This window comes from Syzygium oleosum, unplaced genomic scaffold, assembly GCF_021117445.2.
Source record: "Syzygium oleosum isolate NSW1041296 unplaced genomic scaffold, Sole_v2.1 Sole_v2.16, whole genome shotgun sequence".
Taxonomy (NCBI): Eukaryota; Viridiplantae; Streptophyta; class Magnoliopsida; order Myrtales; family Myrtaceae; genus Syzygium; species Syzygium oleosum.
The window spans coordinates 4092385-4163394 of record NW_026607500.1 but is presented as its reverse complement, the minus strand read 5'-3'; the positions used below and the strand labels follow the sequence as shown (position 1 = coordinate 4163394).

General features: G+C 40.7%; 3 protein-coding genes and 2 pseudogenes across 5 annotated transcripts; 2 read left to right on the top strand and 3 right to left on the bottom strand.

Moving 5' to 3' along the window:
* Nucleotides 1-28903: 28903 nt before the first annotated feature.
* Nucleotides 28904-30669, top strand: LOC115663914 (uncharacterized; annotated as a pseudogene).
* Nucleotides 30670-40996: 10327 nt separating this feature from the next.
* LOC115665047 (uncharacterized) lies at nt 40997-43977 on the bottom strand. The gene is made up of 3 exons (XM_030586929.2): nt 43727-43977; nt 42648-43266; nt 40997-42419 (listed from the first exon to the last, which is right to left on the bottom strand). Exons 1-3 carry the CDS (start codon nt 43933-43935, stop codon nt 41400-41402), a joined length of 1848 nt encoding a protein of 615 aa, XP_030442789.1. The 5' UTR covers nt 43936-43977; the 3' UTR covers nt 40997-41399.
* Nucleotides 43978-45948: 1971 nt separating this feature from the next.
* Nucleotides 45949-50598, bottom strand: LOC115665046 (uncharacterized). The gene is made up of 6 exons (XM_030586924.2): nt 50443-50598; nt 50066-50166; nt 48073-48150; nt 47856-47927; nt 47638-47735; nt 45949-47085 (listed from the first exon to the last, which is right to left on the bottom strand). The coding sequence occupies exons 1-6, from the start codon at nt 50464-50466 to the stop codon at nt 46478-46480; spliced, it is 981 nt and encodes a 326-aa protein (XP_030442784.1). The 5' UTR covers nt 50467-50598; the 3' UTR covers nt 45949-46477.
* A 3044-nt stretch (nt 50599-53642) lies between these two features.
* On the bottom strand, nt 53643-56636 carry LOC115671406 (uncharacterized; annotated as a pseudogene).
* A 7819-nt stretch (nt 56637-64455) lies between these two features.
* LOC115671506 (E3 ubiquitin-protein ligase MBR2) lies at nt 64456-70157 on the top strand. 3 transcript variants are annotated; one of them, XM_056318694.1, is made up of 6 exons: nt 64456-64615; nt 66286-67475; nt 68125-68175; nt 68394-68492; nt 68582-68728; nt 69691-70157. In XM_056318694.1, the coding sequence occupies exons 2-6, from the start codon at nt 66312-66314 to the stop codon at nt 69850-69852; spliced, it is 1623 nt and encodes a 540-aa protein (XP_056174669.1). In that variant the 5' UTR covers nt 64456-64615; nt 66286-66311; the 3' UTR covers nt 69853-70157. The 3 variants fall into 3 exon arrangements, with proteins under 3 accessions (XP_056174669.1, XP_056174670.1, XP_056174671.1); XM_056318695.1 differs by lacking the exon at nt 64456-64615 and adding an exon at nt 64646-64798; XM_056318696.1 differs by lacking the exon at nt 64456-64615 and adding an exon at nt 65094-65237.
* The last annotated feature ends 853 nt before the right edge of the window (nt 70158-71010 follow it).

Here is a 71010-nt window from a genome sequence, read left to right as displayed (position 1 = left end):
AACTGGATGGATCAATATATTAATCATTACTCAACTTAGTGATCCTATTTTCTCCAATATTGTTGACACCTGATTTTTAACCGACGCGTTATAAAGGTAAAAACTTGAGATTAAGGTTTCTGATTGCGATATAACTCAATCTTCAACAAAAAAGAGTCATTTAGCATTTGAATTAGCATTAGCCATTCATTTTCTAGCTTTTTGCATTTCAATTTCAAAAGGTCAAAGAGTTGACTTTTTGGTCAAACTTTGACTAAAAGTCAACCTAAAGTCAAAATTTGATTTTTTGCATGAAAAACCCCAAAATAGTGTCAATTTCACTTTTGCACCATCAATTTTCAGAAAATTCAAAGTTTGACCCATTAGTTGGCATTTTAGTGACAAATCACTAAAATGTTGACTTTTGGTCAACACTTCATCCAAAAAAATTCAAAAATTTCAAAACCCCTAAATCAATTCATTTTTTTTAGCTTAATTTCACTTTGGCATCATTAATTTTACAAAAATCTGTTTAGAATCAATTTTTCCCCAATTTGTGGAATTTGGTTCAAATCAGCCAAAAATGAAATTACTTCATTTCTAGTCATTTTTTAGGATAGTTTCCTTTAGACATTTGATCTAGAGGTCGTATTACATTCAATTTTCAAACTAATTTCACAATTTTGAGCCGAGGGTAAAAAACCCAAATTTTGGCTCTAATTAGTGATTCCGATTGATTCTTCATAAATAGCCTCTTCAAGCCATCAATGAGTCCATCTTCTTATATGAAACTCGAATCCGGCATCAATTTTGAGAAATTCACATGAATTCAAGTCAATTTGATCAATTTAACCAATCAATAGCTTGCAAAGTCAAGCTAGATTGGTTCAATTGGTACAATTTGACTTGACCCATTCTAATCAATTGTTCAATTTGATGAATTGAGCTCCAACTTGACGATTAGACTTCAATTCCTTTTTGGGTCTAAATCAAGTCATTGCGTGAAAGCCAATTTGAGCATTCTTTGAACTAATTGAACTAATTGATCATTCTTTGAATCAATTAGGTTTAATTAGAATTAATTTTTCCAATTAGGGATAAAAATTCCACAAGATGTACCATTTGATGAAAATCCCCAATTTTGTGCAAAATAAGTCAATTGAGATGGACTTGGCATTACCCATGTTGAAAATCGGACAAACTTAACCAATTGGACATCGGGAATGAATTGGGCCAAGTTTAATCGACCAGGTTCGAGTAGATTATTCTGATTAAGCTAACAAATTGGCTAATAGGGCAAAAATTCTTTGCGATTTAGTCCTCCGAAGCGTAAATCGGGTTTAATTGCATAAAATAAATTTCGAAAGGACAAATTGAACAAGTTAGAATCGGCCCAAGCCAGCACGAGTCAGCTTGAATAAGCCCGACCGGTCCAATCGGCCCAAGCCCGTCCGATCGGTTTGCTAGTGAGATGACCGGTTTCCGACCACCATTGGTCGGTTCCCGACCATCCTAGGTTGGCATAAGGCAATGTCGGCGGCCCCTCCCTATCTCATGCATTAGAAATTACAAAAATGCTCATAGGTAGAAATTACTAAAATGCCCTTACTTAAGGATTAAGCAAATTACTTAGGGGTTAAGCAAATTAATCGTGGCAATCATTTAGAATAGATCATGGTCATCTATAATGCCATGTCACCTATCCTTAACCCCTAAGGAATATACTTAATCATTAAAGGAGCATTTTAGGTTATTAGATTGATTTAAGGGCTAGAATTCAAAATTGGGGGAGGTATATAAGCTTTTTCCATCCAAAATTTAGGGGGAACTCTCATTTTTCAAATTTTTCTCTCTCCTCTCTTTCCTCTCTCTCTCTCTCTCTCTCTCTCTCTCTCTCTCTCTCTCTCTCTCTCTCTCTCTCTCTCTCTCTCTCTCGGAATCTCTCTTAGCCACTGATTTTTCTGCCTTCGTCGGGCCCTTGCCGGCCATTTTCCGGCTAGCCGTTGCTTCACCGCCGTCCTCCACGGTGGCCTAAGGCTGATCGCAAGATCAACCGCCCCTGCTGGTGGCCAGAACTACTCCTCCAGCTGCTTTTCTTCCTTGGCAACATCACTAGCATAGGTGCCGGTGATTGGATCAGTTGGTTCATCTGGCTGAACCGACTGGCCGACGTCTCCCTCTGGCGATCCCGAGCCTCTAGCAACCTTCCTTGGCATCATCCCATGGCTGTGATGGCCGGCCTCCCTCCAAACGGCCACCAGATTGCTTCGATTTACATGATTCTCCATTGACAGTTCATTTGATCAATTCGAGCCGATTCTCACCGTGATTTGTGTACTCTACTTTTAGAGGATCATCGAGCTTTCCAAGGCTTCTCCGTGGTGTCTTAAGGCTATATATGGAGGCCGGATCGCTTGGTTGTACGTCGAAGAGTTAAAACACAAGGTAAGTTCAAATCTGTGATTCTCGGATCCTGATGACCTGATTGCTTGCAATGATGATTTTAGGCAAAAGGACACTATAAGTGCCATAACTTGTGTACGGAGATCACTTTGGTGCCATAACTTTTTTTCGGATCACTTTGGTGCCAAGTCGGAGGAAAAACGATCACTTAAGTGTCATAAGTTTTTTTGGATCACTTCAGTACTAAAATTTTTGAAAAACGATCACTTAAGTGCTAAAATTTTTTAGAAACGATCATTTAAGTGCTAAAAATTTTTGAAAAACGATCACTTAAGTGCCAATCTCCGGCGAGCCACGTCAGCTTCAGAAATTAATAAAAAAAATGCCACGTCGGATTTCCGGCGAAAAATTGTGTACGGCACCAGAGTTGGCACTTAAGTGATCGTTTTTCAAAAATTTTAGCACTAAAGTGATCCAAAAAAAACTTATGGCACCAAAGTGAGCGCCGTACACAAGTTATGGCACTTGTAGTGTTCTTTTGCCGATGATTTTACCCCTGAAATGTTAGAATATCGTGAAGTGATGAACTAGAAAATCATAGAATACATCTTAAGCTTCGATTTAATAGGTTACATGCCTTGAACTGATATCATTTGCTAGGTCAAATTCCCTTAGAAAGTCGAGATCAGAATCTGGAATGATCATGTTGTGTTCTGTTCTTTTGTGATACTGAATGACTTTGTTCGGTTGGATGATTTTTCTGATTTTCTGTGTTCGTTATTTGATAAAAATTTCTTCATGAAAGTTGTAAATAACACTCATATATGTCTACTGTAAAATTTTAATAAAATTACAACCTTGTTAGGTTAGGACGATTAACATCGTCATCTGAGCTCAGTTCCTGTGATAGATGAGTTTTAGACCGACTTTCATGTGTTCTTTGATTTTTATAAAATCGTCTGTTCAAAATCTGGAAAACTGTTCTTCACGAAAGTTCATACTGAGATCCAAAGATTCCTGATGATACCAATTTATCAAAATCAGATTTCATTTGGATGTTCAAAGGAATTTTTTATGATTTAATTAGATTCTGTGTCCAGATATGAAATTCCTTCCTCCGAAGTCCAAAACATGTTTCTCCGAATTTGGTAAACTTGGAGTCCTTTATTGCAAAAAATCAAAACTACAAAGTTTCTCATTAGGGTCTTATTATAAATACTAGTAAGTTTGGGGGCCTAATAACAATTTTTTTGGGGTCAATTTGCTAAAAATCTCGAATAAGGTCCTCCCGGCCTTAAAAATGCTCTGCAAACGAGTGCTCGGTGAAAACCGAATTTTATAAAAAATTGTGGGGCTTTTTAGCAAAAAATCAAAACATGAGAGCTGTCGCAAACGGAGAATCCTAACTTCCCAAAATATTTGGTGGGGTTTTGATAACGGTCACTATTTTTCTCGCAATTTTTTTTGAATTCAAATTTAAACGGGGTTCAGACTATCTCCGAGAGTAAAATTGTCATTTTCGTGAAAATCGGTGAGGAATTGGAAAAAATGGTCTACATGGACTTTGATCCTCATGAAATTATCTTTCTAATGACACTTCAATCACTTTATTTGAACATCATTAAGCTAATTAATCACACTCAAAAAGAATGGGGTTCGAATTTAGCAATTAATGATTGAATAATTGGACCTCTCTTGAGGCCCACTTCCTATTGCTTGATTGGTTGAGGAACAAGACCCATGGGCCTGAATGCATGCTTTACTCATTGTTCTGTATGTACTTGTTAGATGTATGTTAGGCCTGGTGCATGTTCGGCGGGTAGTCTACGGTGGTTACTTAGAACCCGACTTTAGGGGTTAATCAATATGAGTCATCGTTTTGCGAATGCCAATGGTGGCCCATTATTGTTAATCATTAATCAAACAATGTTAGAGGATTAAGGGAGTGGGTGAATCAAAATGCATGCAAAGGAAAGGCCGATCCCGAGGCCCGTGTTTGATTAATGAATTGCTTGCATCATTGCCTTGTTTTGATTGTTCTTTTGTGCATTGTTTGTCATGAATGTATCTTATGGATGTAAACACCAACACTCGAGATGCAGTCCATGGAGGAGATAGTCCAAAGTTGTCAAAGACGGTGGTGATAGACCGATGTTCAATCCGGTCTCAATTTATATTCAATTCATTCGTTCCCGACTATGTCTCAGGTTTTCAATTCGTGTTGTAAATAAACACCTGACGAGTTGTGGGTTTTACTTTTATCGCACTTAGAATAACTTGTCATTTTAATACCTTGATTGTTTACTTTATGCAATGCCTTTCAATACAATTGATTGTTTCTTTTTTCTAGACTAAAATAGGATTAGTTTAGAATCTTAAATGAAAATACAAAAACACGATATATGATCATCTAGTGGACTAAGTCTTTGGCATGAAAAATGGTAAAAAACAAATGCATAACAACTTAGATAATAACCATGATAAGTTTAGCGGTATCAAAATGGCGTTAATAGAAATATTAACGTAAGCTAGTCTCCGAACCCATGATTTATGCTGCTCGTAGAAACCAATACGAGATTCCTATGTATTGGTTGGGTATTTTAGCCGACCCCTCAACCTAGGCTAGTGGCGACTCCTAAAAAAGATAAAATCAATCCTTTGTCACGCGAGGTACGAATTTAGGAAAAATCTACGTTCATGATCAATGGACTGTACGAATGACCAAAAGATTGACGCTTCGATAAGCCGTCTTTTATGATGTGCCATATGGATCATTTCATGAACACTTACCTCTAAACCCGCTTTATCGAGTTCGGCCCTCGAGAGGTAAGTCGCGACAAATATGACCTAATTGAAGATGCCAAACATATTTCAAGTTTGGTCTATCTCTAGGCCGTTTATTGGTTATGACATCTATATCATTTTGCTTATTGACATCGGTAAGCACATTTCCGGACATCGTAAAGGTATAAAGATTATTGGTTAACAAACCAGAACCAATACATCTCTTATCGTGATAAATGAAACATACATCATTAGTAAAAGAAAATTCATAATTCTCTTACTCAAACGAGATATAGAGATAAGGTTCTGAACCACATTCTTATATTGCAGAAAATTATTCAAAATCAATACATATCCAGAGGGCAAAGACAAACAAAAATTCCCTATTGCTAATGCAGCAACTCTTGCTCAATTTGCAAATGTCAAGACAATCTCATTTGCCCCAACATCCTCCTTATTTCCAAATTCTACGAATACATACAAATATGAGAAGTTGCAGCTGAATCTAGAAACCACAAGCTAGATTCAGAACCAATCGTAAGGTTAGTCTCAATAAGTATAGACACCATAACTTCACAAGGCTGGTCTTTCGGCTGGACCTTCAAGCTTGCGATGTACTTCTTACAGTTCTCTACCAATGCTCCTTGACACTACAGTAATGACATTTCCCTTTTTTAGTCTTGGGTCTTGGATGTAAAATTGATTTAATAGGCCTCTTTCATTTCCTTTTCTTCAAAGTATTCTTACTCTTTGAAGAGGAAGCTTCATTTGTAGCCATAACAATGGGCTTTGTGTTGCGCATTTCCTTCTCGTAAATCACTAGTATATCGTGTAACTCAGCAAGATTTTTTTCCATTTTATGCATGTGGAAGTTCTGGACAAATCCAGAGAAAGAATCGGGCAAAGATTGGAGTATCAGATCCACGGCTAATTCATTACCATAATAAGATTTAGCCTAGCCAACTCCTTACTATGGCAGATCATTTTCAGAACATGATCATTCACTGATGATCTCGTGGCCATCCTCATACGTTACGATCCCTTAGATATCTCATACCTAGAGATTCGACCATTCTCCTCAAAATGTTCCTTCAAGTGCGTGATGATTGACCAAGCACTTTCCATAGTCTTATACTTTTTTATGTAATTCATTATTCATTGAAGCAAGCATATATGATCTAACTTTTAGATCATTTTTGCGCCACTTATCATAAGTTTCATGCTCCTCCTAGGTCCCACCTGTAGGAAAGGATTCTAGCAAGTTCTGATCAAGCACATACCCGATTTCTCGGAATTGAGAATAGTTCTCAAATTCCTAACGTAGTTAGTGTAACTGGGTCCCCTTAAGAAATTCTTGTCCAGTATAGAAGCAAGTGGTTTTGCAATAACCATTTTTCGAGTAATGAAATATCTGTGCAGAAAAATAAATTGTTAGCCGTTGTCTTTCAACAATTTCATTTTGACCTTTGAATGAAATATAATCACCCGCTAAATTTATTTAGATCCCATACTCCTTAAGATGAGAAACAACAATCTTCGTTGGGTAAAGATTGCTAGTGGGGATTGGTGTCCCATTATCCCATAGTCTACCTTACCTAACGGTTATTGGTGTTCTAGAAACTTAGTGAGTGGATCAACTTATCTAATGCATCACATGCGAGTCCCAATCATACCTTTGGCCTCTAAATCACGAAAGTTTCACTTGATAGTTATTGACCTCATGATCATAGTTAAATCTAACGTATCATCTCATGCAAGTATTTAGAACACAAATGATTCCCTTGCCTGACAGTTATTGGAAATCATCCGGCCTAAACCCCACATGATCATATGTATAATGGAGTGGTCCCATATTCTGAAGGTCAATTCACCCCTATGTATCCATAGCCGGTCAATCAACCATTAAATATTAGATCAAACCAAGTCGATGGAAGGCCACGAGTTCGATCACTCGTATTGACTTAATATTATATATAAGGAGGTTTAGATTGTAATCAACGGTCTCACCTTGCATGTTAACAATTAACATGCATATCATATTAACATCTATAGGCCACTCCAAAAGGATTCTCAAAACAAATGAGAATTTGGCCATTATAGATCATAAAAATCAACATGAGCCAAGACCAATTAAAAGCACGAAAATGTTTAAGGATGGGCTCTGATACCACTATTGGGATTTTGGGCGAAAACATGAATAGGTAAAAGTAAATAAAAAAATTGCAGCAGAAGCAATAACCCATACATGTATATCTCCAAAAGATTGTCCCTACATTTTAATAAGAAGCACATAGAAGTGAAGAAGGAGGGCTAATCGCATTACCTTCGTACCGTGCTGAAAACAATTTGTTTTTGATGTTCTTCAGTTCTAGACCGTAAATGTCTAATCTCCTCTTTACCTGTCTAAAGTAATTTAGTTATGATGTTCTTTGGTTCTAGCCCCATAAATGTCGAATCTCTAGTTCAAACACACCACTAATCACGCGTCGAACGGTAGAGAGAAATTCGAGTGAGTTCACCACATCAATTGTGCTAGCAATTGTTATTGTGTGTGAATAATTTGATTGACGTCAATCTTCACTAATAAGCAATCCAATTTATTTAAATCAATTTGGCCATTAACTCTGAAACCGTATCAGTGCATTAATTTGGCCGCTGAGTCTGAACCTGTTTTAAAGTTTGAATTTGGACTTGATTCTGAACTTGTTTCAAAGCATTATTTTGGGCATCAATTTGTAATCATTATAGAGCATTAATATGGGCATTAACTTCGTAACCGTTATAGAGTATTAATTCGGCCATTAAGTCTACAACCATTTCAAAACATTATTTTGGTCGTTGATTCTAAAACCGTTTCACATCATTAAATTGGCCATTGATTCTGAAACCGTTTCGGACTATAAATTTGCCTATTGATTTTGAAACCAATTAGGATCATTAATTTGGTCATTGATTATGGAATCGTTTTAGAGTATTAATCTAACCATTTATTTCGAAACCGTTTTAAAATATTAATTTGGCCGTTGATTCTGAACCCATTTCAGAACCTAAATCTTGCCCGACTCAATATGATTGCTGCAGTTTGCAAACACATTTGCATTATGTCTCTCCCGTTCAAAAGTCATTCTGAATTGGTTATAGTATGCGGCATCCCTAAGTTCATCACTGAGCTAGCAGTAGGACTTGTAATAACAAATTAGTACAACCAAGAAAACTAATCATCCCGCTCAATCTCTAGGTCCTATAAACCATGAGTGACATCTAGTAATATGTCATGGCTACCTAGATAGTGTGAATGTTTTATGAACATAATGAACCTATCAACCTTGGCTGCCATCTAATTCAATCCTTTTGTCTTAGTATGTCCTGATCGAACAAAAGCCATGGAATTATTTGGCAATGCACCAATTCAATCATATGCACAATCCTAATTGACATGTATTTCAATGAGACATCAACTATTCATTCAGTTACAACCCTGGCCAAGGATTTCAAAACAATGTCACGATTAGATCATATTAGACATCATTGTATCTTGTATACAACAAGAAGACAGATTTCATATTGCGCACACATATGCCTTCGTATATGAACAAACTATGTCCATCAAGTACATAAACGATTCAACGAAGCGTCAATATGCGCACTTGCAAACCACAACCATCCAAAATATAAGTCAACACTATGCCTTAGGTCTGAGGATTTTACAAAAGACTAGAGCCTAAACAATTAGTTGTTGACCCCGCTAAAAGATTCCATATTGGTAATCATTTTGAGTATGTCATGTTCAGCAAACTTGTCCGATACAAGCACCTACATTCTAGCGTGGGTATCACAATATCCAATAACTTGTGGCTCAGTATTCCCTTAGGTATCAAATACTCGATGGTGAAGCTTGAGAACACACGGGTCTTAACAGGATCATCAATATCCTCTCAATAATCCATCAATTGAGAATTGTTTAAAGACTTAGTTTTACTTTAAAACTATCGCACATATTCTTAATACCTTAAGAATTGGTTCAGTCGTAACTGATCTTATGAACTCATTCATATAAATGGGACAATGAATGAATTTGTCATTGCCATTAAATAATATAACCGAAATCCCTAACATGTAACTATTACATGGTTGCTTTAGGCCAAATAGCAAAAAAAATTTCAAGTAATAGAAAATTAGCCAGTGAATACGTTCTCTACTCATTGCTCGTCAAGTCACGAAAGTTGGCAATGTCCAATAACCCACAAGCGAAGCAGTTCACGAATCCTATTTTGTATTCATTGTGATCTGTTGACTTTGTATACCATTCCGTTTTAAATATATGATCTTATCGTAGATCCATTTTGGTCTTGAAATTATAAAATAATGGAAATAGCAACCCTAGTCGCCATCTCTATATCTGGTTTCCTTGAAGTTGAATATCCATGAATTATATGTTTGTGCTCTTCTTGATCAAGCCATTAGTGGCATTGAGTACCCACTTGTTGGATCATGTAATAAATCCAACTTTGTTGTCCTTTTCTTACTACTTATATACATAAATACTTTGCACTTGTGTGAAATGGCATTGATTAGGGTTTTCTCTCCATACTGATTTTGCCTTTGGTATCTCCTCTTTTTCAAAAGTAAATATGGGTGAGCATCGATCGAGGGTCAACCTTGGACCAACCCTAGATTGGCTTGGTAGGGTTGGTCTGGTTCCTAGGGGGACTGGGTCGGTCCTTGGTCCTGGAACTCTGGATCCTACACTGTACGGGTTGGTCTAATACGAACCAATCTTGTATATATATTATATATTTTTGTCTATTCTAAATTCCATTGCCTCCTCCTCTTTCTCTTCTTTCTTATGCAGTTCAGTTTGCCGTGTAAATTAGAAAGTAGAAAGAAACCCAACCCTAATTCGAACAAAAAAAAAATAGAGACCCTCTTTGCTCGCCTCGGCCTCGCTCACCTGTGTCGGCCTCTCGCCTCACCCCGCCTCTCTTTACTCATCTTGCTCGTCTAGCCGCTCGCCTCTGTTCACTCGCCTCACTACTCGCCTCTGGACTCTCCTCGCTTGCCTCACGAGCACACCTCAGCTAGACAAACATACTTTATTAAGTATTAATTAGATGTGTTGTTTTCGAAATTGTAACCAAGCATTGCCCATTGGTTTTACACCTGATTCATAACTGTTTGTTTTGTTTTCAGGGGTTTGGAAGTTAAAGCGATCATTTAAGAATGAACAAGATATGAAGTTGTAATTCATGGTTTATATTACATATTTTGAACTTCTTATTGTTTAATTGTATTTCACGTGTTCGTTTTCATGATTTGTTGCTTTTAGCAACTTTGAAATTAATGTTCTTACCTTATCTTATATTTATATTTGACATGTACTGGTATTATAGTTTGGTTGCTTAATGCCGCAATGTTAATGGATATGTAATTTGAAATAGTATGTTTGTCTTTTCAAGGAATACAAAATATGAAAAAAAAAAAAATAGTCTGTTGGTCATGGGTTAACTCTAGAACCAGACTCGACCCATAAGGTTTGTTCGGTCCTTGGTCCTAGGCTCAACAAGATCAATCCTTAATCTCAAAAAATGGGGACCAACACTGTTCAGATTAGTCCTTGGGTTAGGTGCTGGACCGGCCCAACTCGGACCATTCTGACCCCTAAAAATAAAGACATAGCATAGAGAGCTTTATCTATCGTATCATATAAACCTTCATGCATGTGCATGATCTCTGGCCTATCGTTTTTCTCTTTCTTCTATTTATATTCTGTTGTCAATGATCCTATAACAAATTTGACCCTCGGTACCAACTTTTTATTGCAAAAATTACTTCTTCTTTTTTTTGTCATTCATTGTTTCATCATTTTGGTAAATAATGTCATCAATTTTCATCCTTGCATCAACAATGTGATGGAAACTAGAAGAAATAGTACAAGAGAAGAGAAAAAATTGAACTACTCGAAACTCGAATAAGTTCACGAAGTAGAATCGCAATCAACTTTGTGTAGTCTCTCGTAACATTTCTGCCAATAGTTGGTAGGTCCTCTCTACCACTCGTGCAGCTTCTCTCTACCGCTCGTGTAGCTATGGTTTGTTCTTTTACCTTAAACCCTAATCAAAACCCTACCAACACCCCCAATCCCCCCCCCCTTAAATCTCTTTTCCCTTTCCATCCTTTCTATCACTTGTGTCCTTTTTTTTTTCCCAATAGCAAACCATGTTCCTTAAACCCTAACCCCAAAAGAAGAACTCTAATTTTCATTCCTTCCCCAATCTGTCGTAACCTCCCTGAAACCTTGTTCCTTGAATCAACAAACTTTCCCTGCTTTTCCCTTGGATAATTGCTTGTTGGTTTGGGTTTATTTTGGTTCGTTAGCTCTCTTCAATCGTCCATAAGACAAGACGCTAGCTTCTCAGCTTGGCCACTCATTCATTTGCTTCACTCCCAGCAGCTCGGTTCTTCGAGGCAGAGGATGGATAATGGATAACTGATTTCTTTGTTCCTGTTTAAAAAGATTGTGATGAATGCGTGGATGAGTGATTTCGGAAAAGGGGTTTATAGATTACTTGTATGGATGGATGTGTATGTGGGATGGTTGTTGATGGGTAATATACGGACATATCATAGAACACGATTATCAACCAAGGTATAAAGGACACGCAACCAACCAAGGGTGAGGATAAGGATCGACGAAGTTCACCACCAAGGCTTAAAGACAAGCCACCCGCCCAAGATACATGACTTCAGGATAAGAGAAGCTCACCAAGTGACATTCTGAAATCTGACCCACTTGGGATTTATGAAATAGATGATTTTATGGACGTGCTTGTAGTTAGATCTCACCCGGAACCGATCACTCCTGGGATACTAACCAATAGGGAATGGCTAATTAGGGATTTAAATTCGCGCGATCAAAGAAACTCGATCGTGAACCGACTTTTGACTATAAAAATTGTCGAGGTGACATTTTGAGCCAATGTAGGCCGATCCAAAGATAGTTAGGGATCAATTTGCCGCGGTCATACAAGTGGATCGCGGGTGATTCCGCCTGACCACGAGATGAGTTGACGAATGACCCTAAACCTATACCAAACAATTGCGCCCGTCGGAACTAGCGATCGATCCTCGAGATTACGTGACCACCGAGGTCATCACGATCCGAGTGAACTTAAATGTGGCTTGATTCAGTATCGACCATGGGTCGAATACGCGAAATTCCCGAAAGCCACCTGTTAGTTTGAGATACGCTCAAGTTACGTTTTTTAAATTTAGACATTAATTAGAGACTAAGTTTGGGATTGGAAATTATAAAGGTCACGACAGGATAATTGGACGATGTTGTTATTAGCTCGGTCAACCTCAAAATTGTCCGGATTCTTCAGAAAATTCGAATTTCAGCAAGAAATGGAAAATGACTGTTTTACCCCTGGGACTTTGTTAAGGCCAAGTATAATGTTGAGAGGGGCATTTTGGTCATTTCACACCAACTTTAAAGATAAAATTTTTGGATAATTTTGCCATTGGAAATTTTGTGAAATTCCAATTTTGCCCTTGGATATTTTTGGTAATGATTAATCTTGGCCGTCGATCTTAGGATAAGGTTTAATCGTGACCGTTGATTTGAAATTAGAGATGAGGGTAGGATGGTCATTTTGTAGGGGGCTAGACACCAATTATTGGTGCCATTGGTATTTCTTTCCATTTTCTCTCTCTCCCCCTCATTCTCTCACTCTCTCGGCTATCTCTCTCCCTCACTCTCCCTCTCGACCGAGCCTTGCCCATCCCACCATGACCGTGGCTAGCCATCCAGGCTAGCCGTCGCCGCCGCTCACCCGCCGTGCCGGATCGTCGTCGCTTGGTCGCCCACGATGCCGCGACCTCGCCACCACCGCCTCAACGTCCCTCTCTCTCTCCCCTATTTTTCCTTCACCGAAACCACCATCACCAACCTTCATTCAGTTCAGCCTAGCCGAGGAAGACCAGCCGCTCATCCGGCCACCGTTGCCGCCGTTCCGCCGTCGCCGTCCACTGCCGTGAGACCACCGGCTTGCCATTTCCCCCTTTTGCCCGAGCTAGCCTAGGACTTCGTGTAAGTGGCATCCTAAACTCTACTTAGGATATCGGGTATCGACGGACTGATTAGGGACTGATTCGGGTTAATTAGTGGCTGTTTAGGGGTTAATTAGGGGGTGTTTAGGGGTTATTTTGGTAGGCTGAATTGGGGACTGATCTTGGCTGATTTGTGGGTGAAATTGTGATGGTTTCGGGGCTGATTGGTTGCTGAATTGAGTGCTGGAAATCGTGGGTTGAAATGATGAGTGTATGGTTCGATTTGGGGACTAAAAGTGTCGGTTTGATGTGTAGTGCCGTGGCTGGTTTGTGGTGATTATTGTGGCTTGAAATAAATATGAATATGTTGATTTTGTGCTCATATTAGTGGCTGTGATTGTGGGTCTAGTGGCGACCTTGCATGCTCGTAGAATTGTAGACTAATTGGTTGAAATGTGGACCCGTTTATATGTACATGGGCTGAATTGGATTGGCTGCAAATTGGGCTTGTTTGTGTGCCAATTGAGCATGTGAAACGCGTGAGGTTCGATGCGTGCGTGGACTGCATTGGATCGGTTGGTAATTTGGCATATTGGTGTGTCAATCGAGCATGTTCGTATGATGTTCAAACGAGCAAACGGGTGAAAAATTTATGTGAAATGTCGTGCGTGTGATCACGAAAATCCCTGAGGCGTGTAGTGTAACGCGGGGAATTGAGCCGTCCTGAAGTGTGTACTTTAACACGGGATGATACTCGATATTGCCAGAAGACAGCCAACCTGAGGCGTGTACGTTAACGCGGGTTGTGCCATAGGTGGAGGATGTTGAGCCTGAGGCGTGTACTGTAATACGGGCAAAAGACATAGCCTGAGGCGTGTATTGTAACGCAGGCTAAGGAGTGTTGTGAATTGAGACGGTCGTATGTGAACCGTGGATTGAAAGTGGATTTGAGGCGTAATTACGCGGGTCGTTGACAAGTTTAATGAGAATAGTGTGGTGAGACGTGAACGAGTGTGTGTAATGCAGAATTGGAAATGCCATACGTCTGACTTTTGTCTCTGGGCATGAAAATTTATTTGGAATGTGCATGTGGTTGGAATTTGTGTAATTGAGACTAACGTGTAGATTGTGCGCATTAAAAGCCCAGGTAAGTGCAATTGTGTGCCTGTTATTTGGTTGTTGAGTGTTATTGTGTTTGGACTTGTCTAGAGGTACGTGTTAGCCTAGGTGGGGTTTAGGGTATTTACTTACTGAGATGTGTCTCATGGTTGTTTAACCAAACCATTTCAAAACCCTGGCCTGGACCATGAATCTTCCACCGCCACCGCCTCAGCGTTTTGGTATACCCATGCACACCGACCATGTAGTTGTAGAGTATCCGATAGATGATAATATCACTAGGATCAAGCATACTACAGTAGTCTGGGTAGATATAGGACAACCCCTTTGGAAAGCCCACACTTATACCTCCTGGTGTTTCCGAGATGGCATGGACGAGTTTGGTCCTGTTTGAGGCTTTGATGTCCCGTTTGACGGAGTAGGAGATTGGGATCCGTCGGCCATACCCCCTCCTGACGGTGAGATGACTAGTCTAGATACTAGCCTTGCACAGTCAGGACATTAGCCTGTATTTGCAGCACTCGAACCTTCAGTGGCTGAGCCTGATCCGGAGCCGAAAGAATTACAGGCAGGGTATGATCCGATGGATGTGGATCTAGGTGCAATGCCAGAGAAGGAACCCGAAGAAGAGCTAGAGGAGGCACTAGAGGAAGAACCAGAAGATGAGCCAGAGGAAGAACCAGGGAAGGAGTCTGAAGCGAAAGAGCGAATTGAGGTTCCGTTAGAGTCAGGCGATGAAGACAATCCGATCGAGATTAAGGCAGATTCGAAGTCTTCCGAGGAGTAGGTTGCCCAAGGGGAGTCAGATTCGGGTTCCGAGGAGACTGACTCGGAGTGGACACCGACTAGAGGGCGTAGGGGTTAGTTTAGGGGTAGGATAAACCTTTTGAAGTGTCTCATTTTTTGAGTTAGAGTATACCCAGACTACTGGTCCTTTTTTATATCGGTGGTGTAAACCTTAGAAGCTCGGTGTGCGTGTATATTATTAAGGATTGTAAGTGGTGTGTATTGTATAAGTTTGAATTGGTAATGGATGTATATTCTCCCTTTTACCCCTAGTTAAATATTGTCCGGGTGTTTGTTGCTTTCGCTAGTGCTTTATCTCTGGTTGGTGTGGAGTCGGCGACATCCTGGGACGTCGCGATAATTTACCAAAGAGGTATGTTGCGAGCTCAATGGGGTTCGAGGTGTGACACACCACCAAGGCCTAAAGAATTACCACTAGCCAAGGATAAAGCATTTCTTGGTTCACCATCGTGGAGTAATCTAATCTCCAAGGATAAAGATATCGATATAGGAGTTATCTACTCTCCAAAGATATTCGCTCACGTAGAAGAAAATCTGCTATATTTTCATTCAATGAGTCTTCTCCACATTACAACAGAGAATTTGCCTCTTTATATAGTGGAACTAATACATAGGAAATAACCAAATATTAAAAGACATGGGAACTACCCAAACATTTAAGGACTCAGGAGCTAAAAGGAATTAAAGTCCCAGTAACTAGAAAACGTATTAATGACATGGAGACTTGTAAACTTGACTCAACAGCCTATGTGGTTCATCTTCCAAAATTCGTCCATTATCTTTGACCATAGGATAATTATCTCAATAAATCAGCAAATGTCATAGGAATTTGCTTGGAACATCCTCCCATCGATATGTTATTGGTCCACATTGAAATCTGCAATTAATCTTGGTGAAACGATATTGAATCGGCTAAGTCAAGAATTAACAACTCCTTTAATCGGTAACTTGGTCGATAGTCTCATCATTGACAATTTTATTTTTTGTCCCAACGAAGCAAGTTATAACCAAAGTCAAGGTCGATAGTCTCATCATTGACAACTTTATTTTATCCCAACGAAACAAGTTATAACCAAAGTCAGTTTTGGCTTGGATGATCATCGATTGTGCTAGACTCGTTGATGTCATCGATTCGAAACTTAAGGAATGTTTCATAGAATCAGATGGTCTCGCATCGAATTGTCAATACCGTACAATAGATTTAGAACTGATTGGTAATTTTCCCATTTAAATTCACTTAAGGCAACACATTCTCTTTCTTTATTGATTCTTTTTCATTTTCTAGATAGAATTATTTGTGCACTTTTTTTTTCACTAGTAAGAACCATGAAAACATTTATTCTACTTACCAAAAAAAAAACATTTATTCTAGCTTGTGAACTCATCTTGGAAATTTTTTTAATTTCTTGCAAATATATGCAATATGCCATGACGAATATAGAGTTGCAAATCTAGATATTTTTTTAGGGTTAATACTGCGAAAAGCTCCAAACTGGTACACCTGTGACAAATTAACCCCAAACAATTTTTTTGACCGCGAAAAACTCCAAACTGGTACACCTGTGACAAATTTACCCTCCGTTAAATTTTACTGTCAAATTGCTGAGTTATATGACATATGGCAGTTGACAGGTATACCAATTTGGAGTTTTACCCTCCATTTGTCACAGGTGTACCAGTTTATGATTTTTTGTAGTATTAATCCAGTGTAATTAAAACTAACGAAGAGTAAATTTGTCACAGGTATACTAGTTTAGGCTTTTTCATGGTATAATCCTTTTTCTTATTCATAATAGCTCAATAATGACAACTCAAAATCTAATGCTTTCCTAAATTAAAAATTGAGAATGGCTAACGGATATATTGCCTAATACAGAGAGACATGAATGACTATATTGCTTTCCTAAATTGCATACCCCATAGTCTCCTAAATTAAAAATTGAGAATGGCTAACGGATATATTGCCTAATACAGAGAGACATGAATGACTATATAACCCCATAATCCTTACTTGCCCAGCCTGTATCCCTGCACGTACTGAAAACTTGCAGCATCCACAGTATCCTTCAGAAGATCCAAAAGATGAAGAGCTTCAGCCTGTCTTTCCTGGTCCTCTTTCTATTGTTAAGCTTTGGTAAATCATATTCGCTCATTTTTTTATATAATTCGTGCGGAGATATAACTATCACTACAAAAAAACTGGATTTTTGCCACGAAAATTTGCGACGAAAAAATTTTCGTCGCAAATTTACGACAAATTTTCCAACGAAAAGTAAAATTCGTCGGAAATTAGCGACGAAAAATTTTTCGTCGCAAAATTCGTTGGAAATTAGAGACGAAAAATTTTTCGTTGGAAACGAAATTAGCGACGAAAAATTTTTCGTTGGAAATTTCCAACGAATTTTGCAACGAATTCAAAAAAACCCGGTATTGTTCGGCATTTTTTAAATTCGCGGGAAAATTCGTTGGAAATTTCCAACGAATTTTGCGACGAAAAATTTTTCGTTGGAAATTTCCAACAAATTTTGCGACGAATTCAAAAAAACCCGGTATTGTTCGGCATTTTTTAAATTCGTGGGAAAATTCGTTGGAAATTTCCAACGAATTTTCCCACGAATTTCAATTTTATAGGTAATTATTTTAGTGTGTACAATTTTCGTTGCAAAATTCGTGGGAAATTTCCCACGAATTTTGCAACGAAAACCCTACTCCTTCCTTATTCAATATTTTCGCGCTCATTATTCCCACAACGATTCTCAATTTCCACATTCTCTCTCTCTCTCTCTCTCTCTCTCTCTCTCTCTCTCTCTCTCTCTCTCTCTCTCTCTCTCTCTCTCTCTCTCTCTCTCTCTCTCTCTCTCTCTCGCGATCGACGCCTCCACCGCTCCACCGCGTCCGCGTCGGGCCGGCACTCGGCCCGAGGCACCGCTCCACCGCCGGGCCCAAGCTCCCCCCGCCGCCACCGAGCATCCGGCCGATGAAGGGGGCGGTGTCCGTTGCGTTAGCGGCGACGAGGCCGAGCGCGACCGCCGTGAGCCAGGCCCTCGCCATGGCGGGCAAGCTCGAGCTCGCCCAGATCTGGGCGAGTTCTGGGCGAGCTCGAGCTCTCCGGCGACGAGGATGGGCCTCGCCGGCCATGGCGAGGGCCGAGCTCGCCATGGCCGGCGAGCTCGAGGTAGCCCAGAACTCGGCCAGATCTGGGCGACCTCGAGCTTGCCCAGAACGCTCGCCATGGCCGGCAAGCTCGAGGTCGCCCAGATTTGGGCGACCTCGAGCTCACCGGCGACGAGGCTGGCCCTCGCCGGTCATGGCGAGGGCCGAGCTTGCCGGCGACGAGGCTGGCCCTCGCCCGCACGATTTTTGTCACGACGAAATTAATTTTGTCACGATTTTTTGACCAAAAAAAAATTTCGTTGGATTTCCAAATTTTTCGTTGGAAAAAAGTTGTTTTTTTGTTGAATTTTCCAACGAAAAAAATTTCGTTGGATTTCCAAAAAAGTTGTTTTTTTGTTGAATTTTCCAATGAAAAAATTTCATTGGATTTCCAAATTTTTCGTTGAATTTTCCAACGAAAAAAATTTTGTCGCAAATTTCCAACGAAAATTGAAATTTTTCGTTGGAAAAATTTGCGACGAAGAATTACCAACGAATTTTTTTTCGTTGGAAAATTCGTTGGAAATTCGTTTTCCAACGAATTTTTCCCAATTTTTCGTTGGAAATTTCGTTGGAAAAAAATGTTTTTTTGTAGTGTATGGTGTCTTAGACATATAATACTGACAGTTATAAATCATCTCAAAGAATTGAAATTTGACTTGTGCAGTCTTCTTTTTTTCTCTCTTGGGATGCAGGCAATGAGGTGACGATGGTGAGAGCATACAGATGCATATATTCTACTCCTACGAAAACAGTGTGCGTTCCGACGCAGTGCAAGAGTTTGTGTACTGGGAAGTTCGGCCCAAAGGCAACTGGAACCTGCGTATCTCTGTCATTTTGTAATTGTGGTTACATTTGTTAATGCTGTCATGAGTCGGCATTGTTCTGCCTAAAATAATGTGACTTCATCTCAATGACGATTAGCTTCTTGGTGTCACTATTTAGTATGAAAATCTCATGCAAAAGAAGACGGGGGATCAAGGACGTTCAAGCCCAGCCCCAATAACGAGATGATCGAACTCTTTACAAATCCCTATTACTAAGAAGTTGCCTTTATACAATTAAAATACTTTCAGTGCAAAACCTAGAGTTTGGATGTAATAGGACATTTCTTTGTAACCCAATCCTCATCACGAAATTACAAGTGAAAGAGATGGGGTTTTAATAAATAACATGGTGACAATGTAAAAAATGTAATATGCACTCGCAAAGCACAGGCTACATAGCTAGTAGTTAACGAAAGTTAACTTGGCTCTCATTAATTAAGGAGATAATGAGAGGATTGTTACGCACCTTAAAATCCGCTAAATTACTATTGACAGTGAGCAAATTCTTGTATGGACCAACATCTATTATTTTTAAAGATAAATACAGCGTTATATTTAAAAGACCGTCAACTATTCATCATGATATATCCTTCATATCTCAACTGGCCTTCTTTTGCACTACATAAGATCAAGTTTGTGCCAAATGGGTCTTCACTGCTTGTTTGATCCCTTTAGTCAATTCTGCTGAGCTTTGGCCTGGAGAAAGAGTTTCCCAAGCCGACCAGAAAAGACTTACGCCGAACTTTCCAATATAGAACATTGGTAATTTGGGAAAAATTAAATAAACATGGCATGCACGAAGATCTTGGTCACTTGGGTTAATAAATTGTTAGAAGCTTTTCATATCTAAGGATTGAGATCTAACTACTGATAGAAGGGATTGGCGGCTGAGGAAGTTCAAGTTGAACGTAGAATAGGTATCTAATTTTCATGTAATTCAATTTATCCTTTTAATTAATGACGTAATTATGAGAGAATTTTCTCTGAATTTGCGCCTTTGAGTGTGTTTGATGCAGTCATGCGTGTTTTGCTAATTTCACTCATGTTTGTTCTCATCTCAATCGCATTAGTTCAAGGGATAAAGTAATAGATGTATCACTTTCATAATTAAATCTAGGGTTAATACTACAAAAAAACCTCAAACTGGTACATCTGTGATAAATTTACGTTTTGTTAGTTTCCATTAAATTTTATCGTCAAATTGCTAAGTTGGATGACACGTGGCAGTCGATGAGTGTGCCAGTTTAGGATTTTACTCCTTTATATGTAACAAATTTACCAGTTTGCGATTTTTCATAGTATTAATTCAATTTAACGGAAGGTAAATTTATCACAAGTGTACCCGTTTGGAGTTTTTTGTGGTCAAAATATTAGTTTGGGGTAAATTTGCCATAGGTATACCAGTTTGGGGTTTTTGGTGGTTAAAAAAATAATTTGGGATAAAATTGTCACATGTGTATCAGTTTGAGGTTTTTCGTGTAATTAACTCTTAAATCTATATTACACAAGCTCAATCTTTGAGAATATGGAGCTCATCACGATTCTTCCATGTCATAGGCTTGGAAAACGAAGTAATATTGGCTGGATCAGGGCATTTAGATCAGTCAAAATCAGAACTCGTCTAATTGCACTAATCATAGACCAAGAATTAGTCAAAACCTAAGCAAGAAACCTCTTTCATGTTTGTGTATCTTCGTTTTTAAGGTAAACTGTTTGTCTTAACATGAAAAAAAAAAAAAACATTCTAGGTCGAGTTACCTCAGTTTATGAGTGTTCTTGAGTACCTAGATGCATTCGACGCACTTGAGCTTCATATATGGAACAATGCCACCTTCGACAAAGGAGAATCCGAAGATTCCACCACCGTTGCCGTCAAGGCCTCTTGGTCTTCCGTCAACTACATCTTCGTAATGCTCTCCGAATCGCTTGAGTCGGACAATTTCAACAAAGAAAACCACAATCGCGAGTGCGCCAATTCCCAGTTTTCGCTCAAATCCTTGATTCCTTCAAAGCTACAATGGAAGTAGAGTGTCATGGAGTCTCTGTCAACCAAAGCCAAAGATCTAGAAGACAAGGGCAGGAATATCAATGTGGAGATTGAGGAGATAGAGAAGGAGGTTTCGCACTTGTCCTTGAGGCTCACCCTTGCCGGTAGGGGCGAGCGTCGCCAAAGACCGGTGAGGTTGGTCGCCGCACAACTAGAGGAAGAAGGGAAGGTAAAAAAAAGAAAGTGAAAGAACAAAAAAAGGAAAAATAAATAAATAAAAGATTCAAAAAAATACTATTAAAAATTTTCCAAGTCAACGTCGGTCGTATCATGTAGGACGGCCAGCAACCATGTCAACGATTTTCAACCAAAATTGGTTGAATGAATTCAATTGGGACAAATGCAAAACAGTTTAGAACTCAATTGGCAAAAAAGAAGGTTTAAGATTGAATTGACACAATTGAAGTAGGTTTAGGTATTTTGGTAATTTTTCCAAGTGCCAGCTAGAGATGAAGATATATATCTAGTCATAAGGGAATCTCTACACAACCCCTCCTTTTGAAACTCACCTCCATGAAGTTGTAATTTCGAGTAATAGAAAATCAGACGGTGAATACGTTCTCTACACATCGTATGTCAAGTCACGAAAGTCGGCAATGCCTCATAACCCACAAGGGAAGCGGTTGACAAATCCTATTTTGTATTTATTGTGATTTGTTGACTTTGTATGTCATTCCGTTGTGAATATACGATCTTATCATAGATCCATTTTGGTCTTGAAATTATAAAATAACGGGAATAGCAACCTAGTCGCCATCTCTATATATATCTGGTTTACTTGAAGTTGAATATCCATGAATTGCATGTGTGCGCTCTTTTTGATCAAGCCATTAGTGGCATTGAGAACCCACTTGCTGGATCATGTAATAAATCCAACTTTGTCGTCCTTTTCTTACTATATATACACATAAATGCTGCGCTTGTGTAAAATGGCATTGATTAGAGTTTTCTCGCCATATTAATTTTGCCTTTGTTATATCCTCTTTCACAAAAGTACAGACATAGCATAGAGAGCTTCATCTATCGTATCATATAAACCTTATGCACGTGCATGATCTCTAGCCTATCGTTTCTCTCTTTCTTCTGTATATATTATGTTGTCCATGATCCTATAACAAATTTGACCCTCGGTACCAACATTTTATTGCCAAAATTACTTTTATTTTTTTTGGTCATTCATTGTTTCATCATTTTAGTAAACAATGTCATCAATTCTCATCCTTGCATCAACAATGCGATGAAAACTAGAAGAAAGAGTACAAGGGAAGAGAAAAAATTGAACTACTCAAAAATGTCCACGAAGTAGAATCACAATCAACTTTGTGCAGTCCCACGTAACACCTCTGCCAATGTCCGGCAGCTTCTCTCTACTGCTCGTGTAGCTTCTCTCTACACAATCAACTTGGTTTGCTTGTGTAGCTATGGCTTTTTCTTCTACCTCCAACCCTAATCAAAGCACTACCAACACCCCCAATCACCCCCTTGAATCTATTTTCCATTTTCCTCCTTTCTATCCATTGTCTTTTCCCAACAGCGAAACCATTTCCCTTAAACCCTATGTGATTTCCTCAAATTTTGACCCTATTCGGGATATAATGAAGTGATTATTCATTGATGCACTGTTAGTTAAATCTCGCTCTGAATTGATGACTCATGAGAAACTAACTATTAGGGAAAGGCTATTAAGGAATTAAGTAAGCGCAACCAGAGAACTCGACCATGGATTGACAATTCGACCATAAGGATTGACGAGGAACAATTTTGAGCCATCATAGACCGATCAAGGAATGGTTATAGAATGTTTTGCCAATAGTATACAATCGGAGCGCGGGTGATTTTGCTTGACCATTGTATCGATTGCAAACAACCTTAAACCAATTCCTAACGATCGTGTACGTCGGAACTAGCAATTGACCCATCGCAATTACATGACAATTGAGATCATCCATAATTCGAGAAAACTTAAACGTGGTTTGATATGGATCTATCACGGGTTGAATACGCGTAACTTCTAAAAGCTACTCGTTAGTTTGAGATATACTAAAGTCGCAATTGGTTGATTTTTACCACGAATTAGAATCCGAATTTGGATGTCGAATCTTCAAGAATTTTAAGACTAAACTATTGGACGTCGCCTCATTAATTCTCCGATTTATCGGTTTGCTTGAAATTCTCAGAAAAGGATTAACGGGCCGAGAATTTGGAGCCCACGAGGAAGTGGGCCGAACAAAGGCACATTGGGCCTCAAGCCCAATGTGGTTCGGCCATTTGGGCCCAAGACAAGCCCAAGTGGGCCCAATGAAGCCCACTAAGCCCATTTTCTATTTTCAAGCCCAAGTTTGAGCCCGATAGTATTTTCAAGCCCATTCCTTATCCGTTTGAGCCCAAACTTGATTTATACGAGCCCGTACAAAATTCTAGCTCGTATACGTGTATAAATATTTTTTTATACTTTGTGAAATTACCAAAATACCCTTCTTTGCATTTATGACCATGAGACAAAGGAGTTTAATGGTGAAGACTTTGGGGGCTTTTGGCATGATGAAGAAGACTTGGGAGACTTGGCTTTAATGAGAAAAAAAATATATCTCTCTTTTCTCTCCTCATCCCCCCTCATACGGCCACTTCTCTCTCTCTCCCTTTCTCTCTCTATTTTCCCCCATCTCTCCCTCTTTCTTTCTTTTTTTTGGCTGAAACAGCAGAACAGCCCTTGGCTGCTGTGTTGCTGCTGCCTTGCTGCTGTTTTTGCTGCCTTGAAGCCGCTGGTCACCGCCCCAAAGCTGCCGTGGCCTTCCGTGGCTGTGTCGCCGTCCATTTTGCCGCTCACCGAGCAAAAAACGGCACCACCGGTTCTGTGGGCTGCTGTTCAGCCCCATTCCAGCTGTGTGTCGTCGTCCCGAGTCAATTCCAATCCGTACAACACGTAGCCCTCGCCGCCGCCGACGTGCCGGTGTCTTCGGAATTTCAATCGGGTGAGTTATCGCCCTAATCCCTTGATTAGTATGTTAAACTTGATTAGGATGAGTTAGTTTAAGTTAATTATGTTTAGTACTAATTAATTAAGGATTAGTTGATAAGCTATCATGATAAGTGATAAGTGGACTCGATAAGTTATCAAGAAAACGTGATAGGCTATCGAGGTTTTATTGATAAGATATCGTCAATTATGCGATAAGCTATTGAAATTTTATTGATAAGTTATCACCAATTATACGATAGGCTATCGAGGATTTGATGATAAGCTATCGGATTATTTCATTATTAAATAAATTAATTTTCGGAATTTCAATAGTAATATTTTATTAATATTTTTGTGTAGAGTTTAATAATAAATTGTGATTGTTTTAGGCTTGAATTGTGATGCCTATGTTGGAAATTACCGTATAAATCAGCTTATATAGCTAAATGAATTATATTGCTATTTTTAAGGATGGAATTGCGGGCATATGAACAGTAAATCCCGAGGTGTCAGGTTTATATGTCAATTTTTATGAGCTAAATAGGACATGGATATTTGAATTGGGAAGTATGCAAAGTTTGATGGTTTGATTACATGTATGTTATCACGTGTGATTATTCTAGTGCCTTTTTACGTGTGAAAGTTGCAATATTTTGACGTATTAGCACGGATCCTATTTGCATTGGCTAATTGAGAAAGATAACAATGGAATTGAGTGATTGCTATGTATGCATGATCACCTAAAGGTTCCTTTCGTGCCCGGTTATACCGGATGACCGCTAACCTAGGGTTTGCCTGTGGCCCTAACGGGTGTCCCCAATTTAGTAATTGGAAGCCGTCGATGGTAGCAGGGGAGACGTAGTCATTCGCGAATCGGATTTGGAATGAACCCATTTATGGGATATGCCATCATTGTGGTCGGGTGAGACGATGCCGTGCCCGATGGGGCGGGATGATGCCCGGTTATACCGGAAGACCGCCAACTTGATGCGAATATCACGGGTTGTGCCATGCCCCAGGTGTGGCTGTAGTAATCGGAATACGTGTGAAAGATTGTGGTGGCATTGCGCTTGATTAAGAAATCCATCGTAAAGTTTGTCGCAAATTAGCGACGAAAAATTTCCGTCGCAAAATTCATGTTTTTTTGTAGTGTACCTTCTTAAGTACAAAAGTGAAGTACCTACAGTTTTCCAGGATTTTTGCAATATGGTGACTAATTAGTTTAATACTTCTGTGAAAGTTCTTCGTACCGACAATGGTACCGAATACACTAATCAAACATTTCAGGTTTTTTTACGAAGCAAGGGTATTACTCACGAGACATCATGTGTGGGTACTTCACAACATAATGAAGTAGCTGAAAGGAAGAATCGTCACCTACTGGAGGTCACCCGGGCCTTGTTATTCTCAGGGAATTTGCCTAAATCCTATTGGGCAGATGTTGTTCTTACTAGCTGTTATTCAATTAATAGACTCCCTAGTCGAGTGTTAGGGTATATAACTCTTATGGAAGTGTTGTATGGGCGAAAATTTGATATATCTCACTTAAGGATTTTTGGGTGTGTCTGCTATGTTCACTCTCAAATTGGTGGAAAGTTAGATCGTCGTGCTAGGAAATAAATGTGTGTTTGTTGGTTATTCACCTGTCAAGAAAGGCTACAAGTGTTATGACCCTTGCACAAAGCATGTCTATATCTCTCGGGATGTTGTATTTGATGAAACTCATATATTTTTTCCTGACAAGAGCCACATTCAGGGGGACTGCACAGATTATTATAAGGAGTTTTCCTATGAATTTGCTCCTGTCCTTGTGGATGTTAATTGGACCGGTGAAGACAAAGTCAGCAATGGGGGCATTGAAGTCAACAATGGTAGCTGTGCTTCAGGTCACGAATCTGCAGAACAAAATGCTTCGGGTTACGAATTTGCAGATCAAGAAAATTCAAAAGTGGACCGAGAGATTGAGGCAGCTCCTGTTCCAGAAGCTGAACCTGGAATTGCCACCGAGGGGCTGACAGATGAAAGGGTAGTGGATGCAATCCCGTTACGAAGGTCATCTCGTGTCACTAGAACTTCAACTCGTCTTCAGGATTTAACTACCTATTATTCAGTTCAACATCCAATTCAAGAATTTGTTGGCGCTGACAAAATCTCTCACAATTTTTTGAGTTTCTTATCTGCCATTGAAGAACAATAGGAACCTCACAACTATGAGGAAGCGAGGGAAAAAACCGTCTAGGTTGGTGCGATGAAGGATGAACTTCAAGCTTTGGATCGAAATCATACTTGGGAATTGGTACAATTTCCAAGAGGGAAGAAGACAGTTGGTTGCCGATGGATCTATAAGATCAAATACAATAGTGACGGATCAGTCGAAAGGTATAAAGCGAGGCTGGTCGCAAAATGATACACGCAAACGTATGGTATAGACTACAAAGAGACCTTTGCACCTATGGTTAAAATGAACACTGTGCGTGTTCTTATGTCTGTAGCTGTTAATTGTGGATGGCCCTTGTTCCAAATGGATGTAAATAACGCATTTCTTTGTGGAGATTTGGAGGAGGTTTATATGGATCTTCCTCCTGGTCACCCCTTCTAGAATAAATATGGAATTGTTTGCAGGTTGAAGAAGGCCATATATGGTCTCAAGCAATCACCTAGAGCTTGGTATGGTAAACTGAGTGCTGCGCTCATAGAGGTTGGATTCAAAAGAGGAGCATCAAACTCTTCAATGTTCACCAAGGCTGATGACAAAGGTATAGTTGTTGTGCTTGTTTATGTTGATGATATTGTGATTACAATAATCAACCTGGAATCGAAGCACTTAAGCGGCATTTGAGCAAGGAATTTGATATCAAAGACCTTGGCAGATTGTGGTATTTTTTGGGTATTGAGGTGGCGAGATCTCATGAAGGATTATTTTTATCTTAGAGAAAATATGTTATGGATTTGTTGAAGGAGACTAGGAAGTTGGGAGTTAGACCGGCCAACATTCCTATGGAGTATAATAGTAAGTTCATATCAGACGACACTCCATTACATGATGTCTGGCAGTTTCAGCAGCTTATTGGACGATAGATTTATCTTACTATCACTAGACCTGATATCACATATACTAGTTATGTAAGTCAATTTATGCAGAAACCAACTTGAGGGCATATGGAGCTAATAAATCTTCTGCTACGGTATTTGAAGGCCACGCCTAGAAAGGGAATCTAATAAAAATAATGGTCACACAGAACTTGTTGGCTACACTGATGCAGATTGGGTTGGGAGCCCCGTAGATAGGAAATCTACTACAGGGTTCTATACTTTTGTGGGAGGAAACATTGTCACTTGGAAAAGTAAAAAACAAACGGTGGTTGCTCGTTCGAGCGCAGAGGTAGAATATCGGGCCATGGCTACTACTACCAGTGAAATTGTGTGGCCGAGACTACTACTTCAGGAATTGGGTTGCAATTCCATGACCAAGCCTACGAAGTTGTTCTGTGATAATCAGGCTGCAACTCATATAGCTTCAAATCCAGTATTTCATGAGAGGACCAAACATATAGAGGTAGATTGCCACTTTGTGAGAGAAAAGGTGCAAGACAAGACAATTGAGACCCCGTACGTTCAGAGTAAGGGTCAACTAGCCGAAGTTTTTACCAAAGCATTACCCAAGGGAGTATTTCAAGAAATGATAAGCAAGTTGACCTCCGACGAGGTCTTCGGCCCAACTTGAGGGAGAGTGTTGGCATGATTTTGTCTCCTATCTAAGGAAAGGAGATTTGTTAATATTGTATTCCTATAATTCTGGGGTGTCTTCACTTTTTTGGTTATCTTCCTATTTCTGGTTGCTTGTTTCCTTTGTTGTAGCAAGCTTTCCTGTACATATGGTTGAACAATGGCAGATGGTCCAACACAACAAAATAACAAAAGAGAATGAGAGTTTTTGGTCCGAGGACGTAGGCACATTGCCAAACCTCGTTAACCTTTTGTGTCTTTGTGTGATTGTTTGATTTTTTCTACGCTCTTTGATAAAGAATTTCTACAATTTAGGGAAAACAAAATATACATGACATGCATGATGATCTTTGTCACTTGGCTTACTTCATCTACCTTCTATGGAAGTTTGAATCGAGGACTCCATGGAGGGCTCGGTTGTTCGAATAATCCTACACTCGAAAACTCCAAGTGGAGTTTTTTTTTTCCAATAGAGGGATTATGGCACGGTGGGCAATGAAGAAAATTTAATGTTGAATTAATTTTGATTTGTTGATATTTTTTGGATTAAACATGCATAGGAGTTTATTTTGTTTTATTTCCTTAACTATAGCATTTCGGACATTATTTGGTATCTTAGATGATTAACATTTTATTTGAAACATAAATAATTATTAGGCTCTATTCTAAATTTCCGAGATTAGGGCTTTGTGTGGCGTCTTAGGGCGCGCATGGAATCCATTCTGGAGCAAAATTTCTGCTCCAAAATGCATTCCGGAACAGAAATGCGTTTGTTAAAAAATTTCCGGAATGCATTCCGGAGGAATTTTTGCATTCTGGAGCAAAAATGCGTTTGGTAAAAATACATTCTTTTTTTGGTTCCAGAATGAGTTTTTGCTTCCAGAATGTGTTTTGGGCCAAAAAAAAGAAGCTAGTTTTTGTAGCTTCTAGCTTCCCGAATGCATTCTGGCCAAATTTCCTTCTTTACTCTCTTCAAGAGACGTTCGACTCTCTTCAGTTTCATGCCCTCCTTCCCTCCTCGTGACTGCACCGGAACAGCCACCGCACACGGCGGCAATCGATTTTGGCCCCTCACTCTCTCTCCGCCGCTTCCGTTTGTTCATGCGTAGCTCATGAGTCTTCGATTCCTCCAACTGTTTCATCTCCTCTCTCGTCGTTAGCTTTTCCCTTCGGTGCAATCCACGGTGCACGACGCGGCCGCCTGTTTGGGACACGTGGCCCACGCGAATCTCGCTCAATCGAGTCGAAATCGAGGGAACGAGATGCCGTGGAGCGGTCTGGCGAGAGCTTGATTAGCATGCTGCGAATTGAGGTTGAGGTTGAAGTTGAGCCGCGGGGTTTATGTTTCGAAAGGGCTATGATGTGTGGGTTGTGTGGCTGAATCGGTTTGTTTCGTCATTCGTGTCTAGCTCTGCGATTCGCGGCCCCTCCGAGGCCGAGGCCCTCGTCGAGGCGTGCCTCAACGTGCCCACCCCGCTCCGCTACTTGACCGAGAAGCAGCGGGCCCGCGAGGCCGAGCGCGAGAAGATGGGGCTGATCAGCAAGGGACCGGTAGCGAGAGATCGACATGCTGAAGAAAGGAAAGTCGAAACTGGGCGTCTCCGAGAAGCAAGAGATAATCGGGACCCCGGGCTTGGATTTGATCTCGTTGGGACTGGTCGATGCGGATAAGATTCCGAAGTATGGGCTCACGGTCGAGGATGGAAGGCGGCTCGCGAAGGAGTATTCTAGGGTTTTGATGACGAGGCATATGGCGAGGCCGGCTGTGGAGAGTAATTTGTTGCGGATGAAGAAGGAGGCGATTGAGGTGCTGCCGGAGAAGCTGCGAGAGGCGGCGCTGGTGCCAGATTTGACACCTTTCCCTGCAAACCGCTTCATGGAGACACTCACGCCGCCAATTGAAGGGTACATAGAGAAGGTCAAGGACGTTGCGAGGAAGAGCTTGGCCAAGGAGAAGCTTAGATGATTTTGGATGAAGGCCGTGATTAAAGGTTAGAGCTTTTTGTTGTTTTAGGTGAATTGCTTTCTGTGTGAAGTTATGAACTATGTTTAGCTTACGTGTTCCATGTGCTGTTTTGAGGTCAGAAAGGAAGATATTTGTCATAGGTTGTAGCTGATTCTTTGTTGAATGTTCATGTAATGCCTGAAGAATGAGCCATAGATGTGTTTCAGGGATGTTGAAATCTTCTTGGTTGATTCGACTCTTTAATTTAGGTGTAGATATTGGCAGAATGCATATCATTCTGTACAGTTTAGAGTTTGAGCTATGGTCATTAGCTTATCTGGGTATGCGATTGTTCGTCCAATTTGTCTATGGCTAACCAAGGTAGCAGTGGAATAGGGGTGGCTATTTGTTTTGCGAGCTTTGCCTGTTGCTTCTAACTACTTACTGCTGTTCCATGACTGATTGCTACCAGGCACTTGATTAATCTAAAATAAGAAGACTTGGTTGTGTTTCAATAGATGACTGGTTTGTTGGTATTTTGTGATGGCTTGGGAATTGCAGGATACTCTCCAAGCTTCAGGTTTGCAATGTGTGCTCCCAAAAAAACTGAATGCCCAGTGACTCATGTTTGACATCGTTTGCTTTGCTTTCATGTAATGTCTCTTCGGGGAATTGAATGGTCTAAAGTTGCTGTGCTGTAATTGGTGTGTTATTCGCGTTCCTCTGCTGTTGAATTTAGAGTAATGTCAATTTCTTATTATTTTTATCGATTTTGAGCAGGTAAGATGTGCAAAGCGAGGGACTGTTGGAAACAATGTTAGAGCAACTGAAGCTAGAAAGCTTTTCTTGATTTGAGGAAGCATTTTTCGAAGAGGGGACTAGCGAATTGGGGTGCTAGTACTTTTAGTCTCTCATTAGGTCTTACACTTTCTCTTGTTGGGCTTGTGAATGACAGAAAAATTCTAATAAATTTGCCATCTTCGGCTGTTGAGACTTTACAAATTCTTGGATCTACCATCTGCTGCTTAAAAGTACCATAAATCTGTTTATTTTGCACATGCGAATCTCAAGTTTATCATTACCTTTCTTTTTCCCTTAATTATTTGCTGAAGTTTTGGAGAATGGTCTGAGTTCAATTACCAACTCAACTTAGTTAATCTTCCCTCTGTTGACTATTCTTGGAGAATTCAGTAGAAAGGAAATGCGAGCAGAAGCAAAAAATTTCCCACACAAAGCCCTCATAGCGTCTAAAGTAACAGGAAAATGAGATAATAGGAATCACATAATCTAAGCCCCTACCATATAACTGTATTTTCCTTCTTTGATCTATCTGATCGAGTTTTATCTTCTCCATATACGAAGTTTATTATCCCGGCATTGCAATCTAGGATGGCAGTAGCATACCTGTTGGAGATCATGTGCGAAAGGCTTAAAATACTTCATAAGATTTGGTGATTATCCATTCACAACTTAACTTTCAACTGCTGTTTCTTGCATTAGATTTCAAGAACACAAGGAACCAAATTCAACAAATCCTGCCAAGGCATGTTTCTTAGAAACAAAGTGATATGCCTCCAAGATGTATTTAGACTCGACATTAAATATGGACATATTTGTGAAGCTGAGAAGACAAATCTTCACAAATGTAGATAGCGACTTAAGCCAGTTAACATGGGGCTATCATTTTTGGGAAAAAGGACTTTCTCCACAAGAAAATTTCCTCTTGTTTTATCATACAGATTTCTCTTCCATAAATTAATTTCTGGAGCAGAATTAGTCATGTTTTACCAAACAGATTTCTCTTCCAGAAATCAATTTCGGGCAAGAATTCCAGAAATTAATTTCTGGCAAGAATTTGATTTTTGGAGCAGAATGGTTACTATTCGCACCCTTATTATCATGTAATTCAACTTATCTTTTTGATTAATGACGTAATTATGAGAGAATTTTCTCTGGATTTGCACCTTTGAGCGTGTTTGTGAGTGGTGTGCGTGTTTTACGTGTTTTGCGAGTCTCGAAATGAAATACTCAAATTGCACAATCCATTAAGAAATTACCAAATTCGATCAAAACAAATTAAGAAATTACCAATAATTCAATATTGCTTTCCTGAATTGCAAACCCCATAATTTCCTAAAGTACAATTGACAATGGCTATCGGATGTATTGCCTAATACAGAGAGACATGAATGACTATATAACCTCCGAATCCTTACTTGCCCAGCATGCATGACAGCACGCACTTAAAACTTACAGCATCCACAGTATCCTTCAGAAGATCCAAGAGATGAAGAGCTTCAGCACGTCTTTCCTGGTCGTCTTTCTCTTATTAAGCTTCGGTAACTTAAATTCTCTCCGAAGAGAGTGCCTTTTTTTTCCCTGTCATGTCTCTTAAATTTCACTATATGGATAACATATGTTCTTTTATATAATTCGTGCGGAGATATAACTATGGTGTCATAGACATATGATATTGACAGTTATGAATCACTTCAAAGAATTTAAATTTGACTTGCGCAGTTCTTTTCTCTATCTTGGGATGCAGGCAATGCGGTGACGATGGTGAGAGCAGCAAACTCCTGCATACTTACTAATTTTTTGGGAGAGTTGTGCATTTTGACGAAGTGCAAGGATTTGTGCACTGGGAAGTTGGGCCCGGACGCAACTGGAAACTGCATACTGATTAGGGGTGTCAGAACCGAACCGGAAAACCGAACCGAACCGAACCGAAAATTTCGTGCATTTCGGTTCGGTTTCGATTTCGGTTCGGATCATCAAAATTAACCACTTTTTTTTTCATTTCGGTTTATTTCGGTTCGGTTCGGATAAGTTCGGATCGCTGAAATAAACACTCTTCCTCTCGCCGAGACCATCCTCACGGCCGTCCACACTCTTCCTCTCGCCGCCGTCCCTGCTCTTCTTCTTCTTCCTCCCCATCGACTCACTCGAGTCCCAAGCCTCGACCTTGCCATTGCCGCCCCCGCCCCCGCCCCCGCCGCCGCTGTTGCCGGTGACGACACTCATCTCTCTCGAACCCTAAACGCGGAAAACCCCCTAAATCATCAAACCCCACGAGGAGGCCCAGGAACCCCACCGCCCCCACTCCAATTCGGAACCGCGAGGATCACAACCGCCGGCCCTCGAGAGCGTCGAGCTTGTCGCCGCTGGCGCGGGGCACCCGGAGCGTCACGTAGCCGACCACAGAGCAATGAACCCAACCGAACCGAACCGAACCGGGGGGAGGGAGAGCTGAGATCACGAGATCCAGATCACGTCTCTCTCAAAGCAAGAAGCCTCCAACAATTTGTCCAAGATTCGGCTCCTACAGGTCACCTCTCTCCCCCTCTCTCTGCTTCTCGATTTGTCCAAGATCCAGTAATTGCTCTTCCCTTTTTCGCTTTTGAATTCCGTTTGCCGCTGGTTGTCTTTGCATGATGATCGATGGGATCGGCGTGGATTTCTGTTTCTTGGCAAAGTGGGGGCCGTTCTTCTGTATGCATTTTCTCACTGTAGGGATTTGAGAGGCGCGGAGAAGGTGTTTGTCGAAATGGCCGAGAGGGACGTCATTTCGTGGAATACTGTTATTGGAGTCTTTTCGGTGAATGGTTTGTATGGTACGAGGCCTAATACGCTGAGTGTTATTAGTGTTTTGCCGGTATGCGCCGGGCTCGAGGATGAAGTCATGGCGTCTCAGATTCATGCTTACACGGTCAAGGTTGGGTTGGTTACAAATGTGACTGTTGGGAACGCGTTGGTGGATGCATATGCAAAGTGTGGGAATGCAGTGGCTTCGAGGCATTTCTTTGACGAGATGGTTGAGGAGAATGTAGTTTCGTGGAATGCGATCATAACGGGCTTTGCTTATGGGGAGCGCAATGTAGATGCTTTTGATCATAGATGTTTTTTATTAGATTTATTGCTTTATTATAATTGTGGCTTTCATACTTCATTTCCTCTGAGATTGCAAATGATTCAATAGATGTCTCTTGGTTCCAATAATGTTGGATAATGAACCAACAAGCGTGTAGAAGCTTGTAGTTGTTTGGTAAGATAAATGGTCTCTTTGTTAACCTTGCTGCTGAAGATGGATTTCCATCTTTCTCTTGAAACTTCTTATCATATGTGAATTGAATGTCATCCCTTTCTCTGGGAGCATGTTTGTATCTTCTTAAGTAAATTTCTCAATCAATATGGCTGGGATGGATATTCGCTGAACTGATTGGGTTCTGAAAGACCCTTTTGTCTTTTTTTCCAAAACATGTGAATTGGTCTCTGCAGCTCACAATGATTGATGGTGATTGTTTAAAGAGAGTTGACTAGCCTCACTGGAGGACATAAATGTTCATGTAGGGCTGCCAATAATCTCCATCTTCAATAATTGTAGCTCTTCATTTCTCTGTTCCAAATAATGCGATTGACGTGATGAAGTTAGGCGCACCGAAACTGGGGGGAGACTAGAGAAAGGATCGAAACGACCACCTGAAACTTTTGTTGTTCAGAGACACCTTAGCCAGCTTAGGGTATAGATTAGGATGGATGGCGCCAAATAGTCATCTGAGGAACAGGAGAAAGAAAAGATACAGCGACAAAGAATTCCCAAAAGCTTCTGAACAATGGACAGTTTTATCTGTTCTGCAAACAACTTTCAATTTTTATCACCATCAATCTCTTGCAATTAGTCATTTTGTACACATCATGTGGATGCAATTACAAGAAGAGCCATGTCAAGGGCGATATCAAAACAAGAATCCCCCCATGGCGCTATTGAACAAATCACCCGATATTACAACTCCCCAAGTAGAAAAGCAGAAAAATTCAACCTCGACTCAAGCAAAGACAATATCGCTCAAAATGCCAGCTATGCAGCAAAACTCAATACACTTTGTTGTTTATAGTGTGGTAGAGAGACTTCAGCTGTGGAGAAAACCATCTAAAATTATCATAAATACATTTTATTATCAAGAACTAGTAATTAAATATTAAACATCTTTTAATGTGAAATTATCATGCCAATTCAAGCATATTATCAAAATTTTCCTGGTTTCTTTCTTCTTCTTCTTCTTAAATTAGCTATGCATAGATCAAACTAAGTATACATAAGCTACCGAAGCCATTATCTTTTTCTACAACGTGATGAAATTTCTAGAGCTTTCTTAATTGTTTATCATAAAAAATTATCATAAAATTATCATAAATACATATTATTATCAAAAAATTATCATAAAAAAATTATCATGAAATTTTTTTCATAAAAACAGAAAACCGAGCCATGAATAAAAAAGAAAAAAAAACAAAAAAGAAGAAGAAACCGAAAACCAAACCGAACCAAACCGAACCAAATCGGCTTATCGGTTCGGTTCCAATTCGGTTCAGTTCCTAGTCGGTTCGGTTCAAGGAGGCACCCTTAATGGTTCGGTTCGGTTCGGTTTTTCAAGAAAACCGAACCGAACCGAACCGTTTACACCCCTAATACTGATGACTTGTAATTGTACTTACCCTTGTTAATATCGTCATAAGTCGACATCGTTCTACCTAAAATAAGGTGATATCATCCCAATGACAATTTGCCTCTTTGTGTCACTATTAAGTATGAAAATCTTATGCATACCCGCACCCTCGATCATAATATGATACTATCAGTGACTATGTGTGTTAGACACGGATAAGGCAAGAGAAATAGGTGATCAATAACAAGATGATCAAACTTGTTGACACCTGAAATTTTCCTTGAGATTCCCGATCGCAGCGCGACTCGTTTCCATAAGTTGGTTTAGGAATCAAAATGGGTTAGCGTAAATGTTGAGGAATTTAATGTTTAGCCCTCATTTTCAACTTGGCCGAACCTGGTTTAGTGTGCTCTAGGGTCCATTTTCCATGTTAGATGGTTAGTCCAGCCTAGATTTGCATGATTAGGTTGGTTTATCTTAGAAATTTGGCCTAGAATGCTGATATTTGATTTTCTTTTTCTGGGTTTTTCTGGGAAATGTGCTTGTTGTCCAGCCATGTTTAATGTGATATTAAGCTTGATTTAGATGTTGATTTTTGGTTAGATGGCCCTAAGTTAGATGTGTGATGCCTAGGGAATGTTTTGGTGTTGATTTGTGCTTATTTGATGATGTGTTGATGATCTGTGTTTGAGTTTGGATGAATATGTTCGAAGGTGTTCTTCAGTGTTCATATTTGGACTTTGAAGATTGCCTATGTTGCTGGGAATAGGTTGTATATGCGTTAGATGTTCATAGACTACGATAAAAATGTTCATAAACTTTTCTAGAAATTTTCCAGAAAACTCGGAGCCTGGCTGACCCCTGGCCTTTCTCCGATTTTTGTGATTTTTTGTGTTCATATTTTGAAAGAACTTTTTTATCAAAGTTGAAGTCTAGATTTCAAGCTTTCCAATGTAAATCTAAAAATTTTGGGGGCGTGGGCATAAAGCATAAGGGGTCAATTGTGTAAATTTCGGACAAGGTTGGAGACTGGCCTGCGACTGACAGAATCAGATAGTCATGGCCACGGTTCGGAACCAACCGGTTCCGGTTCGTGGCCAAGCATGAACCGGAACCGCCCCTGGCGGTTCCGGTTCCGGTTCCAGTTCCGGTTCCGGTTCAGGTTCGGAATCGGTCGGTTCGGAACCGGTTCCGGGCCGGTTCATATTTTTTTTTTCTTTTCTTCCTCCGCCGGCCATAGCTGGGGCCGGCTGAGGTCGCCGGCCATAGCCGGGGCGAGCGGAGGTCGCCGGCCTCAGGCGAGGCCGGCCTCGCCGGCGTCGGGCGAGGGCCGCCTCGCTCGGGCCGGGCGAGGCTCAACCTCGCCGGCGTCGGGCGAGGCCGACCTCACCCGCAACGGCGAGGCCGGCCTCGCCGATTGCGGCGAGGTCGAGCCTCGCCGGCGTCGGCCGAGGCCGGCCTCGCCCGGTTGCGGGCGAGGTCGGCCTCCGCCCGCCGGCGAGCTTAAGCCTCGCCAGGATCTAGCGGGCTCGCCGGCCGAGGCCGGCCTCGCCAATTGCGGGCGAGGTCGGCCTCGCCGGCGCCGGCGAGTCGAGCCCTCGCCGGATCTGGCGAGGCTCGACCTCGCCGGCCAAGGCCGGCCTCGCCAATTGCGGGCGAGGTCGGCCTCGCCGGCGCCGGCGAGGTCGAGCCCTCGCCGGATCCGGCGAGGCTCGACCTCGCCGGCCAAGGCCGGCCTCGCCAATTGCGGGCGAGGTCGGCCTCGCCGCGCCGGCGAGGTCGAGCCTCGCCGGATCCGGCGGGGGCTCGACCTCGCCGGCGTCGGCCGAGGCCGGCCTCGCCGGTTGCGGGCGAGGTCGAGCCTCGCCGACGTCGGCCGAGGTCGGCCTCGCCGGTTGTAGGCGAGGTCGGCCTCGCCCGACGCCGGCGAGGTCGAGCCCTCGCCCGATCTGGCGAGGCCGGCCTCGCCCGACGCCGACGAGGGTGGCCTCGCCTGGGGCCGGTGACCTCCGCCGGCCTGGCTATGGCCGGCGGAGGAAGAAAAGAAAAAAAAATAAGAAAAGGAAAAGGAAAATAAAAAAACAGAAAAGAAAATAAATAAAAAAATTAAAAAGTTAATGTTCCGGTGACGGAACATTATTCAATATAAATTGTAATTAAAATGTAAATTGTAATCAAATTTGGGGACAAAAAGACAAGAGAGAAAGAGAGGACTTGAACTTAATAAATTATCATTTAGCACATTATAATTCGTCACAACGATTTATAAAAAAAAGGAGCACAATATATATGCCCTAAAATGATCCCAAAACCTAAGCATTCCGTGCGCAGGGGACCAGAGGTCACATGTCATCGGATTATATTTCGGTTTCCCTAAGCTCACGTGGGCGTATCCGGTATGAAAAACAAGGGTTCCCGAAATATTTGCTAACTCCAATAGTTCTTTTACCCTCAATGGTCACTACCCGTTCCAGTACCGGTACCGGTAGTATCTCCGTCGTTAAAGAACTCGGATTCATTATTCCGATCTATCTCTTGTTGCCGGTATTGAGCCTTCGTCCAATCAGCAACACAAGCTTGAATCTCCACTGATTTTGGAGATAATCTTGAACGATATTCGTCCAAAATATTACCTCCGGCACTGAATGCTTGTTCGACCGCAACTGTGGAACAAGGGGTTGAAAAAATCTGTTTTGCAATAAGAGAAAGGATTGGATATTGGCTTGCGTGCCTCTTCCACCAATCCAAAATTAAAAAATCTGTACCACCTTCGGATTCAGTAAACTCAAATGAAACGGTTAGATAAATCTCTAATTCAGAAATATTTCCTATTACTCCCTTTTGTTTTTTGTCTATGTAATAAAAGTTGGTACCCTCTACTAATTTTACCTGTACTGTCATTTTGTATCTCCGTAGATCGAGAAGATCTAATATCACCTAAATTATATTTAGCATAAAATTTATTATATAATTCTATTACTACATTTTTAACCTCACGTATTATGGTTGTAACATTTATCGCATCATAATATAAACATTGATAATACGTACTCAAAAAATCATTTAAGCCATCCAATTTGCAACGCGGATCAAAAACACAAGCAACTAAATAAATAATGGGAATTTCCCTATAATAATGTAGCCACTTCATTTTCATTGCAACTATAGTATGTTGCAATTCAATATCATTTTCATATTCATCAAAAATTCCGACAATATTAGTACACTCTACTAAAAATAAATGTGTAGTAGGATAATAAACACCGGACAAAGTATAAGTTGCATCATTAAAAACCTTTAAAACATCTACAATTTGTTGGCAAATATCCCACTCTTGTGGGTATAAATTAATCTCAGGTATATTATTAGAAATAAATGCACATAATAAATCTTTATATGCTAAAGATTCATTAAGCAAGTGAAAAGTAGAATTCCAACGAGTTGGAATATCTCTTGGAAATCTTTTTGGCCTTTTGCCATTTTCTCTACAAAATCTACCCCATTCTTTCATTTTGTGGGGATGTTTCCATAAAAATTGAATCGCCGTTTTTATTGGTTGAAGAAAAATATCAAGAGTTTTCAAACCATCTTGTACACATAAATTTAAAACATGACAAGCACATCTAACGTGAAAAAATTTTCCGCCAAAAGCGGGTTTACAAATATTTTCTAAATCGGCAATTGCAGCGATATTTGCCGCAGCATTATCAAAACCAATTGAAAAAATTTTGTTAAGCAAATAATATTCTTCTAAAATTTGCCTAATTATTCTATAAATATTATTTGCCGTATGCTTATCATCGAAAACTCTAAATGCAATAACTCTTTTTTGAATACTCCACTCGTCATCTATCCAATGACATGTTATGCCCATGTAAGAATGATTTTGCCAATGATCACTCCAAATATCACTACCTATATGCACGCATCCATTAAATTGCATAAAAAAGTTTTGTAAATCTTTTCTTCCATTTTTGTAAAGATCTTTAATTACTCGTTTAATTGAATTTATAGGAACACGTTTTGCTTGTGGAGCACATGCTTTTTGTACAAATTCATTAAAACCAAATCTTTCTCCAAAATTAAATGCTAAATGCTCAATGGAAATAAATTTGCCTAATTCTTCCTTATAAGTTTTTCCATTAAAACGAAATAAAGGGGAAGTATTAGGATTGACGTACCTGAAAATTTGTTGTTGCCCGATATCGATTCCCGTTTCAGTTGGATGTTTGCTCCTAAAATGTCGTTTAAATGTTCCATATCCTTGTCCACCTGTATATTTATATATTTTCCCACAATATTTACAAATTATATCATACCTTTTTTGACTAATATCAAACCTTTCCATTTTCGTGAAATGATTCCATATGTCAGATGTAAATTCCCGTTCCACTTCCTTTGTTGTAGATATTTCGGCAGGAGGATGAAAACTTTCTTGCATCGGGACGCGCTCCACATCGGGAAAAATGTTGATTTCATCATCTTGAAAATCTGCATATTCACGAGGATCAAAAGAATGATGGGATTCCGTCGCGATATTCTTACCTTTGCCAGTTGGCACTCGACTTCCACTTGCCATTTTTCGAGTGGATTGAGAGAATTGAGCGAATTAATTGGGAGAATTAAGAAAGAATTGCGTGTATTGAGAAAATTGAGAGAATTTAAGAAAATTTGAGAGAATTTCGACTATTGAGAGAATTTGAGAAAATTGTGAGTATTGAGAGAATTTGAGAGAATTTATAAGAAAAAAATGAGAAGAAAATTTAGAATTAAAAAAAAAAAAAAAGATAACCGTTGCAATTTTGCAACGGTTATCTTTTTTTTTTTTTAAATAGTTTTTTGCCCGTTGGCAACGGGCCGCAAGCCCGAGCGGGGCTGCAGACGTGCGAGCCCTACTGGGGATTTTTATTTTTTTTTATTTTGCCCGCAGCAGGGCCTGCAGTGCAGCGTGCAAGCCCTGCTGCGGGCGCCTGGGGGAGTGGGGGGGATTTTTTTTTTTTTATAAAATACTTTGCCCGTTGGGCCAACGGGTCACTGCAGTCTACCGACTCTGCAGTGCAGAGTGCAGCAGTTTTTTTTTTTTTTTTTTTTTCGGAACCGGGCCCGGAACCGCCGGTTCTGGGCCGGTTCCAAATCGCGGGCCCGGTCAACGGGCCGGGCCCGGGTTTGACCGGTCTGGTTCCGGGCCGAAACCGGCCCGTGGCCACCACTAGAATCAGACCTCCAGAGGAAAATCGGTAATTTTGGCTGACTTTAAGGGCTCTTTTAGAAAAAGTCATAAAACAAAACTTGGAGAGTACTCAAAGGGTTAGCTTCTTGTAGATTTTGGTGTCGTTTTGGATTCGATTACTATTTTTGTCCCATATTTTTAGAGTCCCGGGTCGAAACCGTGTCAAATCTGGAGCGGTTTTGGGTCAAATTCGGGTCGATAGGTTCAGACTCGGGTCAAGTGGTCTAAATAAAAATTAATTAAACTTGTTATATACTTGTATGAGGTAATTACTTATTTGTGCTTCCGCATGCTTAAAAGAAAAATAAATAACTTAAGAAAATATCTTGAGCCGCGCGAAAATCTCTGTTTTTTCTTTTCTTCACACCATTGGCGCCATTATTTAAGTTCCAACCAATACCAATAACGATGCATAAAGGCAAGAAGACTGATTGGGAAAATGAAGGCAAGCTTCTCTGCAGGATTGGCGGGGAATGTTATTTCACATGCACCGAGTAGGGCTGCTCCTGCCTTGAGCTCTGTGGCATGGACAAATTGTTGAATATTTATGGAGAAAAATCTGTATATCATATCATCCGTTCAATGTACCGAATTACTGAGCATTTGTCAAAACAATTCCTACAAGAATGTGGAGCGCATTGTCTTCACAGATGTCCAAACCTTCAAGCCATCCACGAGACGAGAAGAGTTCGCTTAAGCATTTTACTGGTCGACAATTGAACCTTGAGAAGAATCCCTGTTTTGCGTTCCGTTAATTCCTTCAAAACGAAGTCCAAAATGAAGACTCTGATGCACCTGACAACCACCGGAACTTGCACTTGGCCAATACTGATTGCTTAAGTCTAGAGAAGTGTGTGTTGCCGCTTAGCCTCGAATTTTGCTAAAATTGAGAGAAGCGAGTCTATTTCCACCTAAGCTCAAAATTTACTCATTGCAAACAATTAACGAAGAGAGCAGAGGATCAGAGGCTCCAGTTATCAGCATTCCATCTTTCTTAACTTGCATCAAATAGTCCAAAGCTCGCTCCGTAATGATCTCTCCAGGGATCAGCAGAGGAATTCCTGGTGGATATGGACATATCAACTCTCCACAGATTTTTCCAGGACACTCTTCAATGCTTGCTTTCCTTTTGCTCATAAAGAATGCGTCTCTAGGACTCATTGCCATCTCTATGTCAAGGAAGGGACCCAAATCTCCATTATTCACTGTACCTTCAATGCTCTTGGCAGCTGATGCTACAGATAGATGCTTTATTCCAGAGACTAGCCTCTGAACATGCTCTTTGTGGGTTCCAAGATTTAGAGCGAAAGTCATGTATCGGGACCCAACAAGTTCACAGACAATCCCATGATCCCTATCTAGAATCTCATCTGCTTCATAACCGGACAGACCCAGCTGCCAGAAACCAACAGTAAGGCGCAGCGGGTCCATGGCGCTACAGTTAGGGAAGCTTGAAGAGTCAAGTAGAGTAACACCCGGCACTTCTTCTATCAATTCCTTAGCCATAACCGACAAATCAATTGATCTACTGAATATGGCTCCTGGGTTTTCACTCAACTGAGCTCTAGCGGCATCCAAGGATGCCAAAAGCAAATAGCTAGGACTGGTGCTCATAAGTGTTTGAAGACATTTACATATTCTCTCTCTATCTACAATATTCCCTGACATGTGCAGCATGGATGACTGAGTGAGGGAGCATAAAACTTTGTGTGTAGACTGAACGGTGATATCGGCTCCTTGCTGGAGGGCTGAAGCCGGCAGGTGACTATGAAATCCAAGATGTGCACCATGAGCCTCATCAACAATCAGCGGAATTCCATGAGAGTGACTCAGCCAGGAAAGCTCATATATGTTACTGCATACACCCTGGTAAGTAGGGGAGGTGACCAAAACTGCCGCAGCTTTTGTACTTTCATTTTCCAAATCACTCAATGCCTTCTCTACCTGCAAGAAGAAGCGTTTTAAATTACTTAAAAATATGCCGGAGCAATGTTAAACTTCCGCATCCTGTAATTGCATGCGAATTGACATATTCCTCTTATGGTTGCTAATGGAAGTTCATTTATATTCCTCCCGCTTCAAGTTGAGAAGAGAAATGACAATAAATAAACAATACATGCTAAAACATGATAAGAATGTGCAGGAAGCATAAGCTGTCTGAACTCTGCTTGCCTGTGCAACATCGATGCTGCCAGCAATGCCCCACTCAGAATTATATTCAGGCATGATGTATTTCGGTATTACACCAGACAACATCATGGCAGAGGTTGCTGACAAATGAGAATTTCGAGGGAGAATGAGAGTGTCGCCAGGGGAACAAGTAGCCATGATTGCAGCATGGATGCCACATGTAGTACCCCCGACAAGAAACCACGTTTCTGATGATCCAAACAACTCAGCTGCTTGCTTCTGTGCATCTAAGATGGGGCCCTCTGGAGAGAAGAGGTTGTCCAGCTCAGGAAGCTCAGGCAAATCATGACGAAAAGGGTCAATGCCGATAACCCCAGCCAACGAAGATGGAGCAGCACGACCTCTGTTATGTCCAGGAAAATGAAAGCTCGCGACATTCTGTTCGGCTGCAGCCTTCAGCGCACTAACCAGAGGAGGGGGAGGGGGAGGGGGAGCACTATTTCCCTCAAGCCTTGAAGAGCTCAAAACAAGGGGAACATCTGTCACCAGATTATCCACGACCCCGATCCTAACTTTGGTTTTCTTGGGCTCTATCTCACTTCGTTCCTGTAATTTGTGTCGAAAAGGATCAACTTGATGTAGATTGGCGACAATTTTGCACCTAGACAACAACGAAGAGGCATCGTCGGACGTCTGAACTCCAAGAAATGTGGGAAAAACCCAATGAGTCAGAGGATAAGGGGAAGGGAGACCTAGGAATGCAGGCAGAGTCCGTAATGCACAAGGTCATATATGATACGCCCTACTGTCATTCAAGAGACCAGGTTCCCACAATTTTCTCATAAGAATCACGTTAATACCGCTGAGAATTGAAGGGTTCGACGGGAAAGCAAGTCAGATATATACAATCCAAACAAGAACCAGTGACAAGACTCTGGTCCACATACTACTGGGCCTAGTTTGAGATGGCAATGCGAGCAAGAACCCAATCAGATGTAGGGACAATTCAGGACGTGCGAGGTGGCTGTGAGCAAAGAGGAGCGGGAAGCGCAAGGCAATAAGCGAGGGCGGGCGCAGGAGAAGCGGAGAGAAGAGGGGAGGAATTTAAGGCGAACACTTACGGGGCGAGTGGGGAAGGAGAGCGGCCACGGATGAAGCTGCGGTCGGAGTGGCGGCGGCGCCGGGGACCGCAAGACGCGCGAGACGTTGGTCCGCCATTGCTGAGGACGGAAGCGGATGAGGAAGAGAATGACAGCGCCATGGCTTGAGCACGGAGCGAGGAGGAGGAGGAGAAGGAGGAGGCGGAGGAGTGGGGTAATGGAAACGCCATGAGAGGAGGGAGATTCTTGTTGCTTGAGCTTTCACTCGCCCAGGTGACTCTCGTTTGCGAAAATGAGATAAATGCTCCGTAAAACTTAGGTTTTGACGTAATATGTAATATGTTCCTGAACTTTAAATTTATTCAATATGATCTCTGGATTTTTGGTACATATTCAATTTAGTCTCTAGATCATATGAATGTTCAATTCTGTCCATAAACTTGAGTTAAAGGAAGAACAATATTAAATATTATAAGAACTAAACTGAATATGTACCAAAAGTTGAGGGACTTCATTGAATGAATTAAAAGTTTAGGAATCACATTGCACATTGAAATAAAATTTAGAAATCATATTAAATAAATTAAAAATTCATGATACTGAACCAAAAATTCAGGAACCTTTTATGCCATTCCCTTCTTGTTTTCAGCTTACTTCTTTGTAAGGCACAGTATAGTTTCTTTTTACTTTATTATCTTTATGTAGCTGAACAGGACGATTGGAGAATTCCAGGAGAGAATTTCTTGAAAAATTCGGGTGAATCGTGTAATTTCTTTTGGGATTATGCCCACGCTTCTATGATGCATAAGCGTAAAATCAAAGTCCAAAATCTGATCACGCACGCCTCCGAGCCATTTCGCAAACAAGGACGGAAAGCACATGGAAGAACGAATTGAGCGGAGCACATCATCCTGCATAACTGAAGAGGACAGCACGGGGTCTCCCATCATCTCGATGATAAACCGACTCGAGAGGCTCGATTTCGTCGCGCGCGCTGTGGGGTTACAGCCCTTAGGCACGTGCCCGCGCAAGCCCATGCAGCGTGTAGGGGCGGGCCTCAGGAAACCGCGATTGTGCATGCGATCTTGTGTCTGATATGAACAAAGACAAAGATACGTGCTTTTTCTCCATCCACGTACCCTACTAGCTGCGATGGTCCTTATAAGCCCGAATTACAGAAGCATCAAACTAGTTAATCCTCCATCACCATAGAGTTGCCTCTGCACAGATGATTTTACTCTCATTGACAGGTACTCCACAGGAGCTACTCATGACACCAACAAGAATACAACTGGAATACTTTCAGTGCAAGCCGAAGAGTTTAGTATATATAGACAGTAATTTCTAAGTTTGTACATGTGATGATCTAAAACCTCATGCTAAGATCCATTTGACATCACAATCTTTTTTCTATGACAAGAGTAATCTGGAAAGAGTAAACACTTCCTTCATGATTCGGGGCATCGACCCTTTTAATGAATGTGACTAATCCTATCAAATGATAGCAGTTTTCTCGTCCCACCGCGACTGAGTAATCACAGGGGAGATCCCATGACAATGCTTCTCCATAGAATTCTAACCAAATCGACAACCCTCAAAGGTTACTAACAAAGAACTTGACTGTAACTAATCTGAGACACCGATACATGTTCATCTGTATGGACTCTCAAAGCACTAATTAAACCAGGTGCCTGCAAAAACAGACACTAAACAGCAAGGACAACATATTTTCAAGATATATTCAGACTTGTAATGTTTTCACGATATAACTAAGAATGTTTCCATGCCATATCAAAGGATTATAAGGTGCAAAACTTCTTTCAGCAAACACAAGTGAGAGTTAACAAAGCGCAATTAACTGATCACAAGCAGATAGATGGACTAACACGTCATCGCGATAAAATTACCAAATCTGCAGACTAACTGAACCAAACTAGAGACGAACCAATAGCACAACATGTATCTTTCTCAATACCTAGAGCTTGCCATCATTGGAATCTTCTTGGACAGAAGATGGCAAGGAATGAGGAGCTTCTGCATTAGAAATGCTTCTACATCTCTTTTTCTACAGAGTATTTGCTTATTGGGTCGATTGAGGAGATGTAAGACTAATTGACCTGGGCTATTATAATGTCTTGGAACAATCTCTAAGGATGTGAAAGTTAACCATCTCTTAACCACCAGCACGTTGAAATTTACTTCCACCAATAACTCAAAATTGTTCAATCATAATACTCATAGACTTCCCAAAAGAGAACCAAAATTCATAAATCATCCCCATCCAGATCGTGTTTTAGTACATAAAATCAATGATAACCAACAGATAATTGAATGCATGAACTTATAAACATCATATTAGACTACTCATCCGCACTTGGAGTGGTCCAAAGTCCATCTGATTCCAGATTAGCATATGTTATAGCATCAGATTTCATCCAGCACCATCTCCTCATTCCTTAAGTCAAACCCATTATCCATTCAAATGCTAATATATCTCCTCATGATATAACATTTCGTCACCAGCCAAGCGTTGGCAGAGAGTGGCATAGCCTTGTTCTTGTGCACCCAAATAGTGAGAAGCCCATTTGTGCAATCTCTGGAGATTTGTCGTGACTGGCGCTTCCCCCCACAAGTATGTTTAATGGCTATTATCAGAGTATACTCATAAACCAGTTATTGGGCCGAACTGAAACTCAGAGAGCTCCCATGCAGCTGAAGGATACAGCATAAACAGGGACAAGTGATTGGATCCAGCAATGAAGTACTCGGTGACTACTGCGTACTAGCAGATTGATTTGATTCAGTGCCCTTCGATTGTGACCCATCTCTCGTCGTCATCGAGCTTCTTCCCAGTGCTTGAGCAAACATCCTCTTTGCAGCTCCTAGATGCTCTTTCTTCAAGTACTCCTTGTTGGCAACATTTTCACTTCTTGCACTCCGAGATGAGGGGACATTAGCATTTTTCTGCACAGATTCTTTAGGCACCTTCCTCCCAGTAAGAGTTGCACGGACATCATGGTTCTCACCCTTTGCCTTCTCAGACATATTTACATCTGGTCCTTGAGTATAATTAGTCTCTCCATTAGCTTCTAAGCTCGAATTGGGGTGGAACTTCTCATTTTCTGGCACATTGAATCCATTAGTGCCTACTTCATACCCTTCACTATTCTTGGCAGCATCATGGTTGTTAGCGCCTATTTTTTGGCCAAGGGCATGTGCAATCATACGGCGGGCCACTACAGGAACATTTCGTGGTCGCTGTGTCATGGGTTCTCTCATGTCTTCCGCATCAAAGGCAAAAATTCGCTCACGGGCAGCAAGATAAGCAGCTTCTCTCTCCTTGAATGTATGTTGAGAAGATGGGACATTTGTTATCAACACTATTAAAGGAAAAGAAGAAATCATCACTTGGCATTCAAGTCTATGCCTTCAGGCATGATGTAAAAGAAGGAAGCAAGCAATGAACTTTCAATGGTATCTGTTCTTAAATCTCCACTTTGTACCTTATTACAATGTCTAAATTCTCTGGTTCCTAGGTAACAAAGAAGTACAACATTTTTCCATGAGACTGGACTTTCCTTCTCATTTTAATTCAATTTGAAATGGCACTCTTGTCATTCATAGAAGAAACAAAGTGGAATGAGGTGCAAAGTGTGCTTTGTCGCAATTCCAAATTTTCATGGAAAATGAGATAGCATATGAGAGATCTTCCGGTTACACAAAAACTCTACTCCAATGCTAATGAGGGTAAAAGCAGAGTGACCACCTCCCATTATAGTGGAAAGATAATTCAAATTCTTACCCTCTCTAAAACTTACAACCACTCCCTTTCATTCTCCTCAGTTAATTACTAGTGTCCTTTCATTATGAGATCACGTCTTGTTACATAACACTTCAGCATGCTCCGAGCACAAATATCCAAAGTTCCGTACCAGTTGGAGCATCTTTTCTCCTCAGTATCTGGTACGATGATGGCAGAGGTTGAGGTTCATCATACTGCCATAAGATATCACTAACAAGAATTGAAGGTCTGCCATCAAAAAGGACATATTATCCTGCGTGAGATCATAAGCGTTGGAATAATGTAAGAACTCATAATTTATATCCACAATGCCAAGTCTGAACCAGTATGTGCAATCTTTCCACATACATTGATGTTTCAGGGCAACGCTCCAAGATCAAATGCCGATCATCTCCTTCACCCACTGATTCATGGGCAAACCTAATCAAGTAACAGTTGGTAAAATACCACAAGACAGGCAAATGACTCGTGAAATAAAGAGCCAGTGACTCATGTTCTCAAGTAATAGAAACCCAGTATAACAGAGAAAAATTTTTGATGCCAGAAAGTGTATGTAGAGTGATACCCAAATATATCAGCCAGCCGATGAATAAGAAGACGGTTGTAGGGGTTCATGGGTTCCAATTCCAGAATCTCATCTCCACTGCAAAGACAGTAATCTAAGAAGTTTTTCCCACAATCCACACAAAAGGACTTCACATAAAGATTCATATTACAAAAGGACTTCAGCATCAAGAAAAAGAACGTTCTGTACCATCATCTCGAAACCATCAATAGCAATTATTGTAAGAATTCCCAACATATGACAAGAGACAGAAAAATATGATCTAACAATGAGGAGAAAGTGGACAAGATGTCTTCCCTGCTCTTAGAGGCGCAGTGTACATTGTTGTAGAAAGTCCCCCATTCTGGCCTAGATGCATTCGTGGCAACTACTACTATGATTGTATATTCAATATAGCTTAAACATAATATAACTTTTCTAGTTCCCCAAGCCAGTGATTTAAGAAGTGCATTCGTCAAGCAATATCAAATAATGCAGCTGGGAAAAGGCTCCATTCTTAAGTCCATTCATCTCATCGACTTGGAGATGGTGAAAGCCCAGAAAAAACTGATTGACCTGGTTGACCTTGTTGACTCTAGTTTGACAAAGTCTACAGGTATATATCACACTCAAAATACTCAGGAAATTCCGGCAAAGAAAAAATAAAGGGGGGAGAGGTAGGGTAAAAATGTTAAAACCATTAATGACTGAAGTGCACATAGCAATAAGCACCATTACACATAAACAATTAATCTTGTAAAAACAATGCCCATGAAGTGCCACGTAACTGAACTTGACCAATTCATAGCAGAATCTGCTTACTCGCATGCCAAGAGATATTCACTTAATCTCACAGAATTTTCGTGGCATTGACTAAAGATTTGACCCACGAAGTTGGATGTAAAATCATATCGAATTACATATCAAGTGACTCTCGGATCAATCCATCCTCAAGAATTCATTATTTAGTCAGGAAATGAGAAAGCTCAGACTCCACCATCTATTTCTTGTTTCAAACTTATCTTTTATGGAACTGGAAAATTCCATATCAGCAGAAGCATTATATAAGGGAAATAGCACTAGAATTGCTATATCCTTCATAATCATAAAGAAGAATACATTGGTTCCAGAAAGAAAATTTCCAACTTTGTCAAATTGCTACCTTGCACCTATCATATTACGGACTCGTGAATGTTCTCTCTAACAGGGTCGCCTCATCTTTCCCTTTAACTAACTAATCATCCCTGAGTCTGCCACACAACCAAGAAATTTCTTAGCTAAGGCTACAGAAAATGTCACTGACCAATTTTAACAATTGCTGAGGTGTGCGACCTACTTGCAAGTTCAGGATGGGAAAAAATAGCAAGCAAAGCATAGATTGGGAGACCAATCAGTGCTCCAACTCTGCTTCGTTGTCACCCTTAGCCACAGAAACAATGCTAAAAGTGTATGTGTCGTAGTCTTCGTTTGGTATATGTGTAAGTGGAGAATTTTCCGTGGATCAGCGGTCGTCATTTTCCATAAACAAGTTAACATCTCCTAGCTTCACACAAATGCGGGTCAGTTCTTGAATCTATTTACACATTGAAAGCAATTTCTGGGAGGGATTGATGGTTTTCCTTAGTGCAATTGGTTCTAAAGAAGTAGGATGAAAGGTTCAAGCTCCTCCACAGCGAAATATGGCTCCTCAAAATGCACCTAGACTTTTAACTTGCTGAAGCACACGTACCCTTTCTTCTCCCATCATTGACAATCTTTGTGGAAGTTGGCTAAACTTTACTTCTTCCAGGTTCCTGTTCTGTTACTCCGATGACAAGTCCAAAGACACCTTTCTCTCCTCTTCAACTTCCCACTCCAGTACATCATACAAAAGGGAATTCTTTTACGGACAATAATAATGGAAGGTACTCACTCACCAATCCAATTCCAACTTCACGACGCGCAAAAGCAGCAATGCGAAGTCTGCACTCAGCAATCAATCAAAAGGGACTTAGGAGTCAGAATCGCAATATACCTGGAGTCGTCCTGAAGGAAATTCACCAAACCCTCCTCCACGGAGAGCAGGAGATGCTTGCAGGGAAGGTTGTCCTTCACCAGGAAAGCCAATTCCTCTACCTGCCACGACCCACGAGTCGTCAGAGTCACTGGAAACGTCAAAAAGCACAGAAACTTCTCTTTGGGTAGTCGAGAAGTCCAAAAAGTTTGGAAATTGAGCGCATGATCGGCCGCTCGAGTTGCCCACGACCCAGTTCCCGCAACCATCGGCAGTTCACAATCTCGATCGCACCCGAACGAAAGGAAATCGAACCAAGCCGACCCAGAAGGATCAAACAGAGAACCTAACGAGAGAAACCCACATGAGATAACGAGAGCGCGAGAGAGAGATCTCACCATGGCGAATTGGTTGATGCTCATCTTGAAGAAGACAGGCGGAAACCCGAAATTTTGCGAAAGCAACCGAGGGAGAGAGAGGGAGAGAGAGAGACGAAGGCACCGGGATGATGATTGTTGGTGGCGTTGCGCCGTCTTGCCTCCGACCGTATTCGTTCTTCGTTTGCGTTTATTCTTGGGAAATTTTCAATTTGGGGCATAAAGTAAGCCCATTTTCTCAAAATGGGGTCCCAAATGTAATCAGTCTCAAAATTGAGTCTAAAGTGCTCAATTAGTCTCAATTTGATACATGAGTTTGCCGGCCGGCCAAATAGTCACCGGCGGCAAGTTTTTTACTGTTCCGGTGGCCAGAACAGTAATTTTTTACTTTTTAATTTTTTTTTTTGCTTTTTTTTTTCTCTATGGCCGGCGGAGGCTGCCCTCGCCAGCGTCGGGGAGGGCCGCCCCGGCGAGGGCCGCCCAACCTTCCCCGACGGCCCTCGCCCGACGCCACAGGCGAGGGTTGCCCGACGCCATAGGCGAGGGTTGCCCTCGCCGACGTCGGGGAAGGCTGGGCGACCCTCGCCCGACGCCGACGAGGGCAACCCTCGCCTGGGCAGGCGAGGGCGACCCTCGCCGGGCGTCGGGCGAGGGCCGCCCTAGCCTCGGCTGGGCGATCGAGGGTCGCCCTCGCCTCGGCTGGGCGGGCGAGGGCCACCCTTGCCCTCGCCGACATCGGGGAAGGCTGGGCGGCCCTCGCCCGACGCCGGTGAGGGCGACCCTCGCCAGATCCCACTCAGCCTCCTCAGCTCCTCCTCCGACAGCCTCAGCTCCGCTAGCGTGGGCGCCGCGGCCCCCTTCTCTTCCCACCTCCTCCTCTCCCTCTCCAGTTCCCTCTCCTTCCTCACATTCCGCCTCAGCTCGCCGTACCTCTCCATGAAGCTGCCCGAGCCGGGCTCGGGAACGGGGTTCTCAGACGTGCTCTAGCTCCTGTCGATCGTGTGGCCGACGCGGTGCCCTCGCCGGATCTAGCGAGGGTCGCCGTCACCAGCGTCGGGCGAGGGCCGCCCAGCCTTTCCCGACGTCGGCGAGGGCAACCCTCACTTAGGGCAGGCGAGGGTCGGCCTCGCCCACCCGGCCAGGCGAGGCGGCCCTCGCCCGACGCCAGCCGAGGGTCGCCCGACGCCGGCGAGGGTCGCCCTCGCCCGCTTAGGCGAGGGCTGCCTCGCCGGCGTCGGGCGAGGGCCGCCCAGCCTTCCCCGACGTCGGCGAGGGCAAGGGTCGCCCTCGCCGACGCCGGCGAGGGCAACCCTCGCCTGCGGCATCGGGTGAGGGCCGTCGGGGAAGGCTGGGCGGCCCTCGCCAACGCTGGTGAGGGCAGCCTTTGCCGGCCATAGAGAAAAAAAAAAAGCAAAAGAAAAAAGCAAAAAAAAAATTAAAAAGTAAAAATTACTGTTCCGGCCACCTGAACAGTAAAAAACTCGCCGCCGGTGACTATTTGGCCGGTCGGTGAACCCAGGTACCAAATTGAGACTGATTGGGCACTTGGGACTCCATTTTGAGACTGATTGCACTTGGGACCCCATTTTGAAAAAATGGGCTCACTTTGGACCCCAAATTGAAAATTTCCCTTTATTCTTTCATCTTTTTCTTTTTAAGGTAAAAGCAACCAAAAATCTTAAATGATACCCGTTATGACATAATTATCTTAAACTTTTTCTATAATACAAAGAATCCTGAATTTATACGTGCGTGATACTTTACCGTCATTCAAAGTTCCGTCAATGAGAACCATTAAATATATGCCTACATAGATGCTAGGAAGTAAACAGTGTTAATATGACACTCACGTGACTTAAGTAAAATTAAAACAACTTTGTTTTGACTGAATAATTATCTAATAGAGCATTGACAGAGGGTAGATGTGTTGAATGGGTATAAGTTTGAGATTTTTTATAACACGAAAAAGTTCGTATTGAATAGATCACAGTAGGCATAGTTCAGGGTTTTGTTGATATTGAAAAACAAAAGTTTAGAGTAAATGTGTTACGATACGTATAGTTTATGATTTTTTGTGGCTTTTTTTCCTTTTCTTAATTCCCATTTGACATTTTTAATTACGAAACATTTGTTTTTCTTTTTCAAGAAAAAGTGATTGAGCCGATTTGTTATCAATGGAATCTTAAATCTTGCAGAAAATATTCAACACACTTCTATGCCGAAAACTTGAACGTAGACTAAATTTAAACAATGAAATTCAAATTTTTGTCGGTCATTGACCCAAAAAGAATGCACAATATGTTACTATAATTTTGGTCAAATTTTGCATAATCCAAGAAAAAGAGAATTGGTTACACAGCCCAAATGCCTTATAATTTTCGTCTAAAAATGTAACACGAGTCATGTAAATGGATTTATCAGATAAATAGGTGGGTTGATTGCATGGTTTATTTTGAAATGGCAATAGGATAAGTGTTGGCTTTGAAATTGAAATGAACAAACCGTTGTTGAGATAAAAAGAAAGAAGATGTCGTCGCTATAAAGGGTAAATGCATCTTGTAACTCTTGAGCTATAATTTTCTTCATCCCTAGTTTTGAGAAAATTTTGTTCGCATCATAGCTCTGATCGGTAAGTTATGAGTTATGAATTTCATCCATATGCCAACTTAATTAAAATTAAAAGCGGGCGATTCATACATTTGTAATCTAATATTGAACGACATGATTTGAAAAAATTCCCTTCCATAAAGGAAAACTTGATCCTTTACCTTAAGAGATGGATCAGAAGAACATATAGGATTCGATCTTAATAAAATTCATGTTAAATTGCTCTCGTATAGAAATGTTTTCATGTGAAATGTGTAACCTTTTTACTTTTATCACATATAAATTGTTCTAAAAATATTCAAGAAAATAAAACCACCCTTATTTTTGCACTTTTTTATTAAAAAAAATTTCCCTGTTATTTTGGATCACAAAAAGCTAATGTACTAACATTCTTGCCCGTTTATTTTGGATAAAAAAAAAAGCACAAAACAATCTAAAAAATTATACAAATTCGAAAAAAAATTCATGAAAAATTTATAGGTCAATATGCATGTCGACATTTGTATGTTTTGAAAGAATTTAGGTGTTGCGTGTTGAATAAAAATAAAAGTGCATGCGCCATTAATTTAAAAAAACAATAAAAGAATAAAACGTAAAAGTGATTCTAAAAATAATAAGTGTAAAATTCACTTTGCTTTCTTTTCTCACAACTCACCTCCAGAAACTGTGTACAGAGAATCCACAACGTTAACTCTGCTGTCCAAGATCACCTAAGCTAGAGTAAGATGTTTCAAACAAGAACACATCATTTAACATTCCAACTTGAACCATGTCCATCAAAGGAAAAAAAGAAAAAAACAAAGAAAGAACATGCAAGAACTCTAATTTGATCTTACAGTGACCCTCGCAAAGTGTCTCTCCACTCACAAATCCTATGCATTCTCCAGGACTCGTTGCATTTACACAAGAACAAATGAAGGAAACCATACATAGTATTCGTCTGTGTCGGCGGGGGGGCGAAGGTGACGGTTGCGTCAAGCTTGGGGCTCTTCCAAGGATATGACGGTCTCGAAAGCTCCCACGAGTGCCTTCACCTTGTTCTTCCTCTTCTCCATCAGCTTGCTCGAGGTCTCCGCGATCACGTCGTTGTATGCTGGCGAATCCTTCTTCGAGTTCCCCTGAGTAGGTTTCTGGCTCTTTGAAGGTGTAATGGTCTTAATTGTCAATGGCTTTGCTTCTTCTTCTTTCGCTGCGCCCCCCACTGTAGCGTCTTTCTTTTCATCATCTGATGATATGGACTTGTCCTGGTTTTGTTCTTCACCAGATTGCTCTGGCTTCTCACTTGTTGCCTCTGCTTCTCCAGTTTCCGTTGTGATGGCATCAGTCTTTTCGAGGGAGTGATCTTCAATTATATCTTCTGAGTCAGCTTTAGCCACCTCTGTTGAGATCTTCTCTTGCGTAATATCGGTCTGATCACTCAAAATTTGATCTTTATCTTCTCCAGTTTTGTCACCAAGAGGGGTTTCAATAGCTTCTTGTTCTGCTAATTTGTCCTTGGTATCTTCTGATTCTCTCTGTAAAAATTCAGTTGAATCATGATCTTGGTCCACCGTGGAAATGACACAAGCCTGATGATCAAGCAGAGTCTCTTGATCTTTCACAAGTTCATCACCTGCCAGGATAATATCATCATGTTCATCAATGATATCTTCAGGTTTCTGCAAATCTGAGGCAACTTCTACCCCATGATCACTCTCGACCTTCACAACAACAACCTCTTCCACATCTTTCAGCTCTGGTTTCTTGTTGTCTAAGTTTCCTGATTCAGCATTCAGTGTCTCTGAAATTACATCGGAATTGCTCGGAGCTGTAGTCAACCAACTGGTCTCCTTCTTGATGGTTGAAGGAGTTGAAACTGCACTCTTCCTTGTGATCTTATTACCAGCTTTAATTGAAGCCTGAGACTTGACAAGACCAGCTTTAGGTGTTTTTGAGGTCCTATCCAAAACTGGCCTCGCCGAACCGGAGGAAGAGGGAGAGAAAGATGAAGTTCTAACTGTTAGGGACCTCTCTCTTGGACCTGATGAAGTGAAGATCTTCTGCATCTGAGCAGATGAATCAGACTTGTCCAAAGAGTTTCTTCTGGAGAGATTAGGCTTCTGAGCAGAGGCTCCGGGCGACAATGAGACATGTTTCTTCGTCGCGGGCTTTGGCGATTCAACCCGTGAGCTCAACGTTGGTTTTAGATAATTCGGGACTTGCTTTTCTGATGCTGTCGAAGCGACATTGGTGGTCGGAGAAGATAATGAGGTGGATTGCTTTAAAGTAGTACTAGCTCGTTTGGTTTGGGCAGTGCCGGTTTGACGATGATCCGAAGGAGATGTGACCTTCTTTTGCTTCCCCAGAGAAGCACTCTCTTTCAGTTTTGTAGCCATGCCGACTGTATTGTCAGGACTAAGCTAGAGGAAGTTCAGTATAAGCTGCAAAGTGGAGGACAAAGTTAACGGTTTCACAGATTGCAGAAAGCACGAAGATTATTCACATAAGACTGCATTTGGTCGATTGTTTTTATCCTTTTTTGCATTTGTGCCATTGGCGAATAGGATAAAAGGCAGATATGACCTCCCATAAGGCGGGTTAATAGTCTCAAACAGGCCAAAGGACTTTTCGCTGAATAAATCTATTCTATACAATCTGATTGTTAAGACGACCCGACCAAATACATAGCCATAGACCTTTTGGGAATTTATAGGATGTTGTCCTGTAAAACCCGCAATATTTCAACTCCAATGGAGCATTTACCAGAAAAAGAATCAAAATAATCGAATTGGTAGGAGTAAACAACAGCCTAACAATTCTTTCCCGACGACAGATAATCTTTTCGTGCTGAGTTTCCCCCAGGACATCCTGTATGAATGCATTGCACTTGACTTAATGCTGTATCCTGGATCCTACATAAATAGGATCCTGATAGATATGCTAGAGGCCAAAAGAGGCTGTCGAATCTGCTCATTAACCACATACTATAAATTCTTTGAATCTGGATTTCAAGACAATAATGCACTTGCCTCATCTCAAATACGAAAACTATTACTCCGGCGATTTCCCTTGGCAATATCGCTATGACTATGACCCCGCGAAAGGTCTAGGAAAAGGAGTATGCTTAGGTCCGCTGGCGGTAGAGAACAAGCAATATATTGCGAATGTCATGGATTAGCGCAGCCATGCAGAAACTCTAGGGAGAAAGTAATGATCGAATTGGAAGCAATCTGCCAACTAAAACATCCTGATCCTAGAGTTGAGCAACGATGAAGATCCAACACACATGTTCTTCATGTATTCATGTTCATGAAACCTATGAATACATGATATGCAATAAATGAAAGAGAGAGAGAGAGAGAGGGAGATCGTAACGTACCTTGATCAATGAAACTTCATGTGGAGGAGTGAATAGGAAGGGACAAAGGAGAGAGCAAATAGAACAAAGACTGGATTATAAGAAAGGGTCAGCTAATTAATTGAAGGAATTGAAAGAGAGAGGAAGAGAGAGAGAGAGAGAGAGAGAGAGAGAGAGATCGAGAAGGGTGGTTTTGGGTTGATGAGAGGAGAGTGAATCACGCTTTGAACTCAAAAGGGGTGGTGGTGGTGGAGGAGGAGGAGGCCATGTCATTGCAAGCAAACGAAACCATCAAACAACAAAAAGAAAAAAGAAAGAAAGAGCAGAAAAAAAACCAACCTCTTGTTCGTTTCATGAACGACCGAGGAGAGGTGTGTGGGGGGCAATCGTTTGACCTTTTCAAATGCACCAAAACGTTACCAAAAAAATAATGAAAACAACAAAGAAGAGAGAGAGAGAGAGAGAAAAAAAATTCTGTCATAGAATTTAACGGGACGCCTCTGCATCTCAGCTATATGAAAGTTCTTGTTCGATGTGGAAGATTTCCAAGAATGGAATTATCTGATGATGCCATGCAATCACAACCCTCCAACAATCAGAGAGAGAGAGAGAGAGAGAGAGAGAGAGAGAATATAAGGGTTGAGGGTCCAGCGTCCTTTGGTGATCTAGAGGTCCTAGTCAAGGGAGATCATGTTCGCACGTCTTGGTCAAATCCATGATCGATCCTTCCTTCATGAGCCAAGACGACCATGTCAGTCCCTTTTCCAGATACAAGCAGTTCTTTTGCGCCCAACATGCGTGCAAGAAAAAGCATCAGTATGTCATCCCATTAAGCTGACTGACTGGCCACATCCAAGCTAAGGGAAACGCTTCTTTTTGATTTGCAAGTCAAGCAGTTTGAGAGAGTGGAAGAGGAACCCATCCAGCAAACAGAGTGCACCGCGCTTGAACGACGCCGAGGAACTATTCGAGTGGATCCAAGACCGGCAGGGTGCATCTGATGCTCGACCGCCGTCATCGTCTGATCCATTGGCCAGGCCTATGCATGCTCTACTTGAGCATCCGGGTGGCCAATGCACATCTTCTCCCAAGTTCGCGCGAGCTGAGAACCCGACCCGGGCTTAATTTGTGAAGGAGAAGCAGTTGTCTCACTTCTTCACCATGAATGATCTATTTCTTGATTGATCTTACTCGGACTTTTCATTTGCTACTGTAGTAATGTTAGATCAGGAGCGCTTGAGCCATAGTATTGGGTTCGACTTTCAAGTTTGGTTAAGTGCTAGAGACAACCCTCTTTTCATTTGAGCCCAGCCAGCCCGAATGTCACGCTTCTCTTCTCACAATTCCAAGAATTATCATGGAGTTAGGTTCCTTGAATACCCTAATTCCGCAGTCCTAAATGTCGACCGGGCCCTTTTGGAACCGGCGTGCTAGACTATGTAATTGGAGTTTCTCTTTCTCGTCGTCTTGTATTTGGGTGAAAACAAGGTCACCATGGATGAGTGACGTCGTGCAACTAATGGTGGAATTCATTGGTATGATTATAACGTCATGATTGTAAGAGTCGACTAATCGTCATTTTGTCTAACAAGGCTAAATAAGTACGAAATTTTTAAGATGCAAGCGACCTAAAATGGTAATGGATTGTTCTTGTTGTCACGAGCAAACATTTAATGCTAACACGTAGGTTGCAAAAGGAAATTGATTACTTATTTCTATCTCATGAACTTATACAAATATGTGGTATCATTAGTGAAATGTAAATATTTGGCAGTATTATTGAATATATTAAACTAGTATCTTAACTTATATGAATATATAAGAAAAGCCATAATGATTATTAATTTGTACATAGGAAATACTAGTAAATTTTAACCATGAGAAGTCAAACAAATTAGCTTTAAGGTTATTTACAAACCAATCTGATTTCATTGATTGATTAGATAAAGTTCTCTTCACTAGACTTGCAAATCGATTATGAGTTTCAAACACTAGCTAATAGGTAATTATCATGATTTATGTTTTTCATATATACATCTTTCCAATAAATCAATCAACTTTATCACTAAAAGTAAATTAGTCATGCTTGTCATTAATTATAGAGTAACATGGCAATGTTAACATAGGTTGCAACAGTCATTAAATATTTATTTCAATTTTATCAATTAAGACACTTGGCATATATCATAAGAAATACGAATACCTCGAGTGTAATTGATGGCAAAAGAGAGTTTTATAGTATAATTGGAAATATTGCATTCGAATTATTACGGACAATTTAATTAATGAAATAGATAGATAAGAAAACTCTGAATACGGGCTTTCTAGTCTTTAACATTGTCAAATTAGGAGTGCAAAAAACTTAAGATCCTTTATACCAAACTTATACAAACTTTTTTTGTATCTGAATTTGAAGGGTCGATTGTCAAATAAAATCATTAATATAAAATATAAAGCAAAGAGGACCTCTTACTTATAAGAGATCTCCATCATTTTTTTTTCTTTCGGAAATGTCCTCGATCACTTTTCTCGTATTGTGTATTTTACCGATTATTTCTTTCGATCTTTAGTGTTTCAAATGTACTAAGATAATTTTGGTTATTACAAAGAAGCATATAAAAACATTCTAGATTATTTTTTATTACTAGAACACTTTATAAAACTTTTAAGAATTTGTAGTATTAAATATTAAGTAGCAAAATAATTTAGAATCAAAAGCTAAAATAAAATGAAACATGGCAAGAAGCGTAGCGTAATGGTTCTGTTATGATTACAACATCCAAAAGATATCTTTACTTTCTTAAATTTCTTAAATGACAATTTCTTGGGTACGCATGACGCTATACATATTTGCCAGTACGTCAAGATTGTAATCCTTTTTTATATAATTTAAATTTTCGTAAGAAAAGATTAGTGATATATAATTTAAAGTCATAAATGGTAATAGTGCATTTTAAATATACGCATGAACTGTTTATCAACTGTTTCTTTTTTTTCTTTTTTCTTTTTTGCAAAAGTTTGAGATTGAAATGATCATTTAATTTGCTTAATTAATAATATAGATAACAATCCTGATTTTTTAATAAAAAATATTTTTAAAAAATGAACAAAAATTAAGGCGGCAGAACAAGCACAAAATTAAATTGGGTGCCAAAAATAAAATGGGCGGGATTGGGCCAAAAATGAAAAAAGATAATTAAAAAAAAAAACACAGACTACTCTCTCTCTAATATTTATTTATCACTCCTAACCCCGCCGCGGTCTCCATGCCCATTGTCCTCGCACCCATTGTGCCGCCCATTGTTGCCGTCGCCCCTCGATGAGTTTTCATATCTTACTTTCCTTTTTTTGCCCTCACGATTGCGGCCAAGGTTGTGACTCTGAATCTCTAGGGTCGCGGCCGCGATGAGAATTTTGTTTAGTTATATGTTTGTTTGGTCTAACATTCAAGCATCTTAATTAATGATAAATTTGTCTAAAATTCAAGCATCTATTATTAATGGTAAAATACCTTAAAATTTTATTTTATGTCTTTTGCTACAGCCAAGTGTCTACATCAGAGTGGAATCGACGCTGAGCCGAGAAGGCTTTTGCTGGATTCAATTATTTGCAATTGATGAAGTATATTTATGGAGATTAAAGATTTTCCTCTTAAAGAATATTCTTAGAGATGTTATTAGATATTAGAGATATTATTTGATATTTAGTTATTTTCTAAAATAGCTAATTTCATTGTTAGATCCTTTCCTTTTATATGCATCTTGTTTGGGTATAAATACCCTTCTTTAATAAAGTGTAAAGTGAAGTTAATTAAGTAAAAATGTAATGTTTATTAATTTTCTCTCCCTCTCTCTTGAAAATCGTAAAATATTTACAGCAGTGTTCGTTTATTTTTTGACCTTGTAATTATGTTGTCGCACACCAAGAGGACTTTTGCTAGATTTAAATACTTATAATATTCAATTCCTTTTACCTTGGATTGTTGTTAATATAGTATTTATATTTGAATAAATGAAATTGATTGTCGAGCTAATTCGTGTCTAAAGTAATAAAATTATGAACTTTCGTGTCCAAACTAATGATGACTAAGACGACGAAAATAAAACAGCTGTCTTCTTGAATAACTCGAAAAATAAACCTAACACAACAAAAAATTTATCAAAGGCGACAGATGCCAACTCTTGACCTGAGGCGATGAATTTTTGTCGACACAGATTCTGCAAATACAACAAATTTTTATTTTCTTTTGCGAATATGTGGCGAAAATAAGATGAGTCATACATCATCTTAGCGAAACGACTTTATTTTTGGTGCCTTGAATTGACGCCCTAGGTACCAAAGGCCACAAAATTAAAAAAAAATACCATATTATGCAAAGGTGACATAGCAAACGCAACAAAGGGTTCGAGACAAAATTTATCGCCTTCACTTAAGGCCACAAAATTTGGACCTAAGGTTTACACACCTTAACACCCATTTTTATATCTTTTGCACCATAAGATGCCATCTCTAGTTTAAACAAATTTAATCGCCGCATCTCCATGAAAAGGTGATATGAGTGGAGGAATCCACTTTAAGGTAGTTGTTCCCGACCGATTAGGTGTGGACTAAACTCATTTCCTTTTTGAGCAGAAGAAAGTAGGTAGTCGTATTGGGTCTCCGGCTAATGTTTTAACATTCTTTAAAAGGGTCTCGATAAAACTCATTTAACAAGAGAAATAAACGAAAACAAATTAATTAACAAAGTAGGGCTCGTGATTTGTTCGAAAATCAAAGCTTTGCCTTCTCGACACGCAGACCGTCACCCCGAAAACGACACGTGCCGCGCAAGATGTCAAGCGAATCAAGCTAACTCATGTTGATGCATCGTCGCGTTAACTTAGCCCAGACTCGGTCCGAAAGTCGCCCCACTTAATCCTTTCCTAATCCTCGCGTTTGTTTACTTTAATCATGGATTAGTTTAAACCTCTATCTTTATGTGGGCTAACAAGCAAGAGAAGATGGAGAAAGAGAATGTCTCCTTCGACCCTTTTTCTTTAATCGCCCAAGCGATATGAGTGGCCTCGTAGTCCCTACCTTGTTCTCTTTCCACTTGGCCAAAGAACGCTCTCTCTTCCCCATAAATTATTCAACTTCAAACCTTTAATAGTGCTTCCAAGAATTAAATAATTTTACCATATGCTTTCTATATCTTGATTTGATAGGATGGCAATGGAGAGAACCCTTCCTTTGTTGCTTGTTCTTGGAGGGTTCCTTCTCCTTCCAAACCCCAATCAATAATTTTCCTTTCCACCTGCCGACCCGAGATGGTGGAAAATGTTAGGAAAAATGCACGAAATCTTCAAGCCACTCTTTGTCGATAGCGATGATTGTTGAAAAAAGAATGGGAAACCCTAGTTTAGTCAACGTCTCTACTTGGTTCTTCCATCGATGGAGTTGCACGAGTTTACAGGATCGCACGTTTTTGTTCATTCGAGATCGATTGGGGAGTTGAAGTTTTCGTCGTGCGGTTTGGGTCAAACAATGGATATCCTTTTCCTTTTTATATTACTTTCCCTGTGTTGTTTAGGTTATATATATAAGAAAAGGGTCATTCATATTTTTCTATTTGTATTATCGCTGAAACTTTTTGTTAACAGTAGATAAGGACGTGTCAATTCATATAAATTTTGGATCAACTATACCATCTTTTCGAGTGCTCCATATATCTCATTGAGTTCAACTCGCATTGTCGCATTAGTGGCATGTATAGCACTTCTGACGATATGCCAAAAAGGAAGTGTTAGTCTTTGTCGGAAAATTCGTCAAATTCTCACCAAAGTGCATCAACATTTGGTGAAACATAAAAAGCTCGATACATTAGATGATTGAAACGAAAGTCCAATGATATGATCGAAAACTGAATTGAAAGTTGGTGACCCTAGCAAAATTTTCCCTAATCAGGCTTATTGGTGCTCTGAGCTTACGTACTGCATTCCGGCTTCTTCTCCTCGTCTGCTACGGGGTCCGTGCAGTGACTACCTAAGTACTAAACCAACATCACACGATTAAATATGCATAATTCGAAGCAATAACTTGGAAGACAAAGGTCCTAATCAAACAACCTTTGGAGACACATAGGATCTTTAGCTGCTCAATTGCTAGTGGTTCCCGTGACCTTAATTGCAGAATAAAGGGGAAGGTGGTGGTGGACACACCGGAATTTGGTATGGAATGTGTATAAAGTGGTTGGTAGGTTTGTGGTCACTTTTGTTCTTATCTCTTTATCTAATTTAAAACTTAGTTTTCCCCTTTTGGAGATTACCCACAAAAAGTCACCTCCGGCGTCCAAAAAAGCTTCAAAAGTCACTTGGAGACAAACATGTAAGCCTCTCCAAGGATGAATAAGATAGAAGAGAAGCATAAGATTATGAAAGAGAAGCTATTTTTTCGGGCGATTTTGTTAGGTCTATTACCGATTACATTCGTCATTCGGTCGTTGACAATGTGAAAGAATTTCGTTTACAAAATCAGCTTTGGATACACATGTCACTCGTTCGAACGGTGAATGTGTATGTATATATTTGCCATGGTGGTGGGCTTCATAATAATCCATTTTCTTTTTAAGAATATTATATTATTGTTTATTCGAGTTTATTTAACTGTAAAGTATGTACCTTTTCTTATACGTAATGATTTTGAGCTTTTTTTTTTTGTGTTGGGCTCTCATTTTTGTAAAATGGGATTAAAAGTGCAATTCTTTCTATAAGATGCATTTATTATATTATAATGTAAATGGTCACTTTCTTCACCTAAAAGTCAAGTGGATCACCCCAGACTGCTTCACTGGAAAAATCAACGAAATGAAAAAAAAAAAAAACCAAACTTAGAAGATTTATTATTAATATTAATAATATGAAATTATCTGTCAGAGCTTAAAATTTAATTGAGAATTGGGGAACTAAAGATTTATTGAGCAATCTTTCCAAACAGAAGATGGAAAAATTGGATGAATATCGAATAAAAGAATTGAAAAATAGGTACATATATACCCAGTTTTTCTTTGTGAAAGTTCGACCGTTATATAACGCATCCCATCAGGAAGTTAGACTCCCTAGAAAAGATTATTTATACGATGAATCCTATATTCTCAAGCCGCATCAAGACGGAATAAGATCAATTAGGCAACTTATGGGTCTATCCTTTAGGCCATATGTATACAAAAGATCATTTCAACATCACCAAAGTAGCAATTGCCTAACCTAATCATTGCACTAATGAATTATACAACTCCTACCCAAGTGCTTTTTCAAATGGGTCAAACCATAATTTGGACTTGTGTGGAAAATTAAGCCATCATAGGAGATCAATCTAATGGAGCTGATCATTGACCAAATGCTCGGATCCTCCTCGTTCACTACTTTCTTCCCTCCTTTCACACCCTTAAAAGCCGTGCTCATCAACCGTCCCTTGCGTTTCGACAAAAAACCAAAAAATCGTCCCTAGATATATATAGATGGTCGGCCCATAAAACCTAATAATACGGTAATTGCGCAATATACACGGAGATAATATCTTAATTCAAATATATTTCGATTTCTATGGCCAAAAGAGAAAGATCTGATTATCCAAAACTGCAAGAAATGCAAACCAAAAAGGAAAGAAAAGGAAAGGGAAAATCCCAAAACCAGGATAAGTGCTGCCAAAAAAGGAAATAAATAAATAAATAAAAGAAGAGACGGGCAAGGAAAATAAATTAGAGGAAAGGCGGCCCATTGAGTTTGGTGGGCCCATGCTGCTCCGTCCACGAAAAAAAATTAGAAAAATAAAAAAAAACAAAATATTTTTGAGAAAAAAAAATCCCTAAATACTAAATAAATTTAGAAGGGTCCTTTGAAGGTGACGTGGGAGCAACCATGGGCCGTCGATGATTGACTTTGACCCGACCGGGGAACCCGATCCGACGGCCCAGATTCGACCAGAAGGAAACCCCATGAACAGGAGGGCGGCAGCACTTACTCGTGTGTCCTTGTCGCGTTCGGACTCCTCGGGGTGGGAACTTGCACAGTGCAAGCGACCGAGGATTCGTGGTTTCGGCGACGCTTTTAAGCCTTGGGATCATTCGCACACGTTTACGCTTCCCCCCTCTCTGTCCCCTCCTCTCTCTCTCTCTAGAGCGATTGCTTTTTCTCGCTCTAAAAGCTTCCTTCTTTCTCCGCCCCAAGAAAGCAAACGCGAAGAAGCGAGAGAGCCCTTTGACGAGCCGGAGAGGTAGATGAAAGTTCTGGGTTCTTTTGCTCTTGCCTTCCTTTTATCTGGGTCCGACCCTTTTTCGGGTTTTGCGCTGGAATTCCGTTCCGGAGTCGGGTTTCTCGGCGTGGGTTGTTCCTCTTGCGCTCTTCCCCGTCGTCGGATGGTTTTCTGGGTCGACGTGATCGTTGCGGCTCGGGTGAGGTAGTCGCCGGCGGCGATGGTGGTGGTGGCGGTGGTGGTGGTTTCGGTTTTCGGCTTCTTGTCGTGTGGCGAGGAGCGACGGCGATTTTGTTGTTGTTTTTGTTGTTGGGTCTGTTTTTGCAATCGTTCGTCGTCCGAAGAGTCGAGAGGTGCTCAGCTTTTCATGCGCTTGAATCACGGAGAAAAGTGATTTTTGCGGTTTTATGGAATGGTTCAAACGAGTCTTTTGCTTTAAAAATAAAAAAGAAACAAACAAAGGGTCCGACTTTATTGGGTTGAATTGCGGGTTTGTGGCCATCTGGGTCTCTTATATTGCTTGCTCTTTCTCTTTTTTTTTTTCTCTCCTTGCGTGGTTGTTTTCTTGAGAGGGTTGGCTTCGTGGGATTTCCTTTTCTGGCTGATTTTTTGCTGTGTGTAGATGAAAAGAGGTTTCCATCCTGTGAGCTCTCCTCCTTGACCCTTTACATGTGAAACTATCTGGTTCTATGGCATGATTATGTCTTGTGGTAAACGCCTCTGAAATATGTAGTTGCACATAATCTGTTGGTTTGTGGAGTTTCAGATGATTATGTGCTATTCGGTAGTCTGATTTTGCGCACACCCGGTGTTTGCTCATTTGATGGCTTTCTGATTTCTCTGCTTGCACTTGAGGAGGCTTTCAGTCAACTTGGGTAGCTTGAACGCTGTTTAATTAGCGTATGATAGGGTTTTAAATATAAGTGATTGAGTTTCCTTTTCGTATCTGCATATTGGGGTACATGTCTCTTTGAATGAAGCTGCTTTGCCTCCGTGCTCTTTTACTCTCATTTTTTAGCCTTTCTGCGGCGATTACATGTAGTTAGTTCAGTTTTCAGGCTGTTTTGGGTAAATTTAATCGGGGGCTGGTGTTGTCTGTACCTGCTACCATCTCATTAGATAGTCTGCGCTCTGCAATTCTCTCTGCTCTTTTATTGTGGTTCTTTTTGTTCTTCTTGGTGTAATATTTTAATGCAATAGAGGATGTTTTCGTCTTGTCAAATTGCTGGTTTGTGCCTGCAACTTGCAAGCTTTTCTCTGGGCCCTTCGTCTTGTCGAATTGCTGGTTTATGCCTGCAACATGCAAACCTTTCTCTGGGCCTGGAAACATTCCACTGTTTGGTGGAAGCTGATGTAGGTTGCATAGGATTTTTGTTATCTATGTGGACTTTGCCAGTTTGTTTGTTCTTTCATCATAGTAATTGACATCATCAAAGCTTTTTTGTATGCTGGGAGAGTTTATGTCAGCATGGCATGTTTTGTCATGCAGGTTTTCACACATATGTGTGCTGTATCATAGTATTTTATTGTCTCAGTTATCGGAAAGGATAATACTCTTTCTGATGGATTTGCTAATGAATGTTTTTCTTTGAACATGTTATTTATAAATTTTGCTTTGCCCTCTAATTGTTGGCTTTTGTTGATAGAAGGTTAGAATGATAATAGGCAATATGTTTTGCTGATCCATGCAGGTTTTGAACGTTGGATACCTATTAACATGGATGAATTTTCCGGAGAGAGAGCTCTTCACAAGTTTTCTGCACCTTCTAGGGGATCCAGTTTGGTTATGAGGGATACGGCAAGTAGTAGGGCTCGAAAGGCTCAAATTTGCAGCAGGTTGGGATGTAGCAGCAGACTTAACGCAGTAGGTACCCAAACTGCCTGCGTAGACAAGTGCAGATATACAAGGCCCTCGCTTCGTTCTTTAACTAGTGGGAAAGAAATAGTGGGGAGCTCTTCCAGAAGTAATATGTCAGCAAGCAGTCAAAGGAAATCCTTCGTGGATCGTCAAAAGAAATCATCTTCTCAGCTAGATTCTGATTCATCCGAAACTAGCAGTGTTCATGACGAGCCTGATGTTCCAGAGGTCAACCCGCCACCAGGAAAGATCCAAAGAGGTGCTGATTTTAGGGAAGTTGTACCGACGGAGATGGGAAGTTCGAGTGCAGCATCGAGTTCAAGATCTATCGACAACAATTCCCTCGATATAAGTTCTGATAAAACAGATAGTCCCACAAATTCCTCCGTTTCCATGGCATCGAGAAGCATCAACCAACCTGCAAGAACTAATCTTAGCCGCTGTGGTTTGAGAAACATTAGGTGTAATTCAGCAGCTAACGTCATCCCTTCCAATGGACCACCATCAAATCCAACACCTAATAGAAAGAAGGATGTGATAAAGAAGTCGAATGTTGAAGGTGAAGCTAGTTCTTCAACTAGGGGTAAGAATGTTGGCAGACCACCATTAGAAGGACAATTTTCGAGTTCTGAACCAGGCATATCCATATCTGAGTCAAGAAGAGCAAGATGCAGGGCTCTTAATCGGGACAGTGGTGTCACGTCTTTGAGGACTCAAAGGTCGAATAATTATGCTGAGCCAAGGGGTTCATATCAAGGTAATTTGAGCCGGTCTCGAAACAGGTCCCGTGTTATGACCATGCAGGCCCATCAATCTCCAATAGCAGCTGAAAATGCTTCCTCTTCACATTGCGACTTTTCTGTCGAATCTGCCTCTGGTCGCGCGTCTACATACAGTCGGCCAAGTAGTAGCAGCGAGAGTTCACGGCGTGCGATACCATCTGGTCTTGCTGAAATTGGCATCAGCCGCTCCTTGATGAATCAGGATAGGTTTCAACATTACAATATGGATGGTATTGCAGAGGTACGTGGTTGTCAGGTTCAAATTGTTTTTTTTATCAAAAACATCAAGATTTGAAATGGGGTGGGTAAATAAAGGTTAATTTGTGAAAGCAATGTATATGATAAGCTTGCCATTTTGCAAGTTCACAAAGGTCTAGAAAGTCCGGAAACTGTGCCTTGTCTAATGCAAATTTAGCCTGCATTGAAATCAAAACCACTAGTTGAGGGTGATAAAGTTACGCACAATGTTGACGCAGGACTATTCCTTTTGGACAAGCCACTATACACTATGCTTTTTACAGACAAGAGTATATAGTTGTAAAATGTCCAAATTATGTTATCCAGAGGGATATGAAAATTATGGTCATGGTAGGAGCAGCAGCAGCAGCAGCAGCAGTGTCCTTAAGCTTATATTAATATAAAGCTTACAGGAGGATGAAACTGGTTGGGTGTGATTATCAGCTGCTGTTGACATTGCTGATCTAGTCTCTTTCCTTATGTTTAGTTTTTATTTTGAGTGAGTGGCCAGGTTTGAGGGTGGGTTGGGGGTCGGGAATAGTTCAACAAGGGCATGAGGTGTTTAGTACCACATTAGATAATCATATGTAATAATGAGTTGGTTTCTTTTACATGATATATTCCCTGATCATTTACTTGGCAATGTTGTGCAGGTATTGTTGGCTCTCGAGAGGATTGAACAAGATGAAGAACTGACTTATGAGGTAGATTTTGTAGGTTATGATGCCCAACAGAGTTGCCTGTTGCTTTCAACTTTCTATGACCATCTTGCGGCAGCAACGTGCACTAAAAAGCAATATATTTTCTAGTGCATCACTTTTATGGTTAACTTTGAGAAGAGAGAGTGGATCTAATGTTTTCACAGATTCTATTTGTGTTATGGCTGTTATAAAACTCGCTTTCTTTCTTTGGCCTCTTGCAGCAATTAATTGCTCTGGAAACCAATTTATTTCTTAACGGGATGAACTTCTATGATCAACACAGAGATATGAGACTGGATATTGATAATATGTCATATGAGGTTTGTCTACGCATTACAATTGTGTTACAAATCAATTTTATTCCTTTGGTCTCATGTTCAGGACATCATATTGCTTTTTTTGGTTTCAGGACCTGTTGGCTCTAGAGGAGAGGATGGGTACCGTAAGCACTGCCCTGACAGAAGAATCATTGGTGAAGTGTATCAAGAAAGAATTATACCATCCTACAGCTTCTGCCAGTGGGCAGAATGATGATGTCAAATGCAGCATCTGTCAGGTGAATATTGAAGTTAATAGGTTTTGCAGCACAATCTTTTTGTTGTTACGGATGATTAGTGAGGCTTGACTTTATGCAGAAGTCCGTTTGATATTTTGTGTTTTTTACCAGGTAGTATTTGAGATTAAAAAAAAAAACTAAAAATGTTTGTTTGATCTGTTGGTGCTAAGGCCTTAATAGGTGGAAATTGCTTGACTCTAGGATATGTTCTATAGAATGCACAAGGTTAATTGGGTCAGCCAAATTTATTTACGTTCTGAATAGATTGGCCTATTGGTGTTGCTGTCCTAGTCAGCAACCCACAAGGCCATCATGAATGTGTTCCAAAATGGGCTAATTGATGGGAGGGTTGTGTGAATTATCTGCCAAAGTTTGTATTTGTGGATGAAAAAGAACCGAGTTTTAGTTGCTTTGAAGTAGAAATGCGTTTCAGTGATTATGATTTAAACTGTTATATTTCGATGGAGTTGTAGATTCTATTGGGGAAAGATCCCAACTCGAGGTACTGAGACTTTCTTTCTAGTTTGACATTATAAAGTGCCTTTTAAGGCAATTGTTCATGCTTGTCTTCTTATAGTTTGAGAACAATTTGGATATGACCCATTGTCTCAAATAATTGTCTTCTGGTGTTTCAATTTTGGTGAGTTTTTAAGAAAAATTTCCAAACCATTTTTTCTATTGACAGTTCATTTTGGACAGAACTTGAACGTGGTAAACTGCTAACCTTTTAATTTTGTGATGAAACAGTCAATTCGTTTTCAATTTTTAATAGCTGCTCAACTTAAGAATAAAAAACAGCAGTTTGAGGTATTATTTTAAGCAGGCCCGAGATGTTCACCTAGTTTTGTTCCACATACCTAATTGCTTATTGCAACTGCCGGACCGTCTTTTTAATTTTAGCATGTTTTTTACTTATCTTCTTGTGGTGGTTGTATCGTGATAATTTTGTATACTGGTCACAGGAGGAGTATGTAGCAGGAGATGAACTTGGGAGGTTGGCCTGTGAACATGTGTATCACGTGTCCTGTATACAACAGTGGCTGCGGCTCAAGAACTGGTGCGCTATTTGTAAGGGCTCGGCAGAACCCTCGCCCTCATCTTCCCCGCCACGGCTGACAAGTTGAATCTGGTGGTCTGATATTCTTTGTAAAGGAAAGTACTTTTCTCTGCCTCCCACTCTCCCGTGTACATATTGGATATTTTTGGTAACTCATTCAATCAAATAAACCCTGCTCTCTAGGCTCTTAGTGGCAGAGGATGAACGTTCCATGAAAAAGACTGCGTTACAACGTCTGATGTTTTCAGCCTTTGCCATTTGTGGTTGGTTCTATGGTTTTGTTTTAGGGTGAATGGTACCTGGAATTCCTTAATAGTCGTGCATTTTTAAGAGCGAAGGGCGTTGTACATGGAAGATGCCATTTTGCCGCTCTTTTTGGTTCTTCGATACCAGTTGGTAGTGCAAACTGTCGCCTAAACCCTTTTCCTTTGCCTAAACTTGCCGTGTGTCCGTAATTGTCATATAAAGATTATGACCTGTTGATATGCTACCAAACTCAGCGATCCCCTCAATTGCTGTAGCTATTACCAATCATCGTTTGCGTTCGACACGGTTCATTGCTTATGTTAAGAATTAGCTGTAGATAAAGTTCAATGATTAAGAGCTTGATAGTACTGCCTGCAGAAGCGTTCTTGTCAGCCAACTATATGGTGAAATTGGACCTCGGACGTCTATAAGATTTAAGATGTGGCCGATGGCTACGGGTCTCAATATGATCAGCCTTAGTCCAACTATACTGGGCATTGGGGAGTGATACATACTGCCTGGGGAAGATCCAGCGAACGTGTTCTCGTTTGCCAGGAATGAGATAATCTCCTATCGACAGATCGGTCACCTAGACAAGCATGTCTTCCAATCACAAGAAGGGCGTAAACTTTACACTTTTGCATCGAGGTAATAAGCGACATATTCGTAACATAAACCGGCTTACTGCAGAAGACTGACAGCCAAGCCGATGAACTAGCCAGCAACTTGGATTGAATTGGAAAGACATATTCGTAAGATAAACCGGCTTACTGCAGAAGACTGACAGCCAAGCCAATGAACTAGCCAGCAACTTGGATTGAATTGGAAAGAAGCAAGAAGGAAAAGAGAACCATGATCCCCTCATCCTGTTATCCTTTCTTGAGTGTAGGATGCAATCGAAAAATTAGCAACTAAAACGAAGTGAATACATTCAGAATTAGTTGATGCAACCTATGAGTTCCCTGACCGGTAACTTTGA

Coding starts and splice junctions, on each gene's coding strand:
- LOC115665047 (XM_030586929.2), bottom strand. CDS start 43,935: ATGGCGTTTCCATTACCCCACTCCTCCGCCTCCTCCTTCTCCTCCTCC. Junction 43,267..43,726: donor TCTCCTTCCCCACTCGCCCC/GTAAGTGTTCGC, acceptor GTTGTTGTCTAG/GTGCAAAATTGTCGCCAATC. Junction 42,420..42,647: donor GCAGCATCGATGTTGCACAG/GCAAGCAGAGTT, acceptor TTCTTCTTGCAG/GTAGAGAAGGCATTGAGTGA.
- LOC115665046 (XM_030586924.2), bottom strand. CDS start 50,466: ATGAGCATCAACCAATTCGCCATG. Junction 50,167..50,442: donor GCATCAACCAATTCGCCATG/GTGAGATCTCTC, acceptor GGGTCGTGGCAG/GTAGAGGAATTGGCTTTCCT. Junction 47,736..47,855: donor CGTTGCCCTGAAACATCAAT/GTATGTGGAAAG, acceptor TTTTGATGGCAG/ACCTTCAATTCTTGTTAGTG.
- LOC115671506 (XM_056318694.1), top strand. CDS start 66,312: ATGGATGAATTTTCCGGAGAGAGAGCTCTTCACAAGTTTTCTGCACCT. Junction 68,176..68,393: donor ATGAAGAACTGACTTATGAG/GTAGATTTTGTA, acceptor GGCCTCTTGCAG/CAATTAATTGCTCTGGAAAC. Junction 68,493..68,581: donor TTGATAATATGTCATATGAG/GTTTGTCTACGC, acceptor TTTTGGTTTCAG/GACCTGTTGGCTCTAGAGGA.